This window comes from Lolium rigidum, chromosome 2 (assembly GCF_022539505.1).
Source record: "Lolium rigidum isolate FL_2022 chromosome 2, APGP_CSIRO_Lrig_0.1, whole genome shotgun sequence".
Taxonomy (NCBI): Eukaryota; Viridiplantae; Streptophyta; class Magnoliopsida; order Poales; family Poaceae; genus Lolium; species Lolium rigidum.
In genome coordinates this window covers 119,751,666-119,818,837 of record NC_061509.1, presented here as the reverse complement: position 1 = coordinate 119,818,837, position 67,172 = coordinate 119,751,666, and the positions used below count along the sequence as shown (strand labels likewise).

General features: G+C 41.0%; 1 protein-coding gene across 3 annotated transcripts; it reads right to left on the bottom strand.

Annotated features, from left to right (window-relative positions):
- Nucleotides 1-25,785: 25,785 nt before the first annotated feature.
- Nucleotides 25,786-29,438, bottom strand: LOC124692285. 3 transcript variants are annotated; one of them, XR_006999456.1, is made up of 5 exons: nucleotides 29,003-29,438; nucleotides 28,606-28,823; nucleotides 28,071-28,187; nucleotides 27,337-27,958; nucleotides 25,786-27,119 (listed from the first exon to the last, which is right to left on the bottom strand). XR_006999456.1 is itself a non-coding variant. In XM_047225626.1 (5 exons), the coding sequence occupies exons 1-5, from the start codon at nucleotides 29,114-29,116 to the stop codon at nucleotides 27,944-27,946; spliced, it is 513 nt and encodes a 170-aa protein (XP_047081582.1). In that variant the 5' UTR covers nucleotides 29,117-29,438; the 3' UTR covers nucleotides 25,786-27,943. The 3 variants fall into 3 exon arrangements, 2 of the variants coding, with proteins under 2 accessions (XP_047081582.1, XP_047081581.1); XM_047225626.1 differs by adding an exon at nucleotides 28,471-28,519 and having other exon boundaries at nucleotides 25,786-27,958; XM_047225625.1 differs by having other exon boundaries at nucleotides 27,842-27,958.
- Nucleotides 29,439-67,172: the final 37,734 nt, after the last annotated feature.

Genomic DNA, 67,172 nt, shown 5'->3' with positions numbered 1-67,172 from the left:
TCCTCATGAGCTATAAAACATTGACACAAATAAGAGATAATAGCTTTTGAATTGTTTAAAGGTAGCGCATGAACTATTTGCTTGGAATGGCAGGAAATACCACATAGTAGGTAGATATGGTGGACACAAATGGCATAGGTTTTGGCTCAAGGTTTTGGATGCACGAGAAGCATTTCCTCTCAGTACAAGGCTTTGGCTAGCAAGGTTATTTGAAGCAAACACAAGTATGAACCGGTACAGCAAACCTTACATAAGAACATATTGCAAGCATTATAAGACTCTACACTGTCTTCCTTGTTGCTCAAACACTTTTACCGTAAAAATATCTAGACCTTAGAGAGACCAATCACGCAAGCCAAATTTCAACAAGCTCTACGGTAGTTCTCCACTAATAGGTTTAAACTACATGATGCAAGAGTAAACATGATCTACATGAGAGCTCAAAACAATTGTCAAGTATCAAATTATTCAAGACAATATGAAGCATTTTATGTTTCCAACCAAATATCAAGAAGTGCTACGGTTTTCAACTCCGCCATGAACATTAAAATAAAACGAAGAACACCATTGTTCATATGAAAAAGCGGAGCGTGTATCTCTCCCACACAAGGATTGCTAGGATCCTAATTTATTCAAACACAAACAAAAATAAAAACACACAGACGCTCCAAGCAAAGCACATAAGATGTGACTGAATAAAAATATAGTTTCACTAGAAGTGACCTGATAAGTTGTTCATGAAGAAGGGAATGCCTTGGGCATCCCCAAGCTTAGACGCTTGAGTCTTCTTGAAATATGCAGGGATGAACCACGGGGGCATCCCCAAGCTTAGACTTTTCAATCTTCTTGATCATATATCATCCTCCTCTCTTGACCCTTGAAAACTTTTGCCACACCAAACTTCTCATAAACTTCATTAGAGGGGTTAGTACTCAAAAAACTTTAATCCGCTTTGGTCCTGTAGTGACACATTGCAAGAACTCAATAAAACATTAGCTACAGCTCTCCACGTCTAGAAAGCCTTACTTAAAGTCCGCAAGAGACAATGCAAAAAAACAGAAACAGAATCTGTCAAAACAGAACAGCTAGTAAAGACGAATTTTTAAGAGGTACTTCCGTTGCTTAAATCAGAAAACTCAAAACTAATGAAAGTTGCGTACATATCTGAGGAACACGCATGTAAATTGGCAGATTTTTCCGAGTTTCCTACAGAGAGACCTACTCAAATTTGTGACAGATATAAATCTGTTTCTGCGCAGAAATCCAAATCTAGTATCAACTTCCTATTATAGACTTTACTTGGCACAACATTGCAATAAAATAAAGATAAGGAGAGGTTGCTACAGTAGTAACAACTTCCAAGACACAACAAAACAGTAGCAAAATAAAAACATGGGTTATCTCCCAAGAAGTGCTTTCTTTATAGCCATTAAGATGGGCTCAGCAATTTTAATGATGCTCACATAAGGACGAGAGTTGAAGCAAAGAGAGCATCAAAAAGCAAGTTCAAAACACATTTAAGTCTAACCCACTTCCTATGCATAGGAATCTTGTACACAAATAAATTCATGAAGAACAACGTGACAAGCATAGGAAGATAAAACAAGAGTAACTTCAAAATTTTCAGCATATAGAGAGGTGTTTTACTGCCATGCAAATTTCTACAACCATATTTTCCTCTCTCATAATAATTTCCAGTAGCATCATGAACAAACTCAACAATATAACTATCACATACAACATGCTTTTCATGATCTACAATCACATAATTTTTATCAAGCTCAAAAATAATGGGATTAAAACTTTCAAACCCACTTCTATCAATAATATAACAAGATGATTGATCAATCTCAAAAGATGTGGGACTCCTAGATAAAGTCAAGACCTCTCCAATCCCATTTTCATTAGTAGTACAATTAATATTATCAAGTAACATAGGACCATCATCTAGAGCTTTATCATAAACATTTGCTAAGCAAAACTCTTTAGTACCATGCATTTCGACATCAGGCACAAACAAAGCATTATCATAAGATTTATAAAAATAGCATGGATTATCATAGATAATAGTAGCATAATTATTCTCACAAGTTTTACTCATAGGGAATATTTCAAGAGAATCCACAGGAACATAACATTCATCCTCCTTTGGTAAGCATGGAGGACAATCAAATAGTGTAAGAGATAAAGAGTTACTCTCATTAGAAGGTTGGCATGGGTAGCTAATCCATTATTCCTCCTTTTGTTCATCACTCTCCTCTTCTTTTTCATCCAATGAGCTTTTAGGTTCATCAATTTCTTCTTTCACAGGTTCCTGCAAATTGTGAGTGCATTCTTCTGCATTAATGAGTCTCTCTTTATAGTCAATGATATAAGGATTATCACTATAACTTTCTATGCAAAAATTAAGGATAGAAGAGACATAATCTTTAAGGTCCTTACAAACAACACAAGTTTCATAATTTTTAGACATGAAGGATTCGATCTCAGAGGCTCCCATAAATAAGACAAATTGATCTACCTCTTCGAACCCAAAATGAATATAGCTATTCCAATTATAGTTCTTAATTAAAACTTCCTCACTAAAGCCACATTGAAATTTCAGATGTTTAGTATCCTCTTTAGAGCAACAATTTATATCATGGCGTTTAAGCAATATTTTAGCAATTGTATTCAATTTTTCTATCACAGCACTCGTGACTTTACCCTTTCTTGATTCTCTATAATTATTATATAATTATATAAGCTCCAAATAGGTTGTGGGTTCTCCCATAACAACAGTTTTTAATTTTTTGGTTTTTCAAATTTTTATGGATTTTTGGGTATATAAGAAAAATAAAACAAGACAAAAATAAACTAGCCAAAAGTAAACTAAGCAAAATAAAACTAGACAGAAATAAACTAAGCACAAATAAACTAGACAAAAGTAAACTAAGCAAAACAAAATAAAATAAAACAGAGAGAGAGGTGGAGTGTACTCCCTAGGTGAACTTATGAGTAGAGCTATGCCTCCCCGGCAACGGCGCCAGAAAATAGTCTTGATGACCCACAAGTATAGGGGATCGCAACAGTCTTCGAGGGAAGTAAAAGCCAAATTTATTGATTCGACACAAGGGGAGGTAAAGAATACTTATAAGCCTTAACAACTGAGTTGTCAATTCAGCTGCACCTGGAAAAGCACTAGTAACAGGGGTGATGTGAAAGTAGCAGTAATATGGGAGAAATAGTAATAATAACACAGCAACAGTAATAGTAACACAGAGGCAATGGCACTAGAAAATAGTTGATACTACTTCCAATGACATGTAGGAACGAGTATTTGATGATGAAAGATGGACCGGGGTTCCCAGCTATCTACACTAGTGGTAACTCTCCAATAACAAGTGTTGGGTGAACAAATTACAGTTGGGAAATTGATAGGATTGAAATAGCATTAAGACAGAACATCAAGATTATTAATCATGTAGGCATGTTTTCCATATATAGTCATACGTGCTCGCAATGAGAAACTTGCATAACATCTTTTGTCCTACCAGCAGGTGGCAGCCGGGCCTCTAGGGAATCTATCGGAAATTAAGGTACTCCTTTTAATAAAGCACCGGAGCAAAGCATTAACACTCCGTGAAAACATGTGATCCTCATATCTAAGCCTTCCCCTGCAGTTATCCCAGTTGCTGTCACTCTGGGGCCTCGGGTTCCGGACATAGACATGGGCAAACAACTTGTAGATACAATCTAAGAAATAAGTATAGAGCTTAAATCTAAGATCATGCCACTCGGGCCCTAGTGACAAGCATTAAACACAACAAGATTGCAGCAACAATAACTTCACAAACTTTATAGATAGACTAATCATAATGTAACAATCCATCGGATCCCAACAAACACAACACCGATTACATCAGATGAATCTCAATCATGTAAGGCAGCTCATGAGATCATTGTATTGAAGTACATGGGGGAGAGAGTACCAACTAGCTACAGCTAGAACCCGTAGTCCATGGGGGAACTACTCACGGAGCATGATGAAGGCGGTGGCGTCGATGGAGATGGCTTCCGGGGGCACTTCCCCGTCCCGGCGGCGTGCCGGAACAGAGATTATGTCCCCCGAATTGGAGTTTCGCGATGGCGGCGGTGCCCCTGGAGTCTTTCTGGAGTTTTGTCAATTCGTATTGCGTTTTTAGGTCGAAAGGGCTTATATAGGCGAAGAGGCGGCGCAGGAGGGCGCCTGGGTGTCCCACCCTATAGGGCGGCGCGCCCCCCTTCCAGGCCGCGCCGGCCTATGGTCTGGGGGCTCCAGGCCTCCCCTCTGACTCCCCTTCGGTGTCCTGGTCCGTCTCGGTGAATTATGATGTTTGGTCTTCGTTTCGTCGAATTCCGAGAATATTGCCCGAACAGCCTTTCTGGAACCAAAAACAGCAGAAAATAGGAACTGGCACTTCGGCATCTTGTTAATAGGTTAGTTCTAGAAAACGCATAAAAACATTATAAAGTGTGAGCAAAACATGTAGGTATTGTCAATAAACAAGCACGGAACATCAGAAATTATAGATACGTTGGAGACGTATCAATCATCTTGAATGCTTACTATATGACATAAGAATGCTATGTGCTTTGGTTTTTCATTCTTTTGATTTTTTCTGAAGAATCTTGGTCAAATCCTAGGTTTGACCAAGATTTAAACAAGTTTAAAACATGAAAATGAGAAGGGAAGCCTGTATCATCCTTCTTAGTCACTCTAAAATGAAGCTTTTGGGAGGTTTTTGAAATTTCCATGTTTGAAACCCAAAACCACCTCTCTTCATGCTTGATTACATAAGACAAATATAGGGGTTTGGGGGTAGATACATGATTTGCATAGTTTGAATATGTCTAGACCTTGTTTCTCAACTTTAATGATTACTATATGACATAAGAAGCTTTTGGGATGTTCTTGAAATTTCCATGTTTGAAACCCAAAACGACTTCTCTTCATGCTAGACTTCATAAGATCGACCGAGTTTAGGGTTAGGGGGCAGATACATTATTTTTCTGGTTTGAATATGTCTGAACCTTGTTTATCAACTTTAATGCTTAATATATGACATAAGAAGACTATGTGCTTTTGTTTTTCATTTTTCTGATTTTTTTTAATTTTATGCCCATTTGAATCTTGGTCAAATCCTAGGTTTGACAATGATTTAAACAAGTTTAAAATATGAAAATGGAAAGGTAAGCATGGATCCTTCTTAGTCACTCTAAAATGAATCTTTTGATAGGTTTTTGAAATTTCCATGTTTGAAACCCAAAACAACTTCTCTTCATGCTTGACTACATAAGACAGAGTTTAGGGTTAGGGGTAGATACATGATTTTTCTTATTTGAATATGTCTAGACCTTGTTTATCAACTTTAATGCTTACTATATGACATAAGAAAACTATGTGCTTTGGTTTTTCATTTTTCTGATTTTTTTGGAATTTTGATGCACATTTGAATCTTGGTAAAATCCTAGGTTTGACCAAGATTTAAACAAGTATAAAACATGAAAATGAAAAGGGAAGCATGTATCCTTCTTAGTCACTCTAAAATAAAGTTTTTGGGATTTTTTTTCAAATTTCCATGTTTGAAACCCAAAACCACTTCTCTTCATGCTTGACTTCATAATTAAGACAGAGTTTAGGGCTGGGTTAGGGGGTTGATACACGATTTGTCTAGTTTGAATATGTCTAGACCTTGTTTATCAACTTCAATATATGCTTACTATATGACATAAGAATACTATATATATATATATATATGTGTGTGTGCATTGGTTTTTCATTTTTTTCATTTATTTTATTTTATGCCCACATGAATCTTGGTCAATCCTAGATTTGACCAGGATTTAAACAAGTTTAAAACATGAAAATGAAAAGGTAAGCTTGGATCCTTCTTAGTAACGACTCTAAAAAAGAAGCTTTTGGGATGTTCTTGAAATTTCCATGTTTGAAACCCAACACAAATTCTCTTCATGCTAGACTTCATAAGATCGACAGGGGGTAGATAGATGATTTGTCTGGTTTGGATCTATCTAGACCTTGTTTATCAACTTGAATGCTTACGATATGACATAAGAAGACTATGTGCTTTTGTTTTTCATTTTTCTTATTTTTTTAAATTTTGTGCCCATTTGTATCTTGGTCAAATCCTAGGTTTGACAATGATTTAAACAAGTTTAAAATATCAAAATGCAAAGGTAAGCATGGATCCTTCTTAGTCACTCTAAAATGAGCCTTTTGGGAGGTTTTTGAAATTTCCATGTTTGAAACCCAAAACCACTTCTCTTCATGCTTGACTTCATTCATAAGATAGAGTTTAGGGGTTAGGGGTATAAATACATGATTTGTCTGCTTTGAATATGTCTAGACCTTGTTTAACAACTTGAATGCTTACTATATGACATAAGAAGACTATGTACTTTGGTTTTTTATTTTTCTGATTTTTTTTAATTTTCCGCCCATTTGAATCTTGGTGAAATCCTAGGTTTGCCAAGATTTAAACAAGTTTAAAACATTGTAACATCCCAGGTTTTTCAAAATTAAAAACTTACATGCATTCATGTCATTTATGCATTTGTTTGTTCACATAAAATAATAAGCATAATATCAAACAACTGTAGCTTTAAAATCCTAGTGCAAAACTCTTAATTTTCCTACCATGCCATTTTGGCAAAAATCATGTACTATTTTGTCTAAGTCAAAGCCCTGAATTTTACAAAATTTTAGAAACTGGTTTGAGTCATTTTGGAATTAGGATTCAAAAGTTATGAAGAAAACAGTAAAAGAAAAAGGAAAATGAAAAAGAACAAAAAAAAAAAGAAGACACTGATCGAACTGGCCGAGTTGGGCCAGCCCGACCGCATCGGCCCAGTCGGCCTGCCAAACACGGCTCGCGCTTGAACCGCCTCCCCCTTTTTCCCTTCTCTCACAGACAGCTGGGGCCTGCCCGTCAGCGGGGCCCACTCGTCAGCGCCTTCTCCTACCTTGGGTCGTGTCCGACCCGGACTCCCCGATCCCTAACCGGGCCGACCCCACCTCGGCGTCCGTGCCGTGAGGAGCACGCCCGGCCCCCCCTATAAATACCGCCGCCACCCCCGCCTCCTTTTCCCCCACCCAGCTCCCGCCACCGCGCCGCCAATCTACGGCGATTGCTCGCCGTAGTTGCAGCTAGCGCCGCCGCCTCCAGCCGCCCGCCGCCGCCGCTCTAGCCCGCCTCTGGCCGCACCGCGCTCTCCAGGAGAACCGCGACGTCGCGCCGCCCATCGTCGCTACCTCCGCCGAGCCCGGGGACTCCCGCAACGCCGGCCACGCCACCGCCCGAGCCGCCCCGCCGCCATCTTCTCCGCCACCGGCCGGCAGTGAGCATCTCCCCCTTCTTATCCCCTCTTTTTTTTCCTTTTAATCTGGACCATCCAGATCGAGTAGATCTAACGGCCACGGTCCCCCCAGGGGGTGATCCGCGTGATCCCCCGCGCAACCAACCGCGTCGCGCCACGTGGCCTGCACGGTCAGCGCGCCCAGTCAGCGCCTAGTCAAACAGAGTTTAAATTTGAATTTAAATGCCAGATTTGCCGTCCAACTTGTAAAATCCGTATAAAATCAACCGTAGGTTCAAAATTTTCAAATTTTATAGTTTTGGAAAGCTCTTAACCTGTACAACAACTGTATGCAATAATACTGTATAGGTTTTGTGTTAGATTTTGCGTCATAATTCAAATAGTTAAATTAAGCATTTCATACTATAAAATTTGTATAAAATAGTCTACTGGGCCAAATTTTATGATTTTGTACTTTCTGGAATCCTCAGATCATGTACTTCAACTTGGTATAGGAGTTGTACAACTTTGATACGTGCACAAACTTTCTTTAGTAAAATCTATTCAAATCAGTAATTCGAGGATAATTCAAATTCTATAAATCATTTTCGAATAATTCCAATTGCCCTATTCTTGTGTTACTGTAGCCTATCCAGGGGAGTCAAGTTTATATTTTACTAAACATAATTCATGCGGTAGCTAATTAATAAGGTTGTATATGTTAAGTAGATACCCAATTGCTGTTTTTCTAAATCAAATTAAATGCCCAGAAGACGTTATTAACATTGCACATATCAGAGAAAACCTAATGCAACACTTACACACTACCTCTCTTGTGAAACTAAATTGTTGCATAGCATGCATGCATACATGTCTATGATTGTTCATATTGGATGTCTGTTTATTTTTGTTTGCTTGTTTGTTTAGATTGTGAAGGAGGTCAAGGTTACTCTTGTGATTGCTGTGATTGTGCGGGTTGCTTTGATCAAGGCAAGTGACATTCAAATCCTACTTATTTTCTTTATGCATTAGTGTTCTGAAACTAGTATGCATGGTAGGATTTTGTTTTCAAAATTAAAGTATTATGATATGCTTAGCAAACCCTAGTAGTGTGTAGCAACTCCTGAACCCATTGCTAGGATGCTTTAATTTTTGCTTTGCAACATCAAATGCCAAATGCTGTTTCGTTATTGGTTGTGAGTGTTTGAAAATTTAAAATTAATAACCCTAATGAAACACCTGGGTGGATTGGTTGATTGGTGGGCGGCTGCTCAGGTCCACGCCCCGAGTGGGCTAAAGTGGTGAATCCCTGAGAGTGCGCATGTTGTAGAGTGGTCGCTTTTGACTGCACATCTGGTTTTCACCAGGGGATCGTGTGGGGGTTTACTACTCGTGAGGGGTTTTAAGCTTGTGAGTTCCACTTGTGGTTGGCCACCCAGGATTAAAGAGATTACCATGTCGTCCATGTTTTAGTTAGCTTCCGAGTGCAGCCTTATGGTATTATGGGCTCTGCCGGGATTAAGTAAGTTGTGAGGGTTCAACTTGTGGCTAGACAGTGGGTGGAGGCGATGGCCAAGGGAACGGGTCTAGTTTGTATGGTTGAATTCTTCTTCTGAAAGATCTTGTCTCATTCTTCTCTTGGGAAGGATGGGTCGTAAGGTGAAAGTGCGCGCACAACCTCTCGAGAGTTAAACCTAAGATCTTAGCCGTGTCCCCGGTTATGGACAATTTGAGCTTCTAGGCAAGGAATGTACGGAAGAATCTCATCACACTAGTAGGAAAACCCTTATAGGCAGAGCTTAGTTCTGTGGCGCACCACTGAAAATGCGCCACATAATGTTATTTTGTGGCGCACCATGCTAGGTGCGCCACAGAAATAGCTTAATTTTGTGGCGCACTTTTGAACGTTGCGCCACAAAAATTGTATGGGGCCCACATCCTGCCACCACCAATTATTAGTGTAGGTATTTCTGTGGCGCACATGGCATGCTGCGCCACAGAAATAACTCTTTCTGTGGCGCACGTGCTTCGGTGCGCCACAGAAGTAGTTGATTACGTGGCGCACTTGCTGCGGTGCGCCACGGGATTAAGGTAACTTATATCATCTCGCCCGTGCCCTCCCCCGCCTGTTCACCTCTCCCCTCTCCCCTCTCCCCTCTCCTCCGATCCGCCGCGCGCCACCATGGTCGTCGCCATCGCCGTCGCCGCCGCCTTCCTCCGCGAGGGCCGCATGCCGCCACGGTCCTCCCATCCCCGCCACCTGCGGCACAAGCTGCCGCTACGGCGAGGAGGGGCCGCCGTGAGGAGGGGCCGCCGTCGCGTGAAGGTGGAGGAGCCGCCGCGTCCTCCTCCTCCTCCACCGCTGCCGTCGTCGTCAACCTCCTCCTCTACCCCCGTCGTCGGTGAACTCTCTCCCCATCCCCTCCCTCTTCCTCTCCCGCGCGAGCACAAAGTGCTCGACGAAATGCTCGTGCTTCTAGGTTGTGCTTGATGATGCTCTGGATGCATTGCTTGTTGCTCTGGATGCATTGATGTTGTTGCTCTGGATGCATTGTCTGCTAGTTTCTTTGATTCGGTGATGCTTGCTCATGTGCGATATCTGAATAAATTACTTTGTTGCCTCGCATATGGATAGTTTCATTTGGAGTGACATGCTATATTGGCTCTATATATATCTGCTCCAAAGGTTCCATTTGGAGCCTGGATTGCTAGTGGTTAGTATATTGTTATGCTTGCTAATAAAAAGGTGTTGGTTATTGTCAACTTATATCACTTGCTATGCCTGTGTGGCTTACAGGATCATATGTACCTGTTGTTTGTGGAGGTTTACTGCCACTTGTTATTGATGAACCATGTGATGGTAATGATTCAATTTAATTCAATGATGTTAATTTGATTTCCATCCTTTGTTGGAAATAAATCCATGTATGAACCTGTACAAGGTAATGAAGACTTGCTCACTTGGTATTGCTTGCCAGTTGGACATTTGGTTGGTTTTTGATGCTACTGGTTCATTTAAATGCATGAAATGCTACTATGGTATGCTACTTGTGGTATCCTTGTGAAGAAAATGATGGATTCTTGTGAGCTTATGGTATGCTACTATGCTACTTGTGGTATCCTTGTGAAGATTTACTTGATGGATTCTTGTGAGCTTATGGTATGCTACTATACTTATAATGCTCGATTAGTGGGGATGCTTACTGGATCATGTGCATATAGTTCATATAGTTCCCTAAAAAGAAAGAATGCTCCCTGGCCGGATGCTTGATGTCTTGGCTCAGCCAATGATGCAAAGGCTGAGGCAAAAACTTGGATAAGAACGAGATACTAAAATGTGTGATTTAAATGGAATGCTTATGATGGTATACTAAAATAGAGATATTCACATTAGGGAATCATGTAAATGAATGCCACTGTGGTATCCTTTTCTTGTTGGCTTTGATGAAAATAGAGATATCCACGAGTAGGGGATCATGTAAATGAATGCCACTGTGGTATCCTTTGAAGAAAAAGGACTGTTTCGATGGTTTTAAAAGGCTAGGTGGTGCTAGGTGATTCAGTTGGCTACCAAGACTTGTCTCATCTTGTTAGGCTGGGATATGCTATGTGTTGTTGCTTGTTTAGGCATATCTATCACTTACTGGATTTCTTGGTTCTTGATTGGCCTCTCTTTTGCCGGCATCACTTGGTCTATATACCAAGTGATGAATAATCCCTTTGGAGCATCTGCTCCATGCATGCTATGTGTGTTTGAGCATCTTGACTTATGTCACCATGGTTGCTTGGTTTGTTGGTGTTTTTGTACTTGCCGATGATTAGATGGTTGGTCGATCACTCGTACACTCGGGGGTGGAGCAAGTGAGCCTGGTGTGATGGCACAAATATCAATATTTTGTGCATCCTACCCGGCCTCACTTACTCCATCCCTGGATGTTAATATTTGTTTCGACCAACAAAGTATGAGGCATTCCATTTAGTTCATACTAGCTACTTCTTAATTGCATTGGCCTTTCTTCCATTTTAGTGCCGATGATTAGAATGTTTGGTCACCTATACGCCGCAATATACTTTGTAGACGGGCTCCCCTTTCCCCGGCCGCCGTTCCGTGAACGAGTCTTTGACGAGACAACAACGCCGACCTGCCTCTCCGGTGCATCACCACTTTTCTTCTCTCGCCGTCCAGTACGTGAACGATTCCTTAATGCAAAGACGGTGTCGGCCTCCCTAGCATCATGCCGACCCTCGTTGCCGTGCTTCAGGCCGTGTCTCGGGCGCCCTGCACTCTTCGCCTTTTTCCCGGTGAACGAATAGACTAATCGTTGGAATAAGGAAGCCGATGACGGGCGATCGCAATTTAATCTTGCGGCCGGCCGTCATCGGTTTCCTATTCGAACGATCGGTCTATTGGTTCACCGGGCAAGAAGGCGAACGGTGCAGGCGCGGACACACGGCCTGAAGCGCGGCAGCATGGCCCGGCATAATGTTGGGCAGGCCGGCACGGACTTTGCATCAAGGACTCGTTCAGCTGGACGGCGAGGGACTGCCGTGGTTGCTGCGCCGGAGAGGCGAGATCGGCGTCGTTGTGTCGTCAAGCACCCGTTCACGGAACGACGGCCGGGGAAAGGGGCCCTTCTGCAAAGTATACTTGCGGTGTATACTGCAACTATGGTTTCGACCATAGTATTTGTGTTGACCAACAATGTATGAGGCACTTATTCCATTTTGTCATTCCATTTGCTTTGAGATTTTCAAAATGCCGATGATTAAAATGTTTGGTCACCGTACACTCGGGGGCGGCGTAAGTGAGCCTGGTAAGATAGCACAAATATCAATCTCTTGTGCATCGGACTTGGTCTCACTTACACCGTCCCTGAATGTTAACATTTGTGTTGACCAACAATTTATGAGGCATTTATTCCATTTCTCTTGTGCATCGGACTTGTTGGTCTCACTTTCTTCCATTTTCATCATAGTAGGAAGCTGGATGAAGGACCCCGATGCAAGCGAGCCTGGTGGGTAGAGATGAGGGAGCAAAGGAGGAACCGGATGAAGACTACTTTGTATCTCGAAATTGTGAATTTTGTATGAATTAAGAGTTGTATGCAAAACATTTGACACTTAATTGCCACTATATATGTATCTCGATCGGGCTCTAAGTAATGTGATGATGATGTCTATGTTATATCTGTGCAATGTACATGATATTTATATTATATCCGAATGTTGCTTGTATATAACTTGTATCTCCGTATATTGCTTGTGTATAAGCTGCATGTGTATAGCGAGGCAGCACAAAATCGAGTATAATACAAGCAATTTACGTGGCGCACCGAAAACCAATTCCGTGGCGCACGCTTTTACGTGGCGCACCTAGGAACACGTGCGCCACGAAACCTTAATTTTGTGGCGCATGGGAAGGTGCGCCACAGAAACCTTATTTTTGTGGCGATGTTTCTGTGGCGCACCTCCCATGCGCCACAGAATCCATTTTTGGTGCGCCACTGATGAGGCTTTTCCTACTAGTGTCTCCTTTTCTGAATGTATTTAAAATTGATCAACCTTGGAAAACTCATGGGAGATGTAACCATGTGATTATTCTAAAACCCATGGAGGATTTAACCATGGTGTGATTTCATAATGTCATTCAAAGATTTTCAAAATGTTTTGTTTTAAATAAAATGTAGGATAAAATTGGCTTTATGCAAATTTGCCAAAACTCCACTAGCCAAATATCATGTAGATAGTCACGCCTAAAAACTGCCACCATATAAGTGTCATTTGCCAGTACATCATTGTACTGACCTCCATTCGTGGGGCTGCATATTCAAACGTGCAGGTTATTTTGAAGAGGAGTACTAGTAGGATCTCGAGTCTACATTCCAACATGTCTGCCTGTGGCGCATGGAGATGATGGAGGCTCATTGAAGTTTATTTCCGCTGTGTTTGCTTTGAATATTTATTTTTTGGCTAGTCCAAGTGACTATGCAATTTGTAAGACTTTATTTTATCCCCTGTGGATCTACGTTGTAGTAAATTTGATACTATTGCAATGATTACTATATTTTGTAATGTGTGTGCTATCAGTGATCCTGGGAATAGCACTATACACAGGTATCTTACCTTTATTTAAAAGGTAGGGTGCTACAAACATGAAAATAAAATGGTAAACATGGATCCTTATTAGTCTCCCTAAAATGAAGCTTTTGGGGTTTTTTGAAATTTCTATGTTTGAAACCCAAAACCACTTCTCTTCATGCTTGACTTCATAAGACAAAGTTTAGTTAGGGTTAGGGGTAGATATATACATGATTTTTCTGGTTTGAATATGTCTAGACCTTGTTTATCAACTTGAATGCTTACTATATGACATAAGAATAATGCTATGTGTTTTGGTTTTTCATTCTTTTAATTTTTATCTGAAGAATCTTGGTCAAATCCTAGGTTTGACCAAGATTTAAACAAGTTTAAAACATGAAAATGAGAAGGGAAGCCTGTATCCTTCTTAGTCACTCTAAAATGAAGCTTTTGGGAGGTTTTTGAAATTTCCATGTTTGAAACCCCAAACCACCTCTCTTCATGCTTGACTTCATAAGACAGAGTTTAGGGGCTAGGGGGTAGATACATGATTTGCATAGTTTGAATATGTCTAGACCTTGTTTCTCAACTTTAATGCTTACTATATGACATAAGAAGACTATATGCTTTTGTTTTTCCTTTTTCTGAGTTTTTTTTTTAATTTTATGCCGATTTGAATCTCTTGGTCAGATCCTAGGTTTGACAAAAGATTTAAACAAGTTTAAAATATGAAAATAAAAAGGTAAGCATGGATCCTTCTTAGTCACTCTAAAATGAAGCTTTTGGGAGGTTTTTGAAATTTCCATGTTTGAAACCCAAAACCACTTCTCTTCATGCTTGACTTCATAAGACAGAGTTTAGGGTTAGGGGGTAGATACATGATTTGTCTTGTTTGAATATGTCTTGACCTTCTTTATCAACTTTAATGCTTACTATATGACATAAGAAGACTATGTGCTTTGGTTTTTCATTTTTCTGTTTTTTTTAATTTTATGCCCATTTGAATCTTGGTCAAATCCTAGGTTTGACCAAGATTTATACAAGTTTAACACGTGAAAACGAATAAGTAAGCCTGGATCCTCTTAGTCACTCCAAAATGTACCAATTGATAGATGTGTTAACTTTGCTTCACGGAAAAAATAATGTCATGTAAATGAGTTAACTTGGATTTCCTACCCTTGAATCCATAGGAAACTTTTTTCTAATGCACTGTAATAATCAACCGAGTTTTTACACCAACAGGCCAGTCACTTACGTGTGGTGCCCATGCGTGAGGTCCCACACTTTAGTGAGCACAAGTCACGTGCAATAGGTACGCAAACTCCCAGCGATCTTCTTCGTCAAGAGAAGACGCATCAGGATGCGTATTGGAAGTCTGTGGGTCCTTCAGGATCCTTCGGTTCTCCCTCTCACACAAAAAAAAACAAATCTCTCTCATTCTCGGCCTCGCTCGACTCGCTCGCTCGCACCTCCTGCTCACTGACAAAACCTGCACAACAGTCAACATCATCACCCGAAAAAGGGAAGACACCATAATTCTCTCCCTTCTTCTCTCCTTCCGAGTGATCCCTCTTCCTCCGAGTTTCACTCGACGGAAAACACACATGTGCTGCATAGTAATAATAAAAGGTAGAAAAATCGACCTACAAATCTATAATTAAATAGGTTAAACTAGGGTTTTGCCCAGTACTACAGATCAAGGTTCAAAAAAATCCAACTACGGGGTTCGAACAACCCCATTTCTAATCCAAGAATTTTTTCGACCTCATCCAATGGCCTCAAACTATAGGGTTAGCATCTAGTGCAGTATGTGTGAACATGTATGCACTATGTGTGCTATAACTTGTATGTCTTTCAAATTTGAACCAAATTTGAATAAGTTTGAAATATTTGAAATGGGGCTTTTGGCTTAAACGTTTGAAACCCAAAACGACTTATCTTCATGCTAGAATTCATAATACCGAGTTTAGGGTTAGGGGTAGATACATGATTTTTTTGGTTTGAATATGTCAAAACCTTGTTAATTTATCAACTTGAATGCTTACTATATGACATAAGAAGACTATATGCTTTGGTTTTTCATTTTTCTGATTTTTTATGAATTTTATGCCCATTTGAATCTTTTGGTCAAATCCTAGGTTTGACAAAGATTTAAACAAGTTTAAAATATGAAAATGAAAAGGTAAGCATGGATCCTTCTTAGTCACTCTAAAATAAAGCTTTTGGGAGGTTCTTGAAATTTCAATGTTTGAAACCCAAAACCACTTCTCTTCATGATTGACTTCATAAGACAGAGTTTAGGGTTAGGGGTAGATATATACATGAGTTGTCTGGTTTGAATATGTCTTGACCTTGTTTATCAACTTTAATGCTTACTATATATATGACATAAGAATGCTATGTGCATTGGTTTTTCATTCTTTTGATTTTTTCTGAATTTGTATGCCCATTTGAATCTTGGTCAAATCCTAGGCGGTTTGACCAAGATTTAAACAAGTTTAAAACATGAAAATGAAAATGGAAGTCTGTATCCTTCTTAGTCACTCTAAAATGAAGCTTTTGGGATGTTCTTGAAATTTCCATGTTTGAAACCCAAAACGACTTCTCTTCATGCTAGACTTCATAAGATCGACAGAGTTTAGGGTTAGGGGTAGATACATGATTTGTATGGTTTGAATATGTCCAAACCTTGTTAATTTATCAACTTGAATGCTTACTATATGACATAAGAAGACTATATGCTTTGGTTTTTCATTTTTCTGATTTTTGATGAATTGTATGCCCATTTGAATCTTTTGGTCAAATCCTAGGTTTGACAAAGATTTAAACAAGTTTAAAATATGAAAATGAAAAGGTAAGCATGGATCCTTCTTAGTCACTCTAAAATAAAGCTTTTGGGAGGTTCTTGAAATTTCAATGTTTGAAACCCAAAACCACTTCTCTTCATGATTGACTTCATAAGACAGAGTTTAGGGTTAGGGGTAGATATATACATGAGTTGTCTGGTTTGAATATGTCTAGACCTTGTTTATCAACTTTAATGCTTACTATATATATGACATAAGAATGCTATGTGCATTGGTTTTTCATTATTTTGATTTTTTTCTGAATTTGTATGCCCATTTGAATCTTGATCAAATCCTAGGCGGTTTGACCAAGATTTAAACAAGTTTAAAACATAAAAATGAAAATGGAAGTCTGTATCCTTCTTAGTCACTCTAAAATGAAGCTTTTGGGATGTTCTTGAAATTTCCATGTTTGAAACGCAAAACGACTTCTCTTCATGCTAGACTTCATAAGATCGACCGAGTTTAGTGTTAGGGGTAGATACATGATTTGTATGGTTTGAATATGTCCAAACCTTGTTAATTTATCAACTTGAATGCTTACTATATGACATAGGAAGACTATATGCTTTGGTTTTTCATTTTTCTGATTTTTTATGAATTGTATGCCCATTTGAATCTTGGTCAAATCCTAGGCGGTTTGACCAAGATTTAAACAAGTTTAAAACATGAAAATGAAAAGGGAAGTCGGTATCCTTCCTAGTCACTCTAAAATGAAGCTTTTGGGATGTTCTTGAAATTTCCATGTTTGAAACCCAAAACGACTTCTCTTCATGCTAGACTTCATAAGATCGACAGGGGTAGATACATGATTTGTATGGTTTGGATATATCTAGACCTTGTTTATCAACTTGAATGCTTACGATATGACATAAGAAGACTATGTGATTTGGTTTTTCATTTTTCTGTTTTTTTTGAATTTTGTGCCCACCCATTTGTATCTTGGTCAAATCCTAGGTTTGATAATGATTTAAACAAGTTTAAAATATGAAAATGCAAATCTAAGCATGGATCCTTCTTAGTCACTCTAAAATGAAGCTTTTGGGAGGTTTTTGAAATTACCATGTTTGAAAGCCAAAACCACTTCTCTTCATGCTTGACTTCATAAGACAGAGTTTAGGGTTAGGGGGTAGATACGTGATTTGTATGGTTTGAATATGTCCAAACCTTGTTTATCAACTTGAATATGCTTACTATATGACATAAGAAGACTATGTACTTTGGTTTTTCATTTTTCTGATTTTTTAAATTTTCTGCCCATTTGAATCTTGGTCAATTCCTAGGTTTGACCAAGATAATTTAAACAAGTTTAAAACATGAAAATGAAAAGGGAAGCATGTATCCTTCTTTGTCACTCTAAAATGAAGTTTTTGGGAGGTTTTTGAAATTTCCATGTTTGAAACTGATGCGTGTAGTTGACACGTCCGTTGGGAACCCCAAGAGGAAGGTGTAATGCGCACAGCGGCAAGTTTCCCTCAGTAAGAAACCAAGGTTTAATCGAACCAGTAGGAGTCAAGAAGCACGTTGAAGGTTGATGGCGGCGGGATGTAGTGCGGCGCAACACCGGAGATTCCGGCGCCAACGTGGAACCTGCACAACACAACCAAAGTACTTTGCCCCAACGAAACGGTGAGGTTGTCAATCTCACCGAGCTTGCTGTAACAAAGGATTAACCGTATTGTGTGGAAGATGATTGTTTGCGAGAGAAAACAGTAGAAACAAGTATTGCGGCAGATTTGTATTTCGAGTATTAAAGAATGGACCGGGGTCCACAGTTCACTAGAGGTGTCTCTCCCATAAGATAAAAGCATGTTGGGTGAACAAATTACGGTCGGGCAATTGACAAATAGAGAGGGCATAACAATGCACATACATGACATGATAAGTATAGTGAGATTTAATTGGGCATTACGACAAAGTACATAGACCGCCATCCAAGCTGCATCTATGCCTAAAAAGTCCACCTTCGGGTTATCGTCCGAACCCCTTCCGGTATTAAGTTGCAAAGCAACGGACAATTGCATTAAGTATGGTGCGTAATGTAATCAACAACTACATCCTCGGACATAGCGCCAATGTTTTATCCCTAGTGGCAACAGCACAACACAACCTTAGAACTTTCTTTCATCGTCCCAGGTGTCAATGCGGGCATGAACCCACTATCGAGCATAAATACTCCCTCTTGGAGTTAAAAGCAAAAACTTGGCCGAGCCTCTACTAGTAACGGAGAGCATGCAAGATCATAAACAACACATATGTAATAACTTGATAATTAACATAACATGGTATTCTCTATCCATCGGATCCCGACAAACACAACATAGAGTATTACGGATAGATGATCTTGATCATGTTAGGCAGCTCACAAGATCCAACAATGAAGCACAATGAGGAGAAGACAACCATCTAGCTACTGCTATGGACCCATAGTCCAGGGGTGAACTACTCACTCATCACTCCGGAGGCGACCATGGCGGTGTAGAGTCCTCCGGGAGATGAATCCCCTCTCCGGCGAGGGTGCCGGAGGAGATCTCCGAGAATCCCCGAGATGGGATCGGCGGCGGCGGCGTCTCGGTAAGGTTTTCCGTATCGTGGTTTTTCGCATCGGGGGTTTCGCGACGGAGGCTTTAAGTAGGCGGAAGGGCGAGTCGGGGGGCTAACGAGGGGCCCACACCACAGGGCGGCGCGGGCCCACCTGGGCCGCGCCGCCATGTGGTGTCGCCACCTCGTGGCCCCACTTCGTATGCTCTTCGGTCTTCGGAAGGTTCGTGGCAAAATAGGCCCACGGGTCTTCGTTTCGTCCAATTCCGAGAATATTTCGTTACTAGGATTTACGAAACCAAAAACAGCGAGAAAACAGGAACTGGCACTTCGGCATCTTGTTAATAGGTTAGTTCCAGAAAATGCACGAATATGACATAAAGTGTGCATAAAACATGTAGGTATCATCAATAATATGGCATAGAACATAAGAAATTATCGATACGTCGGAGACGTATCAGAAACCCAAAACCACTTCTCTTCATGCTTGACTTCATAAGACAGAGTTTAGGGGTTAGGGGGTAGATACATGATTTGTATGGTTTAATATGTCTAGACCTTGTTTATCAACTTTAATGCTTACTATATGACATTAGAAGACTATGTGATTTGGTTTTTCATTTTTCTGTTTTTATTTTATTTTTCTGCCTATTTGAATCTTGTTGGTCAAATCCTAGGTTTGACCAAGATTTAGACAAGTTTAACACGTGAAAACGAATAAGTAAGCACGGATCCTTCTTAGTCACTCCAAAATGTACCAATTGATAGATGTGTTAACTTTGCTTCATGGAAAAAATAATGTCATGTAAATGAGTTAACTTGGATTTCCTACGCTTGAATCCATAGGAAACTTTGTTCTAATGCACTATAATAATCAACCGAGTTTTTACACCAACAGGTCTGTCACTTACGTGTGGTGCCCACGCGTGAGGTCCCACACTTCAGTGAGCACAAGTCACGTGCAATAGGTACGCAAAATCCCAGCCATCTTCTTTGTCTAGAGAAGTCGCATCAGGATGCGTATTGGAAGTCTCTGGGTCCTTCAGGATCCTTCGGTTGTCCCTCTCACACAAAAAAAAACAAATATCTCTCATTCTCGGCCTCGCTCGACTCGCTCGCTCGCTCGCTCGCACCTCCTGCTCACTGACAAACCCTGCACAATAGTCAACATCGTCACCCGAAAAAGGGGAGACACCATAATGCTCTCCCTTCTCCTGTCCTTCCGAGTGATCCCTCATCCTCCGAGTTTCACTAGCTAGACGGGCAAACAAACATGTGCTGCATAGTAATAATAAAAAGGTAGAAAAATCGATATACGAATCTATAATTAAATAGGTTAAACTAGGGTTTTGCCCAGTACTACAGATCAAGGTTCAAAAAAATTCCAACTACGGGGTTCGAACAACACGATTATAATCCAAGAATTTTTTTCTACCTCATCCAAATGGCCTCAAACTATAGGGTTAGCATCTATCTAGTGCAGTATGTGTGAAAATGTATGCACTATGTGTGCTATGACTTGTATGTCTTTCAAATTTGAACCAAATTTGAATAAGTTTGAAATATTTGAAAAGGGGCTTTTGGCTTAAACGTTTGAAACCCAAAACGACTTCTCTTCATGCTAGACTTCATAAGACCGAGTTTAGGGTTAGGGGGTAGATACATGATTTGTCTGGTTTGAATATGTCTAAACCTTGTTTATTATCAACTTTAATGCTAACTATATGACATAAGAAGACTATGTGCTTGGGTTTTTCATTTTTCTGTTTTTTTTATTTTATGCCCATATATTTGAATCTTGGCCAAATCCTAGGTTTGACAAAAATTTAAACAAGTTTAAAACATGAAAATGAAAAGGGAAGCCTGTATCCTTCTTAATTAGTCACTCTAATATGAAGTTTTTGGGAGGTTTTTGAAATTTCCATGTTTGAAACCCAAAACCACTTCTCTTCATGCTTGACTTCATAAGAAAGAGTTTAGGGTTCGGGGGTAGATACATGATTTGTATGGTTTGAATATGTCCAAACCTTGTTTATCAACTTGAATATGCTTACTATTAGACGTACATAAGAAGACTATGTACTTTGGTTTTTCATTTTTCTAAGTTTTTTAATTTTCTGCCCATTTGAATCTTGGTCAAATCCTAGGGTTGACCATGATTTAAACAAGTTTATAACATGAAATGAAAAGGTAAGCATGGATCCTTCTTAGTCACTCTAAAATGAACCTTTTGGGATGTGTTCTTGAAATTTCCATGTTTGAAACCCAAAACGACTTCTCTTCATGCTAGACTTCATAAGATCGACCGAGTTTAGGGTTAGGGGTAGATACATGATTTGTATGGTTTGAATATGTCCAAACCTTGTTAATTTATCAACTTGAATGCTTACTATATGACATAAGAAAACTATATGCTTTGGTTTTTCATTTTTCTGATTTTTTATGAATTTTATGCCCATTTGAATCTTTTGGTCAAATCCTAGGTTTGACAAATATTTAAACAAGATTAAAATATGAAAATGAAAAGGTAAGCATGGATCCTTCTTAGTCACTCTAAAATAAATCTTTTGGGAGGTTCTTGAAATTTCCATGTTTGAAACCCAAAACCACTTCTCTTCATGATTGACTTCATAAGATAGAGTTTAGGGTTAGGGGTAGATATATACATGAGTTGTCTGGTTTGAATATGTCTAGACCTTGTTTATCAACTTTAATGCTTACTATATATATGACACAAGAATGCTATGTGCATTGGTTTTTCATTCTTTTGATTTTTTCTGAATTTGTATGCCCATTTGAATCTTGGTCAAATCCTAGGCGGTTTGACCAAGATTTAAACAAGTTTAAAACATGAAAATGAAAAGGAAAGTCTGTATCCTTCTTAGTCACTCTAAAATGAAGCTTTTGGGATGTTCTTTAAATTTCCATGTTTGAAACCCAAAACGACTTCTCTTCATGCTAGACTTCATAAGATCGACCGAGTTTAGGGTTAGGGGTAGATACATGATTTGTATGGTTTGAATATGTCCAAACCTTGTTAATTTATCAACTTGAATGCTTACTTTACATAAGAAGACTATATGCTTTGGTTTTTCATTTTTCTGATTTTTTATGAATTGTATGCCCATTTGAATCTTGGTCAAATCCTAGGCGGTTTGACCAAGATTTAAACAAGTTTAAAACATGAAAATGAAAAGGGAAGTCTGTATCCTTCTTAGTCACTCTAAAATGAAGCTTTTGGGATGTTCTTGAAATTTCCATGTTTGAAACCCAAAACGACTTCTCTTCATGCTAGACTTCATAAGATCGACAGGGGTAGATACATGATTTCTATGGTTTGGATATATCTAGACCTTGTTTATCAACTTGAATGCTTACGATATGACATAAGAAGACTATGTGATTTGGTTTTTCATTTTTCTATTTTTTTTGAATTTTGTGCCCACCCATTTGTATCTTGGTCAAACCCTAGGTTTGATAATGATTTAAACAAGTTTAAAATATGAAATGCAAAACTAAGCATGGATCCTTCTTAGTCACTCTAAAATGAAGCTTTTGGGAGGTTTTTGAAATTTCCATGTTCGAAACCCAAAACCACTTCTCTTCATGCTTGACTTCATAAGACAGAGTTTAGGGTTAGGGGGTAGATACATGATTTGTATGGTTTGAATATGTCCAAACCTTGTTTATCAACTTGAATATGCTTACTATATGACATAAGAAGACTATGTACTTTGGTTTTTCATTTTTATGATTTTTTAAATTTTGTGCCCATTTGAATCTTGGTCAAATCCTAGGGTTGACCATGATTTAAACAAGTTTATAACATGAAATGAAAAGGTAAGCATGGATCCTTCTTAGTCACTCTAAAATGAAGCTTTTGGGATGTTCTTGAAATTTCCATGTTTGACACCCAAAACGACTTCTCTTCATGCTAGACTTCATAAGATCGACAGGGGTAGATACATGATTTGTCTGGTTTGGATATATCTAGACCTTGTTTATCAACTTGAATGCTTACGATATGACATAAGAAGACTATGTGATTTGGTTTTTCATTTTTTCCGATTTTTTTGAATTTTGTGCCCACCCATTTGTATCTTGGTCAAATACTAGGTTTGATAATGATTTAAACAAGTTTAAAATATGAAATGCAAAGGTAAGCATGGATCCTTCTTAGTCACTCTAAAATGAAGCTTTTGGGAGGTTTTTGAAATTTCCATGTTTGAAACCCAAAACCACTTCTCTTCACATGCTTGACTTCATAAGACAGAGTTTAGGGGTTAGGGGGTATAGATACATGATTTGTCTGGTTTGAATATGTCTAGACCTTGTTTATCAACTTTAATGCTTACTATATGACATAAGAAAACTATTTGCTTTGGTTTTTATTTTTTCTGTTTTTTTTAATTTTGGTGCCCATTTGAATCTTGTCAAATCCTAGGTTTGACCAAGATAATTTAAACAAGTTTAAAACATGAAAAGGAAAAGGGAAGCATGTATCCTTCTTAGTCACTCTAAAATGAAGTTTTTGGGAGGTTTTTGAAATTTCCATGTTTGAAACCCAAAACCACTTCTCTTCATGCTTGACTTCATAAGACAGAGTTTAGGGGTTAGGGGGTAGATACATGATTTGTATGGTTTGATATGTCTAGACCTTGTTTATCATCTTTAACTAGCAGGGTGACCCGCGCATTAGCGCGGCTAGATTTGCTATTGTTTTCTCTCAATGTTTTTTTTCTAATGGGTTATAATATGAAACTAAATTATGCTCTAAAATTTTGGAACTTCGTAAGAAAATTTGTGAGATGTATTATGTTTTTCGTTAGGACTTTGATGTGAAATCACAGAGGAGTGAAGCATTTTGGTCCGCCCTAAAAAATTATAGGATTTTAGACTAATATATGCACCTTCATATTCTATGCTATTGCTTCCTTTGGTCCCTGGTGTCTAATTAAAAGTAACTAGCAATGGATGGGCACGGCGGCACGCCGCGCCAGCTTTGATATGATGGTTTTAGTATTTTTAAGACCATACTAAAATATTTTGTTGTTAAACAATAAGCTTTAAGATAGTTGATAATAAAATCTGATAAATCATACATTGAAATTATGTGCATAAAAGGCTAATCTTGAGGATCAAGTAAATTAGTGGGAATAAAAGAGACACATAAATGTAATCTGGTGAATCTAAAGAATCCCAACTGGTAAGAGAGGTATGTTGGTCCAAATAAATCGAAGCTTCATTTTGTTGGTACATGTTGCGATAGGATTCTGCTCTTGCTCAAGAGTTAGTCACTTGTTTATTTTATCTTTTTGTTGCTGCCACTGTAAGCCCGAGAATCATATTTCTATTGATATTACCATTGTCTTTGCAGCTGCGGACCCAGTACGAAGGTACTCATGCCGAGATGCTGATGCCATGTAGCACTGTTTGTTGTTCGTGGGAAGATGATTGTGTTGTGCAGTAGGATCGTGTGCTTGCTCCTTCTATTATTCTCCTTATCTTGCTCCCTCTCTCTTTCTACTATTGGGGGCATTTTCGTTGGATTGTGTTGCGTTCTATTTCAATTGATGTGCCCCACTGATTAAATTTTATGGGATCAGAAAAAAAAACATGTCTAAATATTGTTACACACTACTTTCAGTCAGAGCGTCCCCTACTATGATCTGTTTAGTTTTGCATATGCTTTTATGAAGTAATATTGCTTTTTAATTAGCCATTTCTGAAAATCAATTTTGTAAAGGAGGAGAAGTTCCTATTTTCTTTTTGGAAGTTTAAGAGTAAAATCCTAGTGTAAAGGAGGAGACGTTTTTGACCCTCACGCCTAGAACCATCTTACGGAAGTCCCCCTGCACCCCCAGCTTAGGCATTTTCCACCCAAAAAAAGAACCCTGTAGAAACACAACCCCGTACGTATCCTTCTTCTCTGTACGATACACATCCTCATGTCCGCTTTTCGCTTCCATATTCTTCCCCAATTGCTCGGTGTGAACTCGAGCTGAGCAAGAACTGAAGCAGCCGATGAAATCTGAGCCGTGTGGCGAGACCTCTGGTTGCGCTCATGTTCCTCTGGCCCTCCGACCCTCCTGTCTACAGATCTCGCCACTCCGCCGTCTCCCTCTGGTCCAGTGTTGTGGAATCTCGAGCTGGGCGAGCTGAGGAATTTGAGCCCCGCGCAAGCCGGCGGGCAGTCGAGCACACGTGCTGGTGATGGTCACCGTCTTCGGGAGCGCAGGCCTGCAAGGTTCCTGATCGATGAGGCCTTATCGGTCACGGGGATCGTCAGTGCCTCGCTTCGCTGCTATGCACGCGAGGGCCGCATGCCACTGCTCGGCGTATACGATGCCAACTTCTTCCTCTACACCACCAATGGAAAATTCGATGGTATGTTCCGTTCTTCAACCATCATAATACATTAGTTACTATGTTTCTTGGCAAGCCCGTCACCGAATTTGGTCTTCATTCTTTCCAGCTCTCAAGACCGATAAGAGGATTAGCTTCAATGGATACATGAGCTTCATACTCTAGCAGACGGCAGCGCACCACGCTATTGCTGATGACCCTGGGTTGGAATGGGCACTACTGAATTCGTTGTCTCATCGGACCGCAGCGCAGCAAGCAGGACAATGGGATCCCCTTTCTCTCTTTGGCCCGACGGCCAGCTTTCCCCTCCTCCCAAATTCGGAGGCCACCACCGCTGATCGATGCAGGGTCACGGGAAATGCATCTTCCTTTACTTACATCCTAACGATTCAGGAGGAGTCTGAAGCCCCGATGCAAGCGAATCAGAGTTGGGCAAGCACGCGCTATGTACAAAAAAGGAGCAGATTTTCTCCACCTACTCAGAGTATTTGACTACCAGCTTGGCGTCCTAGCTCATTATCAGCAATAAGTCATTTGAGAGTGAGTGCTGTAGGATGTCATCACCATGCTATCAGGTCTGCCCTGAGACAAATTGCCGAAGTTTTCAACAGCAAGAACATCACTAAAGGTGACCTCTTCTCTTTTTCCCGTTAATCCTTTCTCTTTGTTACACATGCACCACCCGTGTGTCATTCCATAGACAAAAAAGAACAGGGGTGACCTTCCAAGCTTACTTTGAGGGCTACTTATTTACACCATATTCAGAACCAGTACATTTACGGTGATCGAACAAATGATAACTACATGGTAAAATAAGAAATAAAAACAAAGTTGTACATGTTCGGATGAGCAGTAAAAGAAAGTCCTCTTGATGCTTGTTTCTGTGTGCAGCTCCCAAAATCAGAAGTGTCTTTATGGTTGTTTCTGTGTGAAGCAACTAAAACTCTATAAAAATTAGACAAACAAACATGGGTGATCTTCAAGCTTTGTTTTAGATAGAGAACTGTCTATTTATGCAATATTCAGAACAATACATTTAGGATACTCAGACTAACCAAAACTATATAGTAAATTAAGAACTGGAAACATAGTTGCATATGTCTGATTTATCAGCAAAAATATGTTCTCGATGCTTCTCAGTAAGGTTAGCAAGTAGTGCAGACATGAGATAATAAACTCTAAATTAGTGGCCATCTTATTGGTGGCAACCAAATTATACAAAAAAAATGTAGTTTTTTCTTCATGGTTACTTTTGTAGCAGACTACAGATAAAGTGCATTTGTCTGATGCGTAAACTAAAGAAATCTTGGATGCTAAACGCATGTAAAATGCAGGAAAGAAAGGTGACAAACATGTAGAAAGATCAACCAACCAGCTATTTTTCATCTGTATTAAAAATAATCTTAAGATGTATGATGAACTTACCTTCCGTACATTTTGTTCGAACATAGATGAAGTTTGAACTAATGCAATTGCCAAATTTTTTTTTGGAATATTGGCCGCTAGCAGATAGCTTTTCGAGGTAAATACCGAAATACATGTCATTTATTTACCATGAACCGAGATAACACCATGTAGATGAATGGAAACAAAGAAAACACAGAAATAACCTTTGTGAGGTATGTCCATGAAAAATAGTAGAACATGGACACAACAAATAGTACCAAATAAATAATATTATAAAACTAAACCAGATAATATCAGATCTGAATAAATCTTAATGGTAATGTCAGTATACTTTTCACGAGTGGTCCGAACATTCTCTATCTTATTCTAGAAGGGTTAGCATCAACTATAGTCTTAGAAAATTGAACCCAGAAAAAGTTTATCATATTTTTGTAAATCTAAATGCTAGTATGAAATACTCTGAGTGCTCAATTCTTCTATGAGACCCCATCTTGCAGTTCTTCTATAAAGCTCCATCTTGCGCAAACAAGTGCACCTTATTATAATCTAAAAGAAAAGTAAAAAAGAAATTTTCATAAATTTTGTCAGTAACACACGTCCAAAATATGCTCAAAAGAAACAGAACAAACACTATGCGACTATTAAAGGTATCATCATGATGATTATATGAGAAGGTACATAGATATTTGAGCAACTGTCTAGACTGCACATGAAAAGAAAATCAGCAAAGTCTGAAATTTGAATGAAGAGCTAATTAACATACCTTGTAACATAAGGGAATCTTAAGTAATACTTGGGGTTTAAGACCTAAAATTAATCCTATCAAGAATATTGCGAAGCGGCAGATCATGAGAAAGAATAGTCTTTCAGTTTCCAATGTTTTTATCAAAAGGAATGGTTAATCTGTGTATGTAAGCCTGGAAATAGTGTATTACATCACAAAGATGCAGATGATGACAACGATCTTGAGTTCTTATCAAACTAATTAGTAAGCCCCGACTGTTTGCTTTACTACTTATCATTTATTTTCTTCTTCCTTTTTATAGTACATCTCTAGTACATTCAGGTTCATCATCTTCTCATTGCAAAACATGCACTTTGAATGACATTCTATCAGCAACAACAATAACTGATTTATTTCCATAGTTCCTGCATCAAGAAATGCAATCTACTTCACCCTAGAAAAGGATTCACGCTATCCGAAAGCAAAAAGGGATTTTTTTTTCTATATCTACTTCACCCAAAGATATGGCTTGAAGTTGGTTTACCTTTTCCGTTCTAGTCTGTTCGGCTTTCTTCCTGTAAACACTGAGGAAATCCTCCTCCAGTTGCAATAGCACACTGTCATGTTCAAGTTCATCCTGACCGATTTATTTCCATAGTTCCTGCATCAAGAAATGCAATCTTTAGAAAATTCTGATAAAATGATCTGAGAGCAAAAAGGGATTTTTTTTCTATATCTACTTCACCCAAAGATATGACTTGAAGTTGGCTTGCCTTTTCCTTTCTAGTCTGTTCTGCTTTCTTCCTGTAAACATTGAGGCAATCCGCATCCAGTTGCAATAGCACATTGTCCTGTTCAAGCTCATCCCAACCAATTTCTCTCCATAGTTCCTGCATCAATAAATGCAATCTTTTGACAATTCTAATAAAATGTTATGCAGAAAGAAACAAAAGAAGCAGGGATAACATGACACCTGGCTTAAGTACATAGTAAGACATAAATAAATAAATGCAAAAAGGAAAATTTTAGGCAACAGTATGCTAGAATCATAACTACAACCCAACGAACCAGAGTGAGTTTGAAAAAAGATATGAGTCTACATCATGCGAAAGTTAATCAACAGTGAACACAGTGAAAAAGAAAGGGGATAAAGATTGAACTATGGTGCAATACTTGGATTACAGCAAGATCTTCCAAATTCACAAAAAAGAGTGCTTCATCCCTATATGACAATATGAAGGTAAACACATGGTAATACTAATCAACAAACAACTCTTTGCGGGCAAATCAAAATGGACTGATTATTACCTTGAAGATGGAGGGTGGCTTGAGGGCCACTTCGGCTCCATCTTCACGACAGAAACCACCGAGGCTTCCGCCTGGTGGGGCTGGTGAGTAGGCCTAGCTGCCACCATGATCTCGCCGGAGATCTGAGACCTCATGGCGCTGTGCGCGAACGGAGCAGGTGTCGCCGCTGCCGCATCAGGCCGCTTGATCGTCCTTATCTGGATCTCGTCCAGGCATTGCTAGAAATTTGCATCCGTGCATCATCAGAGAACACAATGCTTATTGGCAAATCTTGTATTAAATCTAAAAAACTGTTTGGAACCGTGAAAATGACCAGAACTCACAAACTTGCAGACCCACATGGAACTAAGGAGCTGATGAATAGAATGACAAAATAAGATGGTCGGGGAGAACTAACCTGCTCGTTGATTTGGTCATCATCATCGTCATCATCCACCAATCCAAAGCGTGCTCGACCTGAATCTGCCGCTGCTAGGCCACCTCCTCTCTTATCGCAAGGAAGCTGACGCATGCAATCTCAGTTGAGAACACTCGGAGGAGCTCGGCCGAGCTCCTTGGCAAGGCCGGCACCACCTGGGCCTCGTCCACGTCAGAGGGATCTGGCGTGGTGGAGGACGCGTCGGATTTTGGAGCTCGGAGGCAGGGATCCCCTCAAACTCGTCCTCGTCTCAGAAATCTAGAAAAGGAGTGGGATTCGAAGACATAGGGATTATGGCTAGAGTTTGCGGCAGTGGAGGCGAAGGGGCGGAGATGGAGACGGAGACGGAGGTGGGCGGCAGGGGCGGAGCACCTCCTCACCAGACCCGAGGACGGCGGCTGTGGCGTGCGGGAGCTCGTCCGTCTCGTAGCCTTCGTGGTGCGGAGAGAGGAAAGAAAAGATCTGCAAGACGTGAGCTGGTTGGAGACTTCCAGAGTGTTTTTTTATCTGGGGACTTCCAGAGTTATTATTAAGAAAAGGCACGTGAAGAGACAGAAGGTCAAAGCGGCGCCAGAGCCCACCAGTCCACCACCACATGTTCAGGGTCCCACATTAACCAATATTGCTATGTCTACACAAGCCCAAAGAAACTGCAGCTCACACCAAAGGAAAGGAATAAAAAGAAGTGCAAGAGGACACCAGTTACGCACACAGAAGAATCACAACCAAAATCAACCAGAAAACCATGTACGTGTCAGCTGCACATTAATCCAAAAAATAATCCAAAATTATGAGAAAAACCGAAGTGGTTAAGGTTTAGTATAGTAGATATTTATTTTCTATAATTAAATCACAATATCGGTGTCTTCTAGCTAAACCTTGTGTCCTCTTCCTCTAATAGCCTCATCATTGGTTGCAACAGATTTAAATTTTGTTTGTACAATATCATACCTTCAAATTATTCCATGAATTCTTATTTTACTATAGTTTCCTATATATCCGAAGCAATGTATTATCCATGTATATTCACCAAACGTTTTCATAATCATATCCTTCTCTCTTCTTCTCTGTCACTTGTCTTCTTGATCCTAACCTCATTATTTTCTATAAAATCCATTTTGCCACCACTTAGAGCGTGAGCTTCCGTGCGCAATGTACACCGTTGGAGAGGTTACGTGCTTGAAGCCTTCTCTGGTTTGGTTTCAGTCCCTCCATTCACTCGCCATCTCTTAGGCGCACAAGGGCGGGTAGTGTGTTGATCTACGCCAACTTGAAGTTAGGGTCGGACTTTCAGGAGCTTCCCTTTTCGGGCATGATGTAGTTCAAGGGCTTGGTGTATCGCCTCCTCGCTATTCTTGGACGGCAACGGTGCAAGGGGAGCTTTCGGGGTTTGGTTTGGCATTTCTTCTATATGATTAATATAACACCCCAGGGTGTATTCTTGAAAGAAAAATAAATCTATTTTTCACACTTAGGGTCTGTTTGATCCGTAAAGATCCGTAAAATGCATGAATTGGACATAATTGCAAGTGCGAAATAGATGGTTGCAAGAATATAGTGATTTTTTGAAAAATAGTTATTTGATTCGTAAGAATACGAAAAACACCGGAATCTTAAGAAACATAGTCAAATCAAAGATAAATATATGCAAAGATACGGATATGTCATAACCATGCAACATATATATTCCGCTCGTTCCTTTTGTGCATACATAGAATGTAAAACAGCTTTATTTAGAGTCGTACAATTATTTTGTTATGCCTTTGAAATCTAACACAGAGAAAAAATTCCTCCATTTTCTATCCGTCATTCTTTTGAATCAAATGGAAGGAGAGTGTCATATTTTGGATATTTTCCAATTCCTATATTTTTAGTCTACGAATCAACGTCACACTATACAATCGATTGAATGGTTTTATATACATGCATGTCTCACATAATATTTAACTCCAGCAAACCACATGAGCAACTGCCGGTTCATGCATCCTCTACTCAGTGTTCTATTTTTGAAACATGTTTTTCCACTACATTATGCATGTATGTCGACGGGTATTTAAATAGCTAAATTATTTTAGTTTTATATTCTGTATTACTGCAAATGCTAATATTTTTTAATTACTTAATTATAGATTTCGACACTACATGTAAAAAAATCTAATTGCAAAATTTCCAGCAAAATTTTATTTAGGTTATGCACATTATTAAAAGTGCTAATTTTGAAATATAATCCACTTTATTTAAAGCATTTTACACATAAATAGAACAACTTTCATGTGGTTCTTATTTGGCCTTGTTTCTATAAAATAAAGTTAAATTTTGAGTCCAACTTAAACATACAACTAATCTATTTCAGTAAAAAGCCTGTCGTATATAGTTTTATACATTACCCGGATCATCTATACACAATGCATGCACAACATGGTAGCTCAAGAAGATAACCAAACCTGCTTGAGTCAACTTGGTGCATTGGGCAGTCCGTCTGAACATTTAGTTCATGAATTTGGACCCTAATGAAACTCGACTGAGCACCAACTGACGCAAACCACCGTGGTACTGCCTGTTGCCAATTCCATACTGCCATTGTGCCATCGATCTTCCTAACAATCGCGTTATCTTCAAAATCTGTCGTTTAATTCTCGCCTGATAGCTATCGAGTTTGCTTGCCATCGACTTGTTGTATACGCAGGCCAGGATCATCTGTCGTGGAGTTCATCAGAGGTATTGTATATATATTTGTAAGAGCTTCCATCCCCATATTCGCCCGACTGCCGTCCACATCTACAACTCCTGAGTCGTCGATAATCTGCAAATGTAATTGCTGGTATTTAGTCATTGATTCTTAATCAAGTGGACTCCATAAAGGAAATTTAAACACGTTGGCCTATGCAAGAAATTGTATAATTGACCGAATGTCTCATCTACCGAATTACACTGTGTTGTCACAAACACACAGGTGAGCTAATTTGACAAAGAAAAATGGTATGGGCTAGCTGCTAACCGGTAGATCTCATGTATAGCACCATTTAATCAAGCGTACCTGGTTGCTGCTGCTACTGCTAAACGCGCGATGTGAGTATATTGTTGTATGATGCCTTGTCAATCTCCTCTCTATGCCGGCTAAGTCCACGACCGCTTCAACATGTTCTAATTAGAAGTACACGGCTTCTAGCCTAGGCTGCCGCGTGCTGCTAAGATAGCGGCTTAAGCATCGCTATGGCGGCGTGATTGACTGCCCGCGCCGGCCTGGCGCAACAGTTGCCCTAGAGGCCGCCAAACGGCTTCGAGTAGAGGCTGTCGGGCGCAGCTGAGACAGCGGCTTAAGCATCGTCGGGACTGTGTGGTTGACTGCCTGCGCCGGCGTAATCGTACCAGTTGCGCTAGAGGCCGACGAACGTACGCCGGACGGCCGGACAGAATCCGCCATGTCCATCCGATCAATTTTCCAATCGATTTTCACAGTAGTTTGTCTTCAACTTCTTTATATCCAAAGCATGTACGTATGCTTCATGCCTGATCCAGTAGAGCATGCTGCAACCACATCGATCATCCAGGAGACGCTTCTCTTGCCATAGATCCAATCTTTGTGCATGCTTGCTGGATGAAGATGAAGAGAAGATGAAGAGGAGACCAATCTATTTTGGAAGGCGGCGCGCTGTGTTGATGTCAATCAGATGGGAAGAAAAGGCTGGGGTGCCACGGTTTAGTTAAGATGCATCTTGATCCGCAGAGTCCTTCGAGGAGTCCAAAAGAAACACGTCCTTTGGAGTAGGATACACGTTTGTTTGAGTCGCATGCATATTCTATCGTGTTCTCTTAACGCTACTTTTTTATTCCAATCTGTACCGTTGCTTTATTGCTGCTCAATCTAAGCCGTTGTTTATTTGTTGTTTTAATTATATAATAGATGCTTACTATATGACATAAGAAGACTATGTGATTTGGTTTTTCATTTTTCTGTTTTTATTTTATTTTTCTGCCCATTTGAATCTTGTTGGTCAAATCCTAGGTTTGACCAAGATTTAGACAAGTTTAACACGTGAAAACGAATAAGTAAGCCTGGATCCTTCTTAGTCACTCCAAAATGTACCAATTGATAGATGTGTTAACTTTGCTTCATGGAAAAAATAATGTCATGTAAATGAGTTAACTTGGATTTCCTACGCTTGAATCCATAGGGAACTTTGTTCTAATGCACTATAATAATCAACCGAGTTTTTACACCAACAGGTCTGTCACTTACGTGTGGTGCCCACGCGTGAGGTCCCACACTTCAGTGAGCACAAGTCACGTGCAATAGGTACGCAAACTCCCAGCCATCTTCTTTGTCAAGAGAAGACGCATTAGGATGCGTATTGGAAGTCTCTGGGTCCTTCAGGATCCTTCGGTTGTCCCTCTCACACAAAAAAAAACAAATCTCTCTCATTCTCGGCCTCGCTCGACTCGCTCGCTCGCTCGCACCTCCTGCTCACTAACAAACCCTGCACAATAGTCAACATCGTCACCCGAAAAAGGGGAGACACCATAATGCTCTCCCTTCTTCTGTCCTTCCGAGTGATCCCTCTTCCTCCGAGTTTCACTAGCTAGACGGGCAAACACACATGTGCTGCATAGTAATAATAAAAAGGTAGAAAAATCGATATACGAATCTATAATTAAATAGGTTAAACTAGGGTTTTGGCCAGTACTACAGATCAAGGTTCAAAAAAAATCAAACTACGGGGTTCGAGCAACACGATTCAAATCCAAGAAGTTTTTCTACCTCATCCAAATGGCCTCAAACTATAGGGTTAGCATCTATCTAGTGCAGTATGTGTGAAAATGTATGCACTATGTGTGCTATAACTTGTATGTCTTTCAAATTTGAACCAAATTTGAATAAGTTTGAAATATTTGAAAAGGCGCTTTTGGCTTAAACGTTTGAAACCCAAAACGACTTCTCTTCATGCTAGACTTCATAAGACCGAGTTTAGGGTTAGGGGTAGATACATGATTTGTCTGGTTTGAATATATCTAAACCTTATTTATCAACTTTAATGCTAACTATCTGACATAAGAAGACTATGTGCTTGGGTTTTTCATTTTTCTGTTTTTTTTGAATTTTATGCCCATATATTTGAATCTTGGCCAAATCCTAGGTTTGACAAAGATTTAAACAAGTTTAAAACATGAAAATGAAAAGGGAAGCCTCTATCCTTCTTACTTAGTCACTCTAATATGAAGTTTTTGGGAGGTTTTTGAAATTTCCATGTTTGAAACCCAAAACCACTTCTCTTCATGCTTGACTTCATAAGAAAGAGTTTAGGGTTAGGGGGTAGATACATGATTTGTATGGTTTGAATATGTCCAAACCTTGTTTATCAACTTGAATATGCTCACTATATGACGTACATAAGAAGACTATGTACTTTGGTTTTTCATTTTTCTAATTTTTTTAATTTTCTTCCCATTTGAATCTTGGTCAAATCCTAGGGTTGACCATGATTTAAACAAGTTTATAACATGAAATGAAAAGATAAGCATGGATCCTTCTTAGTCACTCTAAAATGAAGCTTTCGGGATGTGTTCTTGAAATTTCCATGTTTGAAACCCAAAACGACTTCTCTTCATGCTAGACTTCATAAGATCGACCGAGTTTAGGGTTAGGGGTAGATACATGATTTGTATGGTTTGAATATGTCTAAGCCTTGTTAATTTATCAACTTGAATGCTTACTATATGACATAAGAAGAACATATGCTTTGGTTTTTCATTTTTCTGATTTTTTATGAATTTTATGCCCATTTGAATCTTTTGGTCAAATACTAGGTTTGACAAAGATTTAAACAAGTTTAAAATATGAAAATGAAAAGGTAAGCATGGATCCTTCTTAGTCAATTTAAAATAAAGCTTTTGGGAGGTTCTTGAAATTTCCATGTTTGAAACCCAAAACCACTTCTCTTCATGATTGACTTCATAAGATAGAGTTTAGGGTTAGGGGTAGATATATACATGAGTTGTCTGGTTTGAATATGTCTAGACCTTGTTTATCAACTTTAATGCTTACTATATATATGACATAAGAATGCTATGTGCATTGGTTTTTCATTCTTTTGATTTTTTCTGAATTTGTATGGCCATTTGAATCTTGGTCAAATCCTAGGCGGTTTGACCAAGATTTAAACAAGTTTAAAACATGAAAATGAAAAGGGAAGTCTGTATCCTTCTTAGTCATTCTAAAATGAAGATTTTGGGATGTTCTTGAAATTTCCATGTTTGAAACCCAAAACGACTTCTCTTCATGCTAGACTTCATAAGATCGACCGAGTTTAGGGTTAGGGGTAGATACATGATTTGTATGGTTTGAATATGTCAAAACCTTGTTAATTTATCAACTTGAATGCTTACTATATGACATAAGAAGACTATATGCTTTGGTTTTTCATTTTTCTGATTTTTTATGAATTTTATACCCATTTGAATCTTTTGGTCAAATACTAGGTTTGACAAAGATTTAAACAAGTTTAAAATATGAAAATGAAAAGGTAAGCATGGATCCTTCTTAGTCACTCTAAAATAAAGCTTTTGGGAGGTTCTTAAAATTTCCATGTTTGAAACCCAAAACCACTTCTCTTCATGATTGACTTCATAAGACAGAGTTTAGGGTTAGGGGTAGATATATACATGAGTTGTCTGGTTTGAATATGTCTAGACCTTGTTTATCAACTTTAATGCTTACTATATATATGACATAAGAATGCTTACTCTAAATTTGTATGCCCATTTGAATCTTGGTCAAATCCTAGGCGGTTTGACCAAGATTTAAACAAGTTTAAAACATGATAATGAAAAGGGAAGTTTGTATCCTTCTTAGTCACTCTAAAATGAAGCTTTTGGGATGTTCTTGAAATTTCCATGTTTGAAACCCAAAACGACTTATCTTCATGCTAGACTTCATAAGATTGACAGGGGTAGATACATGATTTGTATGGTTTGGATATATCTAGACCTTGTTTATCAACTTGAATGCTTACGATATAACATAAGAAGACTATGTGATTTGGTTTTTCATCTTTCTATTTTTTTTTTGTATTTTGTGCCCACCCATTTGTATCTTGGTCAAATCCTAGGTTTGACAATGATTTAAACAAGTTTAAAATATGAAAATGCAAAGGTAAGCATGGATCCTTCTTAGTCACTCTAAAATGAGCCTTTTGGGAGGTTTTTGAAATTTCCATGTTTGAAACCCAAAACCACTTCTCTTCATGCTTGACTTCATTCATAAGATAGAGTTTAGGGGTTAGGGGTATAGTTACATGATTTGTCTGGTTTGAATATGTCTAGACCTTGTTTAACAACTTGAATGCTTACTATATGACATAAGAAGACTATGTACTTTGGTTTTTTATTTTTCTGATTTTTTTTTAATTTTCCGCCCATTTGAATCTTGGTCAAATCCTAGGTTTGACCAAGATTTAAACAAGTTTAAAACATGAAAATGAAATGTTAAACATGGATCCTTATTAGTCTCCCTAAAATGAAGCTTTTGGGGTTTTTTGAAATTTCTATGTTTGAAACCCAAAACCACTTCTCTTCATGTTTGACTTCATAAGACAGAGTTTAATTAGGGTTAGGGGTATATATATACATGATTTTTTGATTTGAATATGTCTAGACCTTGTTTATCAACTTGAATGCTTACTATATGACATAAGAATAATGCTATGTTCTTTGGTTTTTCATTCTTTTAATTTTTTCTGAAGAATCTTGGTCAAATCCTAGGTTTTACCAAGATTTAAACAAGTTTAAAACATGAAAATGAGAAGGGAAGCATGTATCCTTCTTAGTCACTCTAAAATGAAGCTTTTGGGAGGTTTTTGAAATTTCCATGTTTGAAACCCAAAACCACCTCTCCTTCATGCTTGACTTCATAAGACAGAGTTTAGTGGTTAGGGGGTAGATACATGATTTGCATAGTTTGAATATGTCTAGACCTTGTTTCTCAACTTTAATGCTTACTATATGACATAAGAAGACTATATGCTTTTGTTTTTCCTTTTTCTGAGTTTTTTTTGAATTTTATGCCGATTTGAATCTCTTGGTCAGATCCTAGGTTTGACAAAGATTTAAACAAGTTTAAAATATGAAAATGAAAAGGTAAGCATGGATCCTTCTTAGTCACTCTAAAATGAAGCTTTTGGGAGGTTTTTGAAATTTCCATGTTTGAAACCCAAAACCACTTCTCTTCATGCTTGACTTCATAAGACAGAGTTTAGGGTTAGGGGGTAGATACATGATTTGTCTTGTTTGAATATGTCTTGACCTTCTTTATCAACTTTAATGCTTACTATATGACATAAGAAGACTATGTGCTTTGGTTTTTCATTTTTCTGTTTTTTTTTAATTTTCTGCCCATTTGAATCTTGGTCAAATCCTAAATTTGACCAAGATTTATACAAGTTTAACACGTGAAAACGAATAAGTAAGCCTGGATCCTCTTAGTCACTCCAAAATGTACCAATTGATAGATGTGTTAACTTTGCTTCACGGAAAAAAATAATGTCATGTAAATGAGTTAACTTGGATTTCCTACCCTTGAATCCATAGGAAACTTTGTTCTAATGCACTGTAATAATCAACCGAGTTTTTACACCAACAGGTCTGTCACTTACATGCGGTGCCTGATACGTCTCCGACGTATCAATAATTTCTTATGTTCCATGCCACATTATTGATGATATCTACATGTTTTATGCATACTTTATGTCGTATTTATGCATTTTCCGGCACTAACCTATTAACGAGATGCCGAAGAGCCGATTCTGTCGTTTTCTGCTGTTTTTGGTTTCGTAAATCCTACAAAGGAAATATTCTCGGAATTGGACGAAATCAACGCCCAGGGGCCTATTTTTACACGAAGCTTCCAGAAGACCGGAGGGGAGACGAAGTGGGGCCACGGGGCGCCGCCACACTAGGGCGGCGCAGCCCAAGGGGGGCTCGCGCAGCCCTAGCGTGTGGGGCCCCCGTGACTCTCCCGACTCCGCCCTTCCGCCTACTTAAAGCCTCCGTCGCGAAACCCCCAGTACCGAGAGCCACGATACGGAAAACCTTACTGAGACGCCGCCGCCGCCAATCCCATCTCGGGGATTCGAGAGATCGCCTCCGGCACCCTGCCGGAGAGGGGAATCATCTCCCGGAGGACTCTTCACCGCCATGATCGCCTCCGGAGTGATGAGTGAGTAGTTCACCCCTGGACTATGGGTCCATAGCAGTAGCTAGATGGTCGTCTTCTCCTTATGTGCTTCATTGTTGGATCTTGTGAGCTGCCTAACATGATCAAGATCATCTATATGTAATGCTATATGTTGTGTTTGTCGGGATCCGATGGATAGAGAATACTATGTTATGTTGATTATCAATCTATTACCTATGTGTTGTTTATGATCTTGCATGCTCTCCGTTATTAGTAGAGGCTCTAGCCAAGTTTTTGCTCTTAACTCCAAGAGGGAGTATTTATGCTCGATAGTGGGTTCATGCCTCCATTAAATCTGGGACAAGTGACGTAAAGTTCTAAGGTTGTGGATGTGCTCGTTGCCACTAGGGATAAAACATTGATGCTATGTCCGAGGATGTAGTTATTGATTACATTACGCATCATACTTAATGCAATTGTCTGTTGTTTGCAACTTAATACCGGAAGTGGTTCGGATGATAACCTCGAAGGTGGACTTTTTAGGCATAGATGCATGCTGGATAGCGGTCTATGTACTTTGTCGTAATGCCCAATTAAATCTCACTATACTTATCATATCATGTATGTGCATTGTCATGCTCTCTCTATTTGTCAATTGCCTCGACCGTAATTTGTTCACCCAACATGCTATTTATCTTATGGGAGAGACACCTCTAGTGAACTGTGGACCCCGGTCCTATTCTTTACATCTGAATACAATCTACTGCAATACTTGTTCTTTACTATTTTCTGCAAACAATCACCATCCACACTATACATGTAATCCTTTGTTACAGCAAGCCGGTGAGATTGACAACCTCATTGTTTCGTTGGGGCAAAGTACTTTGGTTGTGTTGTGCAGGTTCCACGTTGGCGCCGGAATCCCTGGTGTTGCACCGCACTACATCCCGCCGCCATCAACCTTCAACGTGCTTCTTGGCTCCTCCTGGTTCGATAAACCTTGGTTTCTTTCTGAGGGAAAACTTGCTACTGTCTGCATCACACCTTCCTCTTGGGGTTCCCAACGGACGTGTCGATTTCACGCATCAAGCACATTTTCTGGCGCCGTTGCCGGGGAACTGAAGAAAAGCTACACCACGGAAATTGCCAACTCCCACGGCAACAGCACATTTTCTGGCGCCGTTGCCGGGGAGATCAAGACACGCTGCAAGGGGAGTCTCCACAATCCAATCTCATTACTTTGTTTTTGTCTTGCTTTATTTTATTTACTACTTTGTTTGCTGCATTATTTCAAAACACAAAAAAATTAGTTGCTAGCTTTACTTTATTTACTGTCTTGTTCTCCATATCAAAAACACAAAAAAATTAGTTACTTGCATTTACTTTATCTAGATTGCTTTATTTACCACTGCTAAAATGGGTACTCCTGAAAATACTAAGTTGTGTGACTTCACAACCACAAATAATAATGATTTCTTATGCACACCTATTGCTCCACCTGCTACTACAGCAGAATTCTTTGAAATTAAACCTGATTTACTGAATCTTGTTATGAGAGAGCAATTTTCTGGTGTTAGTTCTGATGATGCTGCTGCCCGTCTTAATAATTTTGTTGAATTATGTGAAATGCAAAAGTATAAGGATGTAGATGGGGACATTATAAAATTAAAATTGTTTCCTTTCTCATTAAGAGGAAGAGCTAAAGATTGGTTGCTATCTCTGCCTAGAAATAGTATTAATTCATGGACTAAATGTAAGGATGCTTTTATTGGTAGATATTATGCTCCCGCTAAAATTATATCTTTGAGGAGTAGCATAATGAATTTTAAACAATTAGATAATGAACATGTTGCTCAAGCATGGGAGAGAATGAAATCTTTGGTAAAGAATTGCCCAACCCATGGACTGACTACTTGGATGATCATCCAAACCTTTTATGCAGGACTGAACTTTTCTTCGCGGAACCTATTGGATTCAGCTGCTGGAGGTACCTTTATGTCCATCACTTTGGGGGCGGCTACATAGCTTCTTGATGATATGATGATAAATTACTCTGAATGGCACACGGAAAGAGCTCCACAAGGTAAGAAGGTAAATTCTGTCGAAGAAACCTCCTCCTTGAGTGATAAGATTGATGTGATTATGTCTATGCTTGTGAATGGTAGATCTAATGTTGATCCAAATAATGTTCCTTTAGCTTCATTGGTTGCTCAAGAAGAAAATGTTGATGTGAATTTCATTAAAAATAATAATTTCAACAACAATGCTTATAGGAACAATTCCGGTAACAACTATAGGCCATATCCTTATAATAATGATAACGGTTATGGTAATTCTTATGGGAATTCTTACAACAATAATAGGAAAACACCCCCTGGACTTGAAGCTATGCTTAAAGAATTTATTAGTACACAAACCGCTTTTAACAAATCTGTTGAGGAAAAGCTTGATAAAATTGATATTCTTGCTTCTAAGGTTGATAGACTTGCCTCTGATGTTGATCTTTTAAAATTGAAAGTTATGCCTAACAAGGATATTGAAAATAAAATTGTTACTACAGCAAATGCCATCCAAGTTAGAATTAATGAGAATATAAGATTGATGGCCGAATTGCATGCTAGGTGGGAAAGAGAAGAAAATGAAAAACTTGCTAAAGAGAATAATGTAGCTAAAGTTTGGACTATTACCACCACTAGTAATGTTAATGCTCCACATGTTGCTGCACCTCCTACTAATAATGGTGAAAGAATTGGTGTTGGCAATGTTTCTACTTCTAATGCAAAGCCCGCAAAACCGCTGAAACTGCTAAAACTGCTGAAACCGCTCGTGATAAAACTCGCTGAAATTTTTTCCAACATTGGGGATGATGATCCCATTGCTTTAGATTATAATGGTTTGGATTTTGATGATTGCCACATCTCTAAAGTTATAAAGTTCTTACAAAAACTTGCTAAGAGTCCCAACGCTAGTGCTATAAATTTGGCCTTTACAAAACATATTACAAATGCTCTCATCAAAGCTAGAGAGGAGAAACTAAAACTTGAAACCTCTATTCCTAGAAAGTTAGAAGATGGTTGGGAGCCCATCAATAAGATGAAGGTCAATGACTTTGATTGTAACGCTTTATGTGATCTTGGTGCAAGTATTTCTGTTATGCCTAAGAAAATTTATGATATGCTTGACTTGCCACCATTGAAAAATTGTTATTTGGATGTTAATCTCACTGATAATGCAAAAAAGAAACCTTTGGGGAAGATTGATAATGTTCGTATTATGGTTAACAATAACCTCGTCCCCGTTGATTTTGTTGTCTTGGATATTGAATGCAATGCATCTTGTCCCATTATATTGGGAAGACCTTTTCTTCGAACTGTTGGAGCTATCATTGATATGAAGGAAGGTAATATTAAATATCAATTTCCTCTCAAGAAAGGTATGGAACACTTCCCTAGAAAGAGAATGAAGTTACCTTTTGATTCTACTAGGAAAAAAGTGCCCGTGCGTTGCACCAGGAGATGGAAAATCAATATATGGACAAAAAATGTCGGCACGATTCAGGTTTTGCCCTAGTTCGAATGACTCACATAGGGTTAATTTGCCCTTTAATATAAAAAAACCTTTATTTTTATTAGGTGTACTCTTGTGTCCTTTTAATTTTGGGAAAATCTACGGAGAAGCGCCGCATCGCTCGCTCTCCGGTGCGACGCCTCGCGATTAGAAAAAAGCGCATCACGCCTTATAGGTAGGAGAGCAGAACTAGCCCGGACCTTTATTCTGTTCTTATCTCTTCCCACACCCAACCTTTCCCACATGAACCATGCCCCGAGCTCCTGGATCAGGCCGCCGTTGGCAAACTCCGTCGCCCATTCCTCCGCCTCGCACTGCGTCTCCCCTCACCGCTCCTCCATGCACCGCCGCCGACCATAGTCCCTCCACACGCAACCCATGTCGGCTCGCAGAACGCTACATCAGCTCTACCTTATCCCATGAAATCCATGGGGAGCAGCGCGCGAGCCCGCCGCCGAGCAGCGCCGCGGGTGGCCGCCGCGAGCAGCGCCACCGGAAGGCCGCCGCCGAGCAGCGCCGCGGGGCCGTCGAGCACGTCCGGGAGGGGAGGCCGACGCAGTCGAGAGCTCGTGGAGGGTAAGCCGCCGCTGTGGAGAATGCATCGAAGAAGCCGGCTGGGCGGGCCGCGGCGGAGACGGAGATGATGGGCAGGACCCGGCCGAGGCGGGGCGAGGACGCGGAGGGAGGAGCCGGATGGACGCGCTACCGGAGAAGGGGCAGTCGACCAGCTCGGTCGAGCTCGAGGGAGCAGGGTGGTGCCGCGCTTGCCGGGGCGCGGCAGGTCATTGTTGCTGCTTGCTCGCACGCGCGCAGGCCTGCCCGCTCGCCGCTGCTAGACTCTTGCTGCTTGCTGCTGCCGCGTAGCTACTGCTGCTCATGCGCGCGCGGATGCTGCTGCTGCTTGCTCAGGCACGCCGCCGCTGCGTGCTGCTCGGTTGTCAAAAAAACAGAAAAGTATGATGTTTCTTTCCAGGACTTATAATTGCCAGATTAACTATATTTTACTGCCAGAATAATTAAGAGTAATTGACAGATTAATTAGGCCAGTTATCATATTTGCTTACTACCGTATTAGTTTAGTCGTAGTAATTGACATATTAGTTAGTAGTAACTGCCCGATTAATTAGTGGTGATTGCCAGATTACTAGTAGTAGTAGATCCTACTGTCATACTAGTATTTACTAATTTCTAGAGTAAGTTCTAGTTGCCATATTAATTTTGGCGTAGTTACCAGGTTAATAAGACTAATTACTGGATTAATTAGGGACATTATAGTTTTCTCTCCGTGTTAAAACCTGGTAATCACATAAAATTTACTAGCCAATCATGTGGAGCTAGCAACCTTTTCAGTCAGCTAGGCGTGGCAGAAGTGCATGCTGCACAATGCTTTTGTCCGGTAGTCTTGCCTTTTTTGTGCACCCACGGGCTGATGGAGCGGGAGTTAATTTTTTTTGGAAGGAGTCAACCGTCGCACGGGACTCGTTCTGTGCGGCGCCGCCGCCTAGTGCGGTCCTTTAATTTTTATTTAATATACTATTTTATTAGGGCATGGCGTTTTGGCTCCCGGGTCCAGATGGACCTGATATCTACACCACTGAGTCTGCACAAAGATTGATGATTCTGTCAGAACTGAGTGCCTATACGTGAAGGAGTAAATCGGCAATACATTGATAGAGCCTCGTACGTTCGTATTCATGGCCCACCACGATAAAATTAGGCGTTGGTGAGAAACCATGATCTGCAGACAGCAGACGGAGGTGCAACTGCCACGCTGTAGACCTGGACCCGCAGAACAGGACCAACGCGGCTACCCAGAGGCGAGTGGCTTCTCCTGACCGCTGAAAATTTATTTCGCCCACCGCAGAAGGTTGAGGAACTGGTGAATCAAGCAGTCCTGCGCCGGTGTTGTATCAGAGTCGGAGATGGGAGGAGACTTGGAGAGCGCATACTTGGATCTTCGCCCACGGCAGCGGCGCAGCTGCCACCAAGATCCCCTGCGCAATTCGATTTTGCAAAGGCAATCTTCCTGGCGGTGCCCGCGGTCTGTACAATGAGCACGAAATCGTGTACTCGGACGGAGCACGGTCGCGTAGACTTCGGCAACCTCGCCGGCGGCCATCCGCGTAACGCCCAGAGGCTCCGCCCGCTACTGCACGTGTGTCCGCTTTGCAGGTCACCGTGCTCCCCTGCGCCTGCATTCTTCGCCGGTACGGCACTGCAGCACGCCGTGGTTGATAGGTCCAATCACGTGCACTACGTGAGGCTGTGGGCGACAATATATCGCCGCCGCCTCGGTGGGCAGGGTGGTGGTGGTTCCTCCGGTGTTCGAAGGCAAGGCCGTGAGGCTCCTGGATGCGTTCGTCCGCTACCATCGTGCCCTCTCGGTCAGCCATGGATCTTGGATGTGTCTGGATTGAGGACACAGCGGTGGTGGCCTGGTGGGTGATGGGCAGCTGGGCCAATACTTAATTGCAGGCATCCATTTGTACCGATACAAACTAAACAACTGAGTTGAAATAAATGCTACGACCAGTCAGCAACGAGCACTGTTCTATATTGGGCGGAGGGGACGAATACAACAACAAATACAAAGCTGCTGCGCGCCCAATCACGAAGCAGGATCATCTGGACCCGAGAGCCAAGACGAATTTCCCATTTTATTAATTTTAATATATTTCTTTTTAAGTATAATAATCTACCCAAGATGATGAAACATGTGTTATCTCATGCCACATTTATAAAGTTAAAAAAAGAACATCAATTTCAGATATCGTAGGTTAATTCCTCTCCACTATCTCTAGGGCATCGGTCGGTCTGGGGGGTCGTATTGCTGGATACGATGGCGGCTTAGCCCACCTTAACGTGCATCGCAGCGACGACGAGCACCTCGTCTGCGAACCTGCACATTGGGCCCTCGATCGTCTCCGATGCTTTTTTTTTGCGAAAGAACTTCTATTACTCAAAGATATCAGAGATTACAATCAATATGACATATGCTCATTAAACCATCATAATGTCTTACACCCTTGGGTTCTAGCATAATTAGCCAAGAAGTGGCTACTATTGTTCTGACACCTTATCACATGAGTAAAACAAGTTTGACGAACCTTTAACAAGGTTTTTATATCTTCAACGGTAGAGCTCTAGATAGAGCGATCAACGCCATTATCTTTTTAGTACCGATACTAACTCCAAAAAATCCGATTCAATTATCAGGGGATAATTGCACCAGTGCAAGGCAAACGCCAATTCTTCCCAGACTGCAGAACCATTCTTCCCAGACTGCAGAACCTTAAGTCGTGGCTTGCAACGCGACCTTCAGGTGCATCACGGCAACCATGAGCATGCCGTTAGTGAACCTTCACGTTGGGCCCTCGATCACCGCATGTGTTGTCGGAGATACTGTACAGCATGACGTGAGACGCATGCATGATGTGGGTGTCGCCGCCAGTTGAACATAACGTTGGAATGGACTGAGTTTTTCTTCTTTGTTCGCCTTCCTACAATCTTTTGTTCTGTACTGTGTTTCGGAAAAAAACTCCTTCGTTCTGGATCTTTCGGAAAACCCGTTGCCGGTCATGAGCAGGGACCGGAAGGTGTTGCCTTGCCGATCGCACGGTCGTAGGCTTAAACAACCTAGATGACTGGATGAGTGCGGCGCTCCACAGCGGCCGGGAGGAGGGATACGGAGCAGTCATCGGCAACAAATCGTTATTTAGAGACCATATATGTCAAGAGAATAATTTTCAATTAATACAAATTAAGATGATCTCACAGCGAAAAGTGCTTTTAGCTCCCGAGCTCCAGTGCTCTCGCTATGTTAAAAAAAAATTAAAAATATTTTTACAAGTTATAAAAATCATGAAAATAATTCTGAAGAATGTCATTGATACATCCCACAGTCATGCAAAATCCCAATCCGAAATTCTTTCTATTTTGAGCTAGAGAAAAATGACAAAATCTGATATGTTTTTGAGATTTGAAAATGACTACTCAGATCTACAATTTTGTCATTTTTGTGTAGCTCAAAATATTAAGTATTTGAAATAGATTTTTTGCACGTTTGTGGGATACATCATTAACTATGTGTGGATTTTTTTGCAGAATTTTTTAAAACTCAAAAATATGATTTTTTATTTAAAAAAAAAAACAAGATCACTGGTGCCCATGTGCACCAAATCTCTGTCCGATCTCACAGTGATATTAAACATGCTCTTTATTAAAATGCTCAAGCAAATTGTTTTGTAGTATGTTATTGTAATGCCATTATGCTAATCCCAACCTTGCCCAGGTTTGCTCTTTGCTCCCAAAACAAAACAGAGAAGAATGTACCTGGGAAGGTGTTCCAGCGAGCCGATTCCTTCTCCATGAGAAATCCATATACAACAAAGATGCAAAAATTAACGACGATTTGTTGGCCGACGAGCTCAGCGCAGCCACGCACGTCCGGAGTGATGCACACCGGGTCAACAGCCAACTTCCCCGTTGATAGTTTCAACCTCAATTTAACCACGACGGAGTTGGCAGCAACCTCCTGGCTCTAATCTCCTATGATTAGTCTCATGTGCAGATTATGAACAAACAAAACTGATCAATTCTACCCACGTTGCACATCAGATCGGTACACATTCAGAAGGGATCGTGTTCTATGTGGAGAACGAGACCTTCATGTGAGCTGGAAGCGACGATGCCATCCATAACGCCAACGTGCTCATCGCATCGCAACCGCTTCCTCCTCGTCATAGCCAAGCTCTCCGCCGAGTCCACGTACAGGAAATAAAAGCAGTATCTCACATGAAGCAAGCGAAATCCTAAATCCAAGCATGAAGTGGGCTCTGCGCAGTTCCAGATCGAGCATACCAAGAGCGCTTGAGCGCGACGTAATGAGCATTGAGCACAGGGGGCGCGTAGAGGACACGTTGTGTTCTGCTTCTGACTACCTCGACTAAATCTGCCCCAGCTGGCGCGTAGAGGATACCATCGACGGCGTCTCATTCGCCGGTGCCGTGGCCATAAGTCTTCGTCCATCTGTTTCCGCTGTTTCCCAGGTGAGGCCGCGGACGCGGGGCTGTAGTACGGTGTGCTGGCTGTTCAACCGTGGGGCAAGGTTTACTGTTTTGCTGCCACTGGCGCTCAATCGCGGACGAAGGTTCGTTGAGGAGGTGGTGGCGAGATGGGGGACCAGAAGCGTCGGGTAAAGAGGCCACACGCGCGAGACAGGCGAGAAGCAGAGGTGAGGCGAGCGGCGAAGGAAAGGAAGGGCGCACGAAAACATACGAAGCGGTATTTTACTTACCGGTGGCATTGGGCTGTAATTTTAACCACTTTAGGGTCAATAAAAAACGGATCAACAAGAAGCTCTTTTGCTTTTATTATTAGGTACTAGGAAAAATGCCTGTGTGTTGCACCAGGAAAAAAACAAATTTAATATTTGAAGAAAAATTTGTTGGTGCAGCCTATATTTTTTCTAAAACATGTCTTTGTGTTACAAGGGGAGAGAAAAAAATCTATGTCACGGCAAAGTAAGTTCCTGTTGAAACATGGTACAACTACATATCTTTTAAACCTCCAGATGGCAAATCTGTGGAAGTGTGTTACGCCAATCAGCTGGAAACAAAGAAAAAACTAAAAACTAAAACCAAACTACATACCGAAGAACATAATGATCTGATATCACAACGTAAAACCTTTCTCACCTACGCATGAACAACCTGGAGCGTCTTTTTTAGATAATTACAGCACGAAGCATTCACGGTTTACTATTTACAATGGCTCCATATCTTGGGCGTCTGCCTGATGCATAGTAAGGGCATCTCCAACGGGGCGACTCATCCCGCGCCCGCGCGTGGATGGGTCGATCCGGACAAAATCCCGGCCCAACGCGGCGACGCACCGCAAAAGTGGACGGCCACGGCGTCCGGAACGACGCAAACCCGGCCAAATATTGGCTAGGTTTGCGTGGCCGCGGATGGCACGCGCCGTCCGCTCGCGTCCGGGCGTCCGTCGCCTCGTCTCCTTTGGGCCCACCTGGCGGTGACCCGGGAGGGTATTAAATGGGGACTGGAGGGGATCTGGAACTCCACCCGGTCCCCACTCCACTCCCGCAGCCGAAACCGCCGCCATGGCCCCGAAGCGCGGTTTCGCTCCCGGAGCCCACGACGACGAGGCGAGCGACGAGCCGCCGGCCTCCGCCGGCGCTGCGGCCATCGGCAGGAAACCGAGGCGGCCTCCACATCGGAGAGGCCGCCCGCGGCGGCGCGGCATTGCCGCAACCGCCGCCGCCGGCCGCTCGAGCCGAGCCCGAGTCCTCGGAGGAGGACCCGGACATCCGCGCCGCCAAGCTCATCTCGGCGGCGGAGGAGGAGGCCAACCGGCCGGACCTTCGAGATGCCATCCGTACCTCCGAGCCGGAGGAAGCGGCGCGGCGGGCGGAGGAGGAAGCGGAGCACCGGGTGCTCTACGCCCGGGCCCGTCGGGCGCGACGGGACGAGGACGAAGCGGCGCGGCGGAGGAGGCCGGGAGCCGCGCCGACGAGGAGCGCCGCGAGGAGCAGCGGCGGCAGGAGGCCAGGCGTCGCGCGGAGGAGCGGCGCCGCCAGGAGGCCAGGCGCCGCGCCTGGCAGGAGAGGCAGCAGCGCCTCAGGGAGGAGGCGCTTCTATCCGCGCGCCGCTACCTCGGGTCGCTCCGGACCCCCACTCGGCCTGGGAGGAGGCCCTGTGGTCTCCGTGGCCGGAGTCCCCGGCGCGGTCGAGCCACAACGAGTGCCTCGCCGCCGGGGACGTCGTCGACGACGACGACGACGCCGACTTTGCCCACGGGGGCTAGGCGGCGCACCGGCGGCCACCGCGCCGCCGACCAAACCCTACTAGAGGGTTTTTAGTTTAAATTTAAAAGCCATATAGGGCTTCTTTTGTCGATTATTTGCCCAAAATAGGGCTATGTATAAATTTTGCCCAAAATAGGGCATATGTTTATGAAATATCGTTTAAAATTTCCATGTTTCGTTTCTTTTCGTATTTGTCCGATTATGCGGTGCGTCCGCGCGTTGGGCGCAGCGCGCGACCAAACGGACACGCGAACGCGGGCCGCTGTCCGCGCGTCCGCTCGGCCACGCAAACGGCCCAAAACGGACGCGCTGGGCCATCCGTTTGGATCGCCCGGTTGGAGATGCCCTAACATCCATCATCTGTACTCCCAGTAACTATTCACTGACCTTTGGGACTTGGGAGACCTTTATCGCCTTCCAGAAGGCTCGATTTTCTAGCGGTGAGTCCCTCCGGCTGCCGGATTGATGCTTCGCCGTGAGAGAGCGTGAACCAACAACTCCCAGGAGGCCGGACCCGGCGGCTAGCGAGCTGTCGCTCTCCCCGTCCATATGGCTCGGAGGAGTACACAGTCGACTGCGTATTGCATATTTGCATGAACAAGGCGACCAGTAGCTGTCCCACACCATGACGTCGGTCACCCTGGATTGGCGAGCACAATGTCTGTCGTCGTATCAAAGGATCCAGTGCCGGAGACTTCCTTGATCAGGTTCCTTGTGACCTCCGAGAGACATCCGTTGATCTGCCCTACTGCTACCTCGTGAATTCGTTCCACACGCGCAAACGGCCCACTTGTGCCAAAATCAGATCGGTCCCTCCTACTCGTCATGAGAATAATCAGCGAGGAAAGCGGAGCATCTCGTCCAGATGTGTCCTAGGCGCGCGCCTGGTGCCAGGAGCGCGATGGCGGCGAGAATACGATTTGACACGGGGGTTCTCGTCAGCAGAGGCTAGTCTCGCCAGGTCGGAGCCGAACTGATGCAACATGTTACTCGTCCCGGCCGTCATCAATTCATCATCGCCGCGGGATCAATCCCCCATATATATGGTTCGTCCCCGCCTCGTATAAATAAGAAAAATCTACCCGAAGTACAGGACCATTGAACACGTACCTTGAATAGATCCTCGGAGGCTGCCCGAACTACAGGACCATTGAACTACAGTTGCCACCTTGCGTAAGTAGATGTTGGAAGCTATTCTCGATTAGCCTCACACATAATTAACCACTGCAATTAAGTCCGGGTGTGAAATTTCCCAAGATAGTACACCCAACAGATGAATCAAATGGCCTTATGGCCAGTTGAATCTAGAAAGAAGCATTGAGATCGTGTGTGTCTAATGTAATAGTAGGAGTTTGGCTCGATCGTAACGTCTTATTTCTTCAACGCTATGTACTTCTGATTGATCAAAGACACGTAGATGAACCGGTGATTATTGTGCATAGACATCGCTATCACAAACACAACCACCCGTGGCCTGCCTCTCCGGTGATTATTGTGCAAAGAGCCACGGACATCGCTTTGTTGTGCAGAGCCACTCGCGGGATCTCCCATGCCCAACGGAACATAGTAACCTACGACAGGTCGCGTCGAGCGCGGCGACATTGCAGGCGAGACCGCGAGAGTCCTGGCTGGCGTGCATCAGAAGCACATCGGCTAGAAGATCTCAACTCGGCATATAACGGATCGGGGACAGGGAGCTCCAGCCTCCAGGCGACAGCGGTCCTAGACCAAGCTAGGGTTTTCGACGGAGTGGTGGCTGGCGAATCGCCCGCCGAATCCTAATTATCTCTGCTTCGTTCAAAAGGACTTGTGGGATTGGGGTTGAGGTGTCCGCTTGTCTGTTTTTTATATGTTCTGGCCTGAGTTGGATGGACTTGTGGGAGTAGAATTCGATCTGGACACGGAGTAAAATTCAATCGGGACAACCTTGCCATATTGGTGCTACTACGTACGATAAGAAGACGTAAAGTGTGACGGACCAAAGCGCAAAGCGACGGACGAAACCACGGAAACACTTCTCCCTTTATTATTAGGTATAGATAGACTAGGAAATGTGCCCGTGCGTTGCATCGGGTTGATTTTTATTGAATATTTATGTTGATCCTATGGACTTAACAAGTATACTAGGACATTTGCCCGTGCGTTGCAACGGGAATTAAAAAAAATAAACTTATTAGTTGAAGAAATTTCGTACAATCCAATTTTTGTCCCTAAACCGATCAATTACGAGTATTCATGAAGACCAACTAAAGCATCAATTTTGACTCTCTTGTCATCTTCTTTAGTGGCATCTATCTTACGATGTGTCAAGAGTCGGACAAGAGATGATGGTAGATTGGTAGATACGGGTTCATCGACAAGTGGCTTCATCAGTGAGTATGCTCCGAAAGAACACAAGATCTCTGGCCGGGCTACATGAATGCATGCATGCATCTTTTCCTTGCTACAGATTAGATTAGTTAAATATTATTTATGATTTTGAAAAAAAAATTGATCTTCAATATTTTTACGCCTTGAAGAATTTCAGTACTGGAAATAAGATTTTTTTAGTGGACAGAAAAGATCATTGGGGGAGCTACAACCTGATACGCTATTATACGTGCTATTATCTTTTTGGGAATAGTTTTATATGTATTATTATGCACCGAGGTAAAAGAAGAATTCGGGTGGCCGGTGAACAATGAAAATGCACACACATTGACTTTTGCCAGGCTCTCCAATCGTGAGCCAGCTTGCAACATCAGTCGCTGAACGTATTACCAATGTGAAGCCACTTAATATAGTGTTTGATTATTCATCGGCCATTGCTGCCGGTCAGTTTGTCAGAAAGCGTTTAAGCATGGACACAGAGGAGCAGCTGCCCGTGTCATCATTGGAGCAGAGCCCAACTCCACGATCGGCAGCACGCACACACTCATTTGTGTTGTGCCGGCCAGGGATAAATCATTCCCCATTTACCAAAAAAAAGATGAGGCGATCAGCACCTAGCCACCTATCAATCCCGTGAGCACACACATATTATCGTCGATCTTTCCCCAAATTTATCTGGCACCACCATCCTTTGCCTATATCTCCTCTCTTGTGGGCGGGCCTCCACCCTCCGCCTCCCACTTCAATGGTCTTTCCCTAAATTTATCTGGCACCACCATCCTCTGCCTATATCTTCTCTCTCGTGGGCGGGCCTCCACCCTCCGCCTCCCACTTTAATGGTCTTTCCCCAAATTCATCTCACACCCTCCGCCTCCCATTTCAATGGTCTTTTCCCGAATTCATCTGACCCAAATATTTTTCCAACTTTCGCCACTTTCCCTTTCTCACTGTGCAATTTAATTTCGCTCTCAACCCTACATAATATAGGGAGGTGTGGGTCGCTGCTTGTTCTTTCCCAAGGTGGCTTGTTGATTTTCAGGAATCTTTGGTATATAAGCCGGTAGGTCTCAGTATAATTGGTCGATGTGGGACTATTGAGCCGGTAGGTCTCAGTATCCACGATGGCACGATCCATAGTATGTCGTCCAACCATTGGCTTTATTTTCCCCTGACTCATTCTAGAAAGCTTCTGGCCCATGAAACAAATTTCATTAGTGAAACGTGGCTCCTGGCCCAGCATGCATCAGCCCAAGAACGGAGCTTGTGTGAAATATGAGAAAGCTGTAGAAGTAAGATGAGAAAGTGTCGAATGGATGAGATTCCTCAAATCCTTCTACCGTGCCCACTTCAGAGTTTCAGATCGTGGCTCCCTATGAAAAAATCAGATCGTGGTTTGTCAATCAGCAGAGCTGGCGGTTGCTCGCGGGAATGCAGGCGCGGAGGCTGGTCGTGTTATCCGTGGGGGATCGGGCGCCTCTACCCCTGGAGATGCACCGCGTCGCGCCGTCGTGCTCTATTACCGAGCGGGAAGAAGGTGACCGCGCCTCTAGCCATGGCCTCCCGAGCTTGGCCTCGCCGACGTGCCTGACGGACGGCGCCTGCAAGGACCGTGGTGGTCTAGGCGCCGGCGTAGCCATGGCCTCCCCGAGCTCGGACCCGTCGACGTGCCAGACGGACGGCGCCTGCAAAGGCCGTGGTGGTCTAGGCGCCGGCGTGAGGTTGGGGATTCGGCTAATGGGGTTGGTAGATGGCGTAGCTCACGGCCGGACGGCGGCGGCGACTGAGTGTTGGCGGATTGGGCGCAGCCTCAGCTGGCCGTGCTTGAGTCCTGTTGTCAGCAGAAGAAAAATAAACAAACCGGTAATGGCAGGTGCAGTATTATGTGTTTTGGTGGGAGGGCAAAACGGTCCAAGAAAAAGCGTTGACGAAACTTTTTGGCAGAAACCTTAGCTCCTTTATTATTAGGTATAGATTGGAGAAAAAAATACCGGTACTTCTGATAATTTGATATTCTCTTATGCCATTATTTAAAAATGAACTTTTGAGATGAGCCTTGTATCACATTTTTAAAAAGCATATTGCATAGCAGAATAGAAACTTAATAGATACTCAAACCCTTTAGTAGACCATTGGGTGGTCATATTTTATCATATTAATGATGATTGTAATCATGCCTAGCTAATAAGATTGCCTAATTGGTCACTGGAAACGAAGCGAAGGACAACAACATAGGAATGCAGTAAAAGAATTATTACCACCTCGGCTGCCAAGCCTAGAAATTTTTCATGGTATACAAGACAGACAAACATAAACAACTATGTACAAAACTAAACGAGCGAAGGAAACAACAACGGACGAAGAAACACATTTTTTGCAATCTAATTTGGCTTCTCTTTGTTTAGAGAATCTGAACGTTTTGTTTTACAATGTGGAAGAAACATCAAATAATGCCAGGGTTTGGCGGTTTCCCTTAGCAACACAAGGAGAGTTTTGTACTATCAGCAAATTAATGCAGTTTATTCACTTACCTGCAAGGCCTGGCTTATGAAAAAAATAAAAGAAACCCAATCCTCAGGACCTGCCGGTGCAGCCCAAACCAGACTGGCCCAGCTAGCACAACCGAGCTGACGGACACCACCCAAACCCTATCGCTAACCTCCCCTTCTGTAGACTCTTCGTTCCCCGGATCGCCGCCATAGCGCAGCGGAGCCCTGCGCCAGTCAACTCTCCTTTCTCGCCGCTATGAAGCAGAGGAGGGGCAGCATAGAAGCAGCAAAGACGGGGAGGTCCGCGCCGGGGGTGCTGGTTCATTTCGCCAGGACGCGGCTCACGCTCCCCTAGCGCCTTACCTAGTAGGCCGAGCTCAGCTCTCCGGCGACTTACCTAGCAGGCCAAGCTCAGCGAGCGACGCGCGGCTTGAGCTCCCTTGCGGACGCTCGCTTAGCGAAACGGTATAAAGTCAACCGGTACGGTGGCAATTGACTGTATTATGCGATTTGGTGGGAGGGTAAATCCGTCCAATAAAAAATTGGACGAAAATTTTGGCAGAAACCTTAGCTCCTTTATTATTAGGTATAGATAGAAAATTTGCCCGTGCGTTGCTAAATAACTTTTGATGCAAGGCACATTTTTTACATACTAAGCTGCCACTCAAAGAACATATGCCAAACCCCTCTTAAACAAATTATTTATAGTAAAATTGGGTTTAGAATACAATTTCTTGAGTTTGTTCTACTCGGACTAAGCATTGGCCAAAAAAAATAAACAACAACTTTGAATAGAGGATAAAATATTATAATATTTTTTCTTGTTGTTTATATCAAACACTTTTGAAAATTTATAATTCTCATATATTCTTTGATAGGAACAATATAAATATAAACTAAGAAAAAAGACGAAATTCTCAAACAATTAACTAAATATTTTATTTCTAAGCTTTTTGGTTCGTTATGATAGCGTAAAACTTAAAATTTGAGATAGAGGTCACTCGATCATGAACTAACGAATCGGATGAGATGTGGGATCCCCACCATTCACTTAGGCAAAATGGTTCATCCTTTTTGGTGCAGACATCAAAAAATTTGTCCGTACAAATACGTATTTAAGACCTGTACAATAGCGGAGATAGCATTATCTTCGAGCCTTTGCAGTTTAGGCACGGCCATGTCAATTATAGTTTGCTCTAAGTAACTCTTAGTTGAGCTACACCTTTCATCTATAATGAGTGTCTTGGGTCCAAGGGAGCAGATGTTTCCGTACAAGGAATTCCCCGCATGTTCTTCTTTTTGAGTGAAGATGATTACCCTGGCTTTCAGAGCTTTGGTGTCACGTTGTAGCTGATCCATGATTTTAAAGGGTAGTAAATCTTTATATTTTGTTTTTAAAGCAAGTATGACATACCAAGACGTATAGGAAATAGCAATAGCACTATGCTGCTTGAAGCAACAGTTAAACAAAATAAAATCTAACGATCAGACAGCGCACCATCTTGCTGGAACCAACCCTTCTCTCTCCTGACATTTTATATTCCATATCTATGCTGTAGAGTACATCTTCTTGCACTGAACGTATCCCGGGTCATCTTTCCTCTCAAAGTTTCCTCGAATCTCGTCTTTAAATTAAAATCGGTAGAAAAATTCAGCAACCCTCCAAATCTCCAATCTCGATATGTACCAGTTCTCAACATCACCCGCCGCGGCTCAGGCTGCGCGCGACCTTTCCTGCCTGCGTTCTTTCCACCTCGGCCTCCAGTACGGCATGCGACGCGGCCGTGCCCGCCTTCGCCTTCTCCCGTCGACTTGACATCTCATCCGCGGCGCCTGGACGCAGTTCTCTCCGCGCGTGTCCCACGCCACTGCCTGCTGCCGGTCGACGAGCGCCACCTCGACGGCCCATGCCCTAAGCTCCTCCTCCGCATCGGCCCGCCTCTCTCCCTTCCGCACACAACGCCCAGGTCCCCGTCTCCGGCAGCTCCGCGTCGCCGCATCGTCTTGCCTACGCCCCGTTGCGCGCCTCGTCCGCTTCCTGGCCTCCACCGTCGTACTCGTGGTGGCAGACCGCCCGTAATAGCATTGGGGATTTTGGGAAGAACAGGGAAGACGAGTTTGACGAGGGCGGTCAACGTGCGAGCGAAGCATTATTCACTTATCGGTGGCAGTGCTGTAATTTGGATAAAAGTTAGGGGTAGAAAAAAACGGACGAACAAGAAGCCTTATTTTCTTTATTATTAGGTATAGATTATTAGAACAAATTATGATGTTGATGCTTCACCTCTCGATAACACTTGATATACACTTTCTGCGCCTAGCTGAAAGGCGTTAAAGAAAAGCGCTTATGGGAGACAACCCATGTTTTTACTACAGTAATTTTATTTTATATTTGAGTCTTGGAAGTTGTTTACTACTGTAGCAACCTCTCCTTATCTTAGTTTTGTGCATTGTTGTGCCAAGTAAAGTCTTTGATAGTAAGGTTCATACTAGATTTGGATTACTGCGCAGAAACAGATTTCTTTGCTGTCACGAATCTGGGCCTAATTCTCTGTAGGTAACTCAGAAAATTATGCCAATTTACGTGAGTGATTCTCAGATATGTACGCAACTTTCATTCAATTTGGGCATTTTCATTTGAGCAAGTCTGGTGCCACTTTAAAATTCGTCTTTACGAACTGTTCTATTTTGACAGATTCTGCCTTTTATTTCGCATTGCCTCTTTTGCTATGATTGGATGAATTTCTTTGATCCATTAATGTCCAGTAGCTTTGTGAAATGTCCAGAAGTGTTAAAAATGATTATGTCACCTCTGAACATGTAAATTTTTATTGTGCACTAACCCTCTAATGAGTTGTTTTGAGTTTGGTGTGGAGGAAGTTTTCAAGGATCAAGAGAGAGAAATGATGCAATATGATCAAGAAGAGTGAAAGCTCTAAGCTTGGGGATGCCCCGGTGGTTCACCCCTGCATATTTTAAGAAGACTCAAGCGTCTAAGCTTGGGGATGCCCAAGGCATCCCCTTCTTCATCGACAACATTATCAGGTTTCTCCCCTGAAACTATATTTTTATTCCATCACATCTTATGTGCTTTGCTTGGAGCGTCGGTTTGTTTTTGTTTTTGTTTTTGTTTCAATAAAATGGATCCTAGCATTCATTTTGTGGGAGAGAGACACGCTCCGCTGTTGCATATGGACAAATATGTCCTTAGGCTTTACTCATAGTATTCATGGCGAAGGTTGAATCTTCTTCGTTAAATTGTTATATGGTTGGAATCGGGAAATGCTACATGTAGTAATTCTAAAATGTCTTGAATAATTTGATACTTGGCAATTGTTGTGCTCATGTTTAAGCTCTTGCATCATATACTTTGCACCTATTAATGAAGAAATACATAGAGCTTGCTAAAATTTGGTTTGCATATTTGGTCTCTAAAGTCTAGATAATTTCTAGTATTGAGTTTTGAACAACAAGGAAGACGGTGTAGAGTCTTATAATGTTTACAATATGTCTTTTATGTGAGTTTTGCTGCACCGGTTCATCCTTGTGTTTGTTTCAAATAACCTTGCTAGCCTAAACCTTGTATCGAGAGGGAATACTTCTCATGCATCCAAAATCCTTGAGCCGACCACTATGCCATTTGTGTCCACCATACCTACCTACTACATGGTATTTCTCCGCCATTCCAAAGTAAATTGCTTGAGTGCTACCTTTAAAATTTCCGTTCTTAACCTTTGCAATATATAGCTCATGGGACAAAATAGCCTTAAAACTATTGTGGTATTGAATATGTACTTATGCACTTTATCTCTTATTAAGTTGCTTGTTGTGCGATAACCATGCTCCTGGGGACGCCATCAACACTTTGTTGAATATCATGTGAGTTGCTATGCATGTCCGTCATGTCTGAAGTAAGGGAGATTTACCACTAGTTGAATGGTTAGATCATGCATACTGTTAGAGAAGAACATTGGGCCGCTAACTAAAGCCATGATCCATGGTGGAAGTTTCAGTTTTGGACATATATCCTCAATCTCATATGAGAACATTAATTGTTGCTACATGCTTATGTATTAAAGAGGAGTCCATTATCTGTTGTCTATGTTGTCCCGATATGGATGTCTAAGTTGATAATAATCAAAAGCGAGAAATCCAAATGCGAGCTTTCTCCTTAAACCTTTGTACAGGCGGCATAGAGGTACCCCTTTGTGACACTTGGTTAAAACATGTGTATTGCAATGATAATCTTGGCAATCCGAGCTAATTAGGACAAGGTGCGGGCACTACTAGTATACTATGCATGAGGCTTGCAACTTGTAAGATATAATTTACATGATACATATGATTTATTACTACCGTTGACAAAATTGTTTCATGTTTTCAAAATAAAAGCTCTAGCACAAATATAGCAATCGATGCTTTCCTCTTTGAAGGACCTTTCTTTTACTTTTATGTTGAGTCAGTTCACCTATCTCTCTCCACCTCAAGAAGCAAACACTTGTGTGAACTGTGCATTGATTCCTACATACTTGCATATTGCACTTGTTATATTACTTTACATTGACACTATCCATGAGATATACATGTTATAAGTTGAAAGCAAACGCTGAAACTTAATCTTCCTTTGTGTTGCTTCAATACCTTTACTTTGATTTATTGCTTTATGAGTTAACTCTTATGCAAGACTTATTGATGCTTGTCTTGAAGTACTATTCATGAAAAGTCTTTGCTTTATGATTCATTTGTTTACTCATGTCATTACCATTGTTTTGATCGCTGCATTCATTACATATGCTTACAATAGTATGATCAAAGTTATGATGGCATGTCACTCCAGAAATTATCTTTGTTATCGTTTACCCGCTCGGGACGAGCAGGAACTAAGCTTGGGGATGCTGATACGTCTCCGACGTATCGATAATTTCTTATGTTCCATGCCACATTATTGATGATATCTACATGTTTTATGCATACTTTATGTCGTATTTATGCATTTTCCGGCACTAACCTATTAACGAGATGCCGAAGAGCCAGTTGCTGTTTTCTGCTGTTTTTGGTTTCAGAAATCCTACAAAGGAAATATTCTCGGAATTGGACGAAATCAACGCCCAGGGGCCTATTTTTACACGAAGCTTCCAGAAGACCGGAGGGGAGACGAAGTGGGGCCACGGGGCGCCGCCACACTAGGCGGCGCGGCCCAAGGGGGGCCCGCGCGGCCCTAGCGTGTGGGGCCCCCGTGACTCTCCCGACTCCGCCCTTCCGCCTACTTAAAGCCTCCGTCGCGAAACCCCCAGTATCGAGAGCCACGATACGGAAAACCTTACTAAGACGCCGCCGCCGCCAATCCCATCTCGGGGGATTCAGGAGATCGCCTCCGGCACCCTGCCGGAGAGGGGAATCATCTCCCGGAGGACTCTTCACCGCCATGATCGCCTCCGGAGTGATGAGTGAGTAGTTCACCCCTGGACTATGGGTCCATAGCAGTAGCTAGATGGTCGTCTTCTCCTTATGTGCTTCATTGTTGGATCTTGTGAGCTGCCTAACATGATCAAGATCATCTATCTGTAATGCTATATGTTGTGTTTGTCGGGATCCGATGGATAGAGAATACTATGTTATGTTGATTATCAATCTATTACCTATGTGTTGTTTATGATCTTGCATGCTCTCCGTTATTAGTAGAGGCTCGGCCAAGTTTTTGCTCTTAACTCCAAGAGGGAGTATTTATGCTCGATAGTGGGTTCATGCCTCCATTAAATCTGGGACAGTGGCAGAAAGTTCTAAGGTTGTGGATGTGCTGTTGCCACTAGGGATAAAACATTGATGCTATGTCCGAGGATGTAGTTATTGATTACATTACGCACCATACTTAATGCAATTGTCTGTTGTTTGCAACTTAATACTGGAAGGGGTTCGGATGATAACTCGAAGGTGGACTTTTTAGGCATAGATGCATGCTGGATAGCGGTCTATGTACTTTGTCGTAATGCCCAATTAAATCTCACTATACTTATCATATCATGTATGTGCATTGTCATGCTCTCTCTATTTGTCAATTGCCCGACCGTAATTTGTTCACCCAACATGCTATTTATCTTATGGGAGAGACACCTCTAGTGAACTGTGGACCCCGGTCCTATTCTTTACATCCGAATACAATCTACTCGCAATACTTGTTCTTTACTATTTTCCGCAAACAATCACCATCCACACTATACATCTAATCCTTTGTTACAGCAATGCCGGTGAGATTGACAACCTCACCGTTTCGTTGGGGCAAAGTACTTTGGTTGTGTTGTGCAGGTTCCACCTTGGCGCCGGAATCCCGGTGTTGCGCCGCACTACATCCCGCCGCCATCAACCTTCAACGTTCTTCTTGGCTCCTCCTGGTTCGATAAACCTTGGTTTCTTTCTGAGGGAAAACTTGCTACTGTCTGCATCACACCTTCCTCTTGGGGTTCCCAACGGACGTGTCGATTGCACGCATCAGTGCCCATGCGTGAGGTCCCACACTTCAGTGAGCACAAGTCACGTGCAATAGGTACGCAAACTCCCAGCCATCTTCTTCGTCAAGAGAAGACGCATCAGGATGCGTATTGGAAGTCTGTGGGTCCTTCAGGATCCTTCGGTTGTCCCTCTCACACAAAAAAACAAATCTCTCTCATTCTCGGCCTCGCTCGACTCGCTCGCTCGCACCTCCTGCTCACTGACCAAACCTGCACAACAGTCAACATCATCACCCGAAAAAGGGAAGACACCATAATTCTCTCCCTTCTTCTCTCCTTCCGAGTGATCCCTCTTCCTCCGAGTTTCACTCGACGGGCAAACACACATGTGCTGGATAGAAAAATCGACCTACGATATAATTAAATAGGTTAAACTAGGGTTTTGCCCAGTACTACAGATCAAGGTTCAAAAAAATCCAACTACGGGGTTCGAACAACCCCATTTCTAATCCAAGAATTTTTTCGACCTCATCCAATGGACTCAAACTATAGGGTTAACATCTAGTGCAGTATGTGTGAACATGTATGCACTATGTGTGCTATAACTTGTATGTCTTTCAAATTTGAACCAAATTTGAATAAGTTTGAAATATTTGAAATGGGGCTTTTGGCTTAAACGTTTCGAACCCAAAACGACTTCTCTTCATGCTAGACTTCATAAGACCGAGTTTAGGGTTAGGGGTAGATACATGATTTGTATGGTTTGAATATGTCAAAACCTTGTTAATTTATCAACTTGAATGCTTACTATATGACATAAGAAGACTATATGCTTTGGTTTTTCATTTTTCTGATTCTTTATGAATTTTATGCCCATTTGAATCTTTTGGTCAAATCCTAGGTTTGACAAAGATTTAAACAAGTTTAAAATATGAAAATGAAAAGGTAAGCATGGATCCTTCTTAGTCACTCTAAAATAAAGCTTTTGGGAGGTTCTTGAAATTTCCATGTTTGACACCCAAAACGACTTCTCTTCATGCTAGACTTCATAAGATCGACAGGGGTAGATACATGATTTTTATGGTTTGGATATATCTAGACCCTGTTTATCAACTTGAATGCTTACGATATGACATAAGAAGACTATGTGATTTGGTTTTTCATTTTTTCTGATTTTTTTGAATTTTGTGCCCACCCATTTGTATCTTGGTCAAATCCTAGGTTTGATAATGATTTAAAAAAGTTTAAAATATGAAATGCAAAGGTAAGCATGGATCCTTCTTAGTCACTCTAAAATGAAGCTTCTGGGAGGTTTTTGAAATTTCCATATTTGAAACCCAAAACCACTTCTCTTCACATGCTTGACTTCATAAGACAGAGTTTAGGGGTTAGGGGGTATAGATACATGATTTGTCTGGTTTGAATATGTCTAGAAGTTGTTTATCAACTTTAATGCTTACTATATGACATAAGAAAACTATTTGCTTTGGTTTTTATTTTTTCTGGTTTTTTTGAATTTTGGTGCCCATTTGAATCTTGTCAAATCCTAGGTTTGACCAAGATAATTTAAACAAGTTTAAAACATGAAAATGAAAAGGGAAGCATGTATCCTTCTTAGTCACTCTAAAATGAAGTTTTTGGGAGGTTTTTGAAATTTCCATGTTTGAAACCCAAAACCACTTCTCTTCATGCTTGACTTCATAAGACAGAGTTTAGGGGTTAGGGGTAGATACATGATTTGTATGGTTTGATATGTCTAGACCTTGTTTATCAACTTTAATGCTTACTATATGACATAAGAAGACTATGTGATTTGGTTTTTCATTTTTCTGTTTTTATTTTATTTTTCTTCCCATTTGAATCTTGTTGGTCAAATACTAGGTTTGACCAAGATTTAGACAAGTTTAACATGTGAAAACGAATAAGTAAGCCTGGATACTTCTTAGTCACTCCAAAATGTACCAATTGATAGATGTGTTAACTTTGCTTCGTGGAAAAAATAATGTCATGTAAATGAGTTAACTTGGATTTCCTACGCTTGAATCCATAGGAATCTTTGCTCTAATGCACTATAATAATCAACCGAGTTTTTACACCAACAGGGCTGTCACTTACGTGTGGTGCCCACAAGTGACGTCCCACACTTCAGTGAGCACAAGTCACGTGCAATAGGTACGCAAACTCCCAGCCATCTTCTTTGTCAAGAGAAGACGCATCAGGATGCGTATTGGAAGTCTCTGGGTCCTTCAGGATCCTTCGGTTGTCCCTCTCACACAAAAAAAAGAAATCTCTCTCATTCTCGGCCTCGCTCGACTCGCTCGCTCGCACCTCCTGCTCACTGACAAACCCTGCACAATAGTCAACATCGTCACCCGAAAAAGGGGAGACACCATAATGCTCTCGCTTCTTCTGTCCTTCCGAGTGATCCCTCTTCCTCCGAGTTTCACTAGCTAGACGGGCAAACACACATGTGCTGCATAGTAATAATAAAAAGGTAGAAAAATCGATATACGAATCTATAATTAAATAGGTTAAACTAGGGTTTTGCCTAGTACTACAGATGAAGGTTCAAAAAATCCAACTACGGGGTTCGAACAACACGATTCTAATCAAAGATTTTTTTCTACCTCATCCAAATGGCCTCAAACTATAGGGTTAGCATCTATCTAGTGCAGTATGTGTGAAAATGTATGCACTATGTGTGCTATAACTTGTATGTCTTTCAAATTTGAACCAAATTTGAATAAGTTTGAAATATTTGAAAAGGGGCTTTAGGATTAAACGTTTGAAACCCAAAACAACTTCTCTTCATGCTAGACTTCATAAGACCGAGTTTAGGGTTAGGGGGTAGATACATGATTTGTCTGGTTTGAATATGTCTAAACCTTGTTTATCAACTTTAATGCTAACTATATGACATAAGAAGACTATGTGCTTGGGTTTTTCATTTTTATGTTTTTTTTTGAATTTTATTATATTTGAATCTTGGCCAAATCCTAGGTTTGACAAAGATTTAAACAAGTTTAAAAAATGAAAATGAAAAGGGAAGCCTGTATCCTTCTTAATTAGTCACTCTAATATGAAGTTTTTGGGAGGTTTTTGAAATTTCCATGTTTGAAACCCAAAACCACTTCTCTTCATGCTTGACTTCATAAGAAAGAGTTTAGGGTTAGGGGGTAGATACATGATTTGTATGGTTTGAATATGTCCAAACCTTGTTTATCAACTTGAATATGCTTACTATATGACGTACATAAGAAGACAATGTACTTTGGTTTTTCATTTTTCTAATTTTTTTAATTTTCTGCCCATTTGAATCTTGGTCAAATCCTAGGGTTGACCATGATTTAAACAAGTTTATAACATGAAATGAAAAGGTAAGCATGGATCCTTATTGGTCACTCTAAAATGAAGCTTTTGGGATGTGTTCTTGAAATTTCCATGTTTGAAACCCAAAACGACTTCTCTTCATGCTAGACTTCATAAGATCGACCGAGTTTAGGGTTAGGGGTAGATACATGATTTGTATGGTTTGAATATGTCCAAACCTTGTTAATTTATCAACTTGAATGCTTACTATATGACATAAGAAGACTATATGCTTTGGTTTTTCATTTTTCTGATTTTTTATGAATTTTATGCCCATTTGAATCTTTTGGTCAAATCCTAGGTTTGACAAAGATTTAAACAAGTTTAAAATATGAAACTGAAAAGGTAAGCATGGATCCTTCTTAGTCACTCTAAAATAAAGCTTTTGGGAGGTTCTTGAAATTTCCATGTTTGAAACCCAAAACCACTTCTCTTCATGATTGAGTTCGTAAGATAGAGTTTAGGGTTAGGGGTAGATATATACATGAGTTGTCTGGTTTGAATATGTCTAGACCTTTTTTATCAACTTTAATGCTTACTATATATATGACATAAGAATGCTATGTGCATTGGTTTTTCATTCTTTTGATTTTTTCTGAATTTGTATGCTCATTTGAATCTTGGTCAAATCCTAGGCGGTTTGACCAAGATTTAAACAAGTTTAAAATATGAAAATGAAAAGGGAAGTCCGTATCCTACTTAGTCACTCTAAAATGAAGCTTTTGGGATGTTCTTGAAATTTCCATGTTTGAAACCCAAAACGACTTCTCTTCATGTTAGACTTCATAAGATCGACCGAGTTTAGGGTTAGGGGTATATACATGATTTGTATGGTTTGAATATGTCAAAACCTTGTTAATTTATCAACTTGAATGCTTACTATATGACATAAGAAGACTCTATGCTTTGGTTTTTCATTTTTCTGATTTTTTATGAATTTTATGCCCATTTGAATCTTTTGGTCAAATCCTAGGTTTGACAAAGATTTAAACAAGTTTAAAATATGAAAATGAAAAGGTAAGCATGGATCCTTCTTAGTCACTCTAAAATAAAGCTTTTGGGAGGTTCTTGAAATTTCCATGTTTGACACCCAAAACGACTTCTCTTCATGCTAGACTTCATAAGATCGACAGGGGTAGATACATGATTTGTCTAGTTTGGATATATCTAGACCTTGTTTATCAACTTGAATGCTTACGATATGACATAAGAAGACTACGTGATTTGGTTTTTCATTTTTTCTGATTTTTTTGAATTTTGTGCCCACCCATTTGTATCTTGGTCAAATCCTAGGTTTGATAATGATTTAAACAAGTTTAAAATATGAAATGCAAAGGTAAGCATGGATCCTTCTTAGTCACTCTAAAATGAAGCTTTTGGGAGGTTTTTGAATATTCCATGTTTGAAACCCAAAACCACTTCTCTTCACATGCTTGACTTCATAAGACAGAGTTTAGGGGTTAGGGGGTATAGATACATGATTTGTCTGGTTTGAATATGTCTAGAACTTGTTTATCAACTTTAATGCTTACTATATGACATAAGAAAACTATTTGCTTTGGTTTTTATTTTTTCTATTTTTTTTGAATGTTGGTGCCCATTTGAATCTTGTCAAATCCTAGGTTTGACCAAGATAATTTAAACAAGTTTAAAACATGAAAATGAAAAGGGAAGCATGTATCCTTCTTAGTTACTCTAAAATGAAGTTTTTGGGAGGTTCTTGAAATTTCAATGTTTGAAACCCAAAACCACTTCTCTTCATGCTTGACTTCATAAGACAGAGTTTAGGGGTTAGGGGGTAGATACATGATTTGTATGGTTTGATATGTCTAGACCTTGTTTATCAACTTTAATGCTTACTATATGACATAAGAAGACTATGTGATTTGGTTTTTCATTTTTCTGTTTTTATTTTATTTTTCTTCCCATTTGAATCTTGTTGGTCAAATCCTAGGTTTGACCAAGATTTAGACAAGTTTAACACGTGAAAACGAATAAGTAAGCCTCGATACTTCTTAGTCAGTCCAAAATGTACCAATTGATAGATGTGTTAACTTTTTTTCGTGAAAAAAATAACGTCATGTAAATGAGTTCACTTGGATTTCCTACGCTTGAATCCATAGGAAACTTTGCTCTAATGCACTATAATAATCAACTGAGTTTTTACACCAACAGGGCTGTCACTTACGTGTGGTGCCCACGCGTGAGGTCCAACACTTCAGTGAGCACAAGGCACGTGCAATAGGTACGCAAACTCCCAGCCATCTTCTTTGTCAAGAGAAGACGCATCAGGATGCGTATTGGAAGTCTCTGGGTCCTTCAGGATCCTTCGGTTGTCCCTCTCACACAAAAAAACAAATCTCTCTCATTCTCGGCCTCGCTCGACTCGCTCGCTCGCTCGCACCTCCTGCTCACTAACAAACCCTCACAATAGTCAACATCGTCACCCGAAAAAGGGGAGACACCATAATGCTCTGGCTTCTTCTGTCCTTCCGAGTGATCCCTCTTCCTCCGAGTTTCACTAGCTAGACGGGCAAACACACATGTGCTGCATAGTAATAATAAAAAGGTAGAAAAAGCGATATACGAATCTATAATTAAATAGGTTAAACTAGGGTTTTGCCTAGTACTACAGATGAAGGTTCAAAAAATCCAACTACGGGGTTCGAACAACACGATTCTAATCCAAGAATTTTTTCTACCTCATCCAAATGGCCTCAAACTATAGGGTTAGCATCTATCTAGTGCAAGTATGTGTGAAAATGTATGCACTATGTGTGCTATAACTTGTATGTCTTTCAAATTTGAACCAAATTTGAATAAGTTTGAAATATTTGAAAAGGGGCTTTAGGATTAAACGTTTGAAACCCAAAACAACTTCTCTTCATGCTAGACTTCATAAGACCGAGTTTAGGGTTAGGGGGTAGATACATGATTTGTCTGGTTTGAATATGTCTAAACCTTGTTTATCAACTTTAATGCTAACTATATGACATAAGAAGACTATGTGCTTGGGTTTTTCATTTTTATGTTTTTATTTGAATTTTATTATATTTGAATCTTGGCCAAATCCTAGGTTTGACAAAGATTTAAACAAGTTTAAAACATGAAAATGAAAAGGGAAGCCTGTATCCTTCTTAATTAGTCACTCTAATATGAAGTTTTTGGGAGGTTTTTGAAATTTCCATGTTTGAAACCCAAAACCACTTCTCTTCATGCTTGACTTCATAAGAAAGAGTTTAGGGTTAGGGGTAGATACATGATTTGTATGGTTTGAATATGTCCAAACCTTGTTTATCAACTTGAATATGCTTACTATATGACGTACATAAGAAGACTATGTACTTTGGTTTTTCAGTTTTCTAATTTTTTTAATTTTCTGCCCATTTGAATCTTGGTCAAATCCTAGGGTTGAGCATGATTTAAACAAGTTTATAACATGAAATGAAAAGGTAAGCATGGATCCTTATTGGTCACTCTAAAATGAAGCTTTTGGGATGTGTTCTTGAAATTTCCATGTTTGAAACCCAAAACGACTTCTCTTCATGCTAGACTTCATAAGATCGACCGAGTTTAGGGTTAGGGGTAGATACATGATTTGTATGGTTTGAATATGTCCAAACCTTGTTAATTTATCAACTTGAATGCTTACTGTATGACATAAGAAAACTATATGCTTTGGTTTTTCATTTTTCTGTTTTTTATGAATTTTATGCCCATTTGAATCTTTTGGTCAAATCCTTGGTATGACAAAGATTTAAACAAGTTTAGAATATGAAAATGAAAAGGTAAGCATGGATCCTTCTTAGTCACTCTAAAATAAAGCTTTTGGGAGGTTCTTGAAATTTCCATGTTTGAAACCCAAAACCACTTCTCTTCATGATTGACTTCGTAAGATAGAGTTTAGGGTTAGGGG

Coding starts and splice junctions, on each gene's coding strand:
- LOC124692285 (XM_047225625.1), bottom strand. CDS start 29,116: ATGCGTCAGCTTCCTTGCGATAAGAGAGGAGGTGGCCTAGCAGCGGCA. Junction 28,188..28,605: donor AGCCACCCTCCATCTTCAAG/GTAATAATCAGT, acceptor TTATTGATGCAG/GAACTATGGAGAGAAATTGG. Junction 27,959..28,070: donor AACAGACTAGAAAGGAAAAG/GCAAGCCAACTT, acceptor TTCTTGATGCAG/GAACTATGGAAATAAATCGG.